This window comes from Ostrea edulis, chromosome 8 (assembly GCF_947568905.1).
Source record: "Ostrea edulis chromosome 8, xbOstEdul1.1, whole genome shotgun sequence".
NCBI classification, from domain to species: domain Eukaryota; kingdom Metazoa; phylum Mollusca; class Bivalvia; order Ostreida; family Ostreidae; genus Ostrea; species Ostrea edulis.
In genome coordinates, this window is record NC_079171.1 from 46,376,813 (window position 1) to 46,448,901 (window position 72,089).

The 72,089-nt window shown below is 34.8% G+C and overlaps 3 protein-coding genes across 12 annotated transcripts in view; all 3 read left to right on the forward strand.

The window, feature by feature from the left end:
• Positions 1-4,870: 4,870 nt before the first annotated feature.
• Positions 4,871-52,525, forward strand: LOC130049105 (multiple epidermal growth factor-like domains protein 10). 10 transcript variants are annotated; one of them, XM_056146280.1, is made up of 13 exons: positions 4,872-5,055; positions 35,498-35,734; positions 38,729-38,980; positions 39,101-39,238; positions 43,164-43,301; positions 44,989-45,129; positions 46,924-47,061; positions 47,529-47,669; positions 48,740-48,868; positions 49,576-49,591; positions 49,692-49,732; positions 51,408-51,429; positions 51,671-52,525. In XM_056146280.1, exons 1-13 carry the CDS (start codon positions 5,001-5,003, stop codon positions 51,762-51,764), a joined length of 1,542 nt encoding a protein of 513 aa, XP_056002255.1. In that variant the 5' UTR covers positions 4,872-5,000; the 3' UTR covers positions 51,765-52,525. The 10 variants fall into 10 exon arrangements, with proteins under 10 accessions (XP_056002260.1, XP_056002255.1, XP_056002253.1 ...); XM_056146279.1 differs by having other exon boundaries at positions 4,873-5,055; positions 49,573-49,591; XM_056146278.1 differs by lacking the exon at positions 51,408-51,429.
• Positions 19,390-22,661, forward strand: LOC125667781 (uncharacterized). The gene is made up of 8 exons (XM_056146312.1): positions 19,390-19,546; positions 20,042-20,152; positions 20,446-20,565; positions 20,686-20,823; positions 21,419-21,589; positions 21,895-22,063; positions 22,167-22,325; positions 22,512-22,661. The coding sequence occupies exons 1-8, from the start codon at positions 19,421-19,423 to the stop codon at positions 22,607-22,609; spliced, it is 1,092 nt and encodes a 363-aa protein (XP_056002287.1). The 5' UTR covers positions 19,390-19,420; the 3' UTR covers positions 22,610-22,661.
• Positions 52,526-58,690: 6,165 nt separating the features above from the next.
• The window catches only part of LOC130049715 (multiple epidermal growth factor-like domains protein 10), a 23,773-nt gene continuing 10,374 nt past the window's right edge, over positions 58,691-72,089 (forward strand). Inside the window, exons 1-6 of the mRNA XM_056147660.1 lie at positions 58,691-58,703; positions 60,821-61,051; positions 63,523-63,774; positions 63,873-64,010; positions 68,429-68,566; positions 70,051-70,191. Of these exons, the coding sequence (XP_056003635.1) occupies positions 58,691-58,703; positions 60,821-61,051; positions 63,523-63,774; positions 63,873-64,010; positions 68,429-68,566; positions 70,051-70,191 (913 nt within the window). The remainder of the gene's footprint in view (positions 58,704-60,820; positions 61,052-63,522; positions 63,775-63,872; positions 64,011-68,428; positions 68,567-70,050; positions 70,192-72,089) is intronic.

A 72,089-nucleotide genomic window follows, 5' to 3' on the forward strand; every position in this document is an offset into this window, starting at 1 on the left:
AATTCACAACAACAACTGTATGTATTACGTATTGATTTTGGAATTTATTCCTGTTCATTTGCAATTTGTAATTATAATAACACAAAGGCATAAAACTATATGACTCTATATATACAATCCTAAATGTTTTGCAGCGTAAAGAAGAAAAATATAACTGTTTAAGCAACCGCAGAAACGTAAGAAAGGAATTTGAGGAACAGGTGGATTTGACTGTACGACAACAATGGTATACTTTGAAAAAATTAGTATGCCTTATGAAGATGGTTAATGGAAAAAGCCACGTCCATGTTATCATAACTACTTTTCCGTTGGCTTATCCAAACATCATACTCAATATTCATTTCTCCTTTGACTTCTTACAAACTCAGCACCTAACATCCACATATACGGAACAAATGTTTTACTGCAGTGCATTTATTTTAACTAATAACAGTAGTGTAATTAAATGTAGATCATGTGTACTTAGTCATCGTTGGATATATTCTTTTTCTTCTACTTATTATCTTTTCCATGGATATTTTGTGCAATTTTACCATATATATATATATATATATATATATATATATATATATATATATATATAGTAGGAACTGATGTGTTCATATAACAACTTGGATACCAGATGTGCACATTAAGTTCCTGTCATCATAATAGGCTCCTTAATTGCTGAAGTAATGTCTTTGTGAAAAGAGGAGCTGCTCGTTTTACTTAGTGACCTTGAATATCTTCAGATGTATTTTACAACTGTCATGATAATAATACCCCTTCAAGTTACATATGTTTGCTTTCCATAATGTATGTTCGATGAGTTAGCTTAAAGCAGTAGGTATTTTATATTGTTTACTCGATTTTATAACCTACTTGTAAAAGCTTTGAGTGACAAATCGATGTCATAAAGGACGTTTCCATTAACAGCCGGCCATTGAGGACAATAAATAATTCTGATATATGTTCTGCAGAAACGTATTCATTACAAATTATTGATTTTGCGAAGTTTTTTAACACATGGATAATCATAATTAAATACGCAAAATCGATATCAAATTTCTATTCTATGAAGTGCAATTTGTGCATTTTAGTAATGGCATGGCTTAATAGAAATCAAAAAGGAAATGTGTGGGTATCATTAAAGTGCATACTTAATGGAGTTTACTATCAGCACTGTATTACAGATAGATATGTTTTGTAGCAATCAATGTCATATAGCCTATATAGAGGACCATATCACTAACCCGAGTCACTTAATACACACATATATCTTATTGGAGCATTAATATTTGCTAATTAAGTTAAGTCCTGTTATTCGAACTCTCTATATGGTGTTAGGTGATTGTACATTATTCTCACTTTCTATAGAAAAGAGTCGTTAAGATTTCCACACGTATTTTGATATTTTTATTGTCTAATATACATCAAATTAACTCACTGTTAAAGTAATTTAATGTATGAAATGTAATCTACACATTCATAAGCTCTGTATGCATGTAAGTAAATGAGCAAAATCTCATAAATTAATGTGAAATGCTTCTTGTTCTATGGCCGCGGGATGAAAAACATGATTTTTACACTACACGAGTTAATCTAACTGAATCTTTGAAAAATAATCCCTATCTAGAAAACATGTCAAACTCCTCTTGTGGCCCTGTACAGGACACATAATGTAAACAGCTTTGAAGTGGTTGTGTTCAATCGCACAAATGGGATGTCATAACCCGGATGGATTATTATCACCATATCGTGACGTAAGAAATATTTCCAAAGGAATAATACAGCATTATTTCACTTCTTGTGAGGCATATGTACAATATATAGCACTATATAGCAATATGCCAGGTTTTACCAGGTGGCTTTGCATATTCTTCAGATTTATTTTAGAACTGTCATTATATTAACACAGAGTAAGCTTTCCATAACACATTTTCGAAGAGTTTGCTTTAAGCAAGCAATATTTGTATTGTTGACTCACTGTGATTTATTTTCCACTTCAAATTCACTACAGAGGTGATCACTAAAAAGGTACATACTAACATGATAAAATAATGAAATAAGCATATCATTGTGTGTGTCGACAGTAGTCAGGAAAGGAAGCAACTAGCGGTCAGACAATTTCCACACTTTAATTCAGCATCTGCTCTGCCAATGCGAAGTCCGGTAAATTACCATACACATTAGCATTGCATAATAAAAGCACGGGAAAATGTATGTTGGCTATTCCTAGCCTAATCCGGTAAATTACTATAAACATTAGCATTACATAATAAAAGCACGGGGAAATGTATGGTTCCTGTATCTAGCCGTTAGGATGGTCATGCCATATAAAACAAAATCCATACGCACAGCGTAACCACTCACGAGGGAATGGCAACCATTTCAGTTGGTAAAATTATCAAAGGTAAATATAACATTGGAAATTCATATTTTTCGGAACATCATTGAGTGATCTCGAGTACAATGCGTGTGAATTTAAACATCCACACGATTAATATATATATATATATATATATATATATATATATATATATATATATAGAGAGAGAGAGAGAGAGAGAGAGAGAGAGAGAGAGAGGAAGAGAGAGATGGGAGATAAAGAGAGAGATTAATTACTGATAGTATAATGCGATATATACTGAATGAAACCCGGTCTCGGCTTTGGTCTCGGTTCCTTGACTTAAACCCGGTCTTTGGTCTCAGTCCAAGATTATTTTATTTTACTAAATACAAGATATCAGAATTCAGTCAGTACCGTACACAGTGCAATTCACTCTTACCACAGTTGAGTCCCTTGTTCGCTCAACAAAGACTGTATTACTTATTAATTTTGGAATTTCTTCGTGTTTTTTTTTTTTTTTTTTTTTTTTTTTTTTTTTTTTTTGGCAATTTGTAATTATAATGAAACAAAAGCATAAAACTACATCACTTCAATGATACAAGCGTTAATGTTTTGCAGCATAAAGAAGGCAATTATCGCTGTTTAAGCAACCATTGTGACGTTGGAAAGGAGTCTGAGGAACAGATGGATTTGACTGTACGACAACAATGCTATTTCATACTACTTTTTTTAAAAAATGTATGTCTTATGAAGATGGTTAATGGAAAAGGCCACGTACACATTATTATAGATACTTTTTCGTTGGCTTATGCAAAAATCATACTCAATATTCATTTCTCCTTTGACTTCTTGCAAACTCAGCACCTAAAGCAACGTACATACACATATAAGGGACAAATGTTGTACCGTATTTACAATGGCAAAGAAAAGAAAATGTCTCATGTACATTGTTTATAAATACATGTATACGTGTAAAGTAGAAAAAAATCATAATGTTTATAATTCTTGACGTTTAAATAAATCATGAATATTGGTGCGTCCGATCGGTATACTACATGCATTGCATTTTGGCTAACGATACATAGTATGTAATTTTTTTGATGCACTGTACGCGAGTACAAATAATGCATGGTTTGAGTAAATAATCCCAGAATTAATGTACGCACAAAATAAATAGGGTGACTATGAATTTACATTTAGACTGTGCAATATTTGTATATTTCTGATGCGGATAAAACTGGTTATTGTAGTGTATTATATATATATATATATATATATATATATATATATATATATATATATATATATATTAGGGAGACAGAAGCGTACATAAAAACCAATATATCTTTATATTAGAGACAACCGATACAAAAGTCTCAAATTTGGGGAATTGAGTAAATACATTTATTGGCAATGTCTTTCATAAGTATATGCGTGAAATAATCAGAGATATCTGAGTTTCAGATTCGGCCAAGAATGTGCATTGAAATGTGCATGTATAAAATTCTTGTCAAGAGAGACAGAATAATGATAATAAATGGTGCTTTTGCACAAACTTGAAAACGATAAAATGATATTTCGGGGGTTTAGGGTTAGGGGGTTATGGTTGGGAGTTTAGATATACTTGACATTGCCTCATTTCTGTACATGTTCCAGCTCTCGTTTTTCGTTACTTGTACATGTACAGAGAATGCATACAGGTTCATAACTTCTCTCCTCCCAACTTTTTAACCAAACAATAGTTATGTTTTGTAGTAATAGAAATGATTTATTCTATTATTTGATATTGGTGGGTGATTTGTAATTTTCCTTTAATTTTTACAGTTGATAATCCTGACATTTGTGTTTTATACATTAAATTTCTGATAGCATAACATAGTCTACTTTCACTCTTCCGCACTCGGTCCAGTTTCATGTTTTATGCCAGAAAATAAATTAATCCTTCATTATTGCTTGACAGACGGGGAACGAACAGACGGAGAAGAAACATATAGTCTACTTCCGTTTTACAAACCAATACGGACTATTTATGAAACATTGTACTGCGAAATTATGAATGGCCCACAATGAAACAACGGATATCAGCGTTAATCTATCTACAGTCTCTATTGATAACAGTTTTTTGACGTATACTATTTAATTATTCGGTATATGATAATACACGTCCGATAAATTGGACTAAAATATGATCCGCCTGTTCCCTTTCTCCCTTTCGAGTTCTGTGAGAAAACTATTTTCGTCGAGTTCTTAAAACAATCAATGTTACGTATATAAAATTCTTTAAGTTTTCCTCCAAGGATATTCTGAAAAGGAACATTAAGCAAACTGCACTCAAAGCCGATTATACAAAAACAGTACCTTGCTTCCATTGCCTATGATATCTATATAACGCTTGATACAAATAGCCAAATTGCCTACCTGGTAGATATTTATACATATACTTATTAAAACTTGGGAAATCTTTGTTCCGAAGAGTTTTCCATACAAAAGGAGTCTATGTAACGCAATCAAGTGGTTTTTAAATTGTCAACTTGAAGAAATTATACATCGACATAATTGTTTACGTGAACATGCGTGCGTGTGATACTAAAGATAAATAGGGGTTTGTTTCCTTGTTAGCCGTTGTTTGTGAAGAAGGATTGCTATTCTTGCAGAGTGGGGAATTGTTACCATGGTAATCACCATCTGTCAGATATTACTGTGTGTAATATACACCACAGCGTATGGTAAGTTTCTCTATCCCTCCACTTTTCTCTCTTTCATTGATATGTAATAGGATACATTGTACTCCATTTCTATGTAAATGTTAAAATAACGCACAGGGTAATCAATCTCATAATTATTAAAAATACAAAAGTAAGAGGAGGGCTAAAACGGACTCCTAGAGATACCAATGTTGGGATCAGAAGCGTGGGAGGAGTAAGCATATCCCAAATCATTCAAATTCATTGTCATTGACGGATTTGAAACTCTATTTATTCCAGTTCCACGTTCGGCCTATCACTTAATACATGTATATATGCATGCATGTGTATATCTTTATAAATGACACGAAGTTAATGAATAGTTCAACATATCATCGGTTTCCAAAGTTTCTGTCGCAATTTCGGGGTTTCCTAAAATATGGATTCTGTCATTCTAAGGAAAGGGATGTCGGATGTAGTAACCTTATACCGTGATGTTACAGCAAATGAAGACCGATCGAGATTGCAAAATGAAAATGTTATACTTTTTCCACAATTGTTGGGTCTATGTGTACTTACCACATAAAATACGTCTCCATAGGAGTGAACAATTCTCGAGATATACGTTAAACAAGAGTCAATCGTTTAATCATACCACATAAGAAATAAATCGTAAATCTGTGCCAAGATCAGGGGCGGATCTAGCAATTGTGGTTACGGGTGGGGGGGGGGGGGGCACTTTATGACGCAGTGGGTTGTGGGTTCAGGGGAAGCCCTGGTGGGGGTCCAGTGTGCGAAGCCCTTGGAAGCTCCTGGATTTTACAGATTTTATGGAGCTTGACATATTTCTCCTATTAAGTAATTTGTACTCTTTTCTCTCATTTTAGTAAGGTGAAATTGATAAAATAATCCAAATTTTAGGAGGTTTTTGGAAAAAAAATAAGTTCTCCCAATAACGTAATTCAAGAAATCAAAGGATGTTGTCATTTATTTCTCCGGGAGTGGAAGAAATTATTGCTTTTTTTATCGTTTAGTACATTTTCAGAAACAAGATACTGCAAATCACCTTGAGGGGGGGGGGGGATGCGCCACCTCTAAATCCGTCACTGAAGATTATGTTCTGAAACGTTAGCGGCTTTACTTGGCTATATTTACGCATGTGAAATTCAAGTTAGATACAGGAAGTAATTTGAACATCATAGCTATTTGGCATTAGTCCGTCTTTGGCTTTTGTTTTTTACGTGTGGAAAATGTAGAGAGCCAGAAACATAAAATATCAACAACAAAAGCCTACAATAACATCATACAAATTTGAGTTCTATGTGTTCAGTTAAATGTGTTAATATTTTTATTGATGCAGGAAGTCTTCAATATATACAAAACGGACGTCAACAATTGAAAATAACTCAAATGTACTGGAAAACTGGTGTATGTACTTGAGCTATCTGCAATAATTAGAGTATTATATACATATATCATAATCACGTGTGATATAAACACTACTGGGAAGTTTGAAAACGGACAGAAAGTTGGTCTGTATTGCTTATGAGATTGATAACTTTTATTTTCGCTTTTGCATTACTCATCACTTGAAATAATCCTTAAGCTTGGTATGCGGATTTTTAAGATGACTATAAATGATGGTTCAGTTGATATTATATAATTGCATGCAACATTCACCAACGTCCATTTTTAAGTCAATGTCGAATATTGAAATACAGTTACACGTATATTAAAGAGAACCAATTTCGTAACTCTGAAATTTGGAGGAAAACTAAACGAATTGTATATGCGTAACATTGATTGTTTTAAGGACTCGACGAAAATAGTTTGTCTACTTAGAGACGGCGACTCAATACTACGGCTGTTAAGATGTGACGAGAAGATCAGTGATTGTTTTTATTTAATGATGAAGGAATGGTGTTTTAACAATGAAACAGTTAACTATCTTAGTGATTGTTATATAAATAGTGTGAAGAAAAGAATTATACACATGTTTAAAATACGTTTACATAGTTTTACTCACAAAACTCGAAAGGGAGAGAGGGAACAGGCGGGTCATGTTTTAATCCAATCTATCGGACGTGTATTATCATTTACCGAATACTTAAATAGTATACGTCAAAAAAAACCTGTTATCAATATAGTCTGTAGATAGATTAACGCTGATATCGGTTGTTTCATTGCGGGTCATTCATAATTTCGCAGTACAATGTTTCATAAGCAGTCCGTACGGTTTGTAAAACCGAAGTAGACTATATGTTTCTTCTCCGTCTGTTCGTTCCCCCGTCTGTCAATCAATAACGAAGAATTAATTCATTTTATGGCATATTATCCACAGGTTAGTGCATTAATTCAGGACCTTTGAAACAAATCAAAATTATCAAATTCCTCATTTGAACATTACACAGAATGGAACAGTAACTGTCACTGTGAACCACAATACTGTTTCCATCAAAAAGCAATATCAAATTAAATTTGAAGAAAACAATGTAAACTATTTCACTATGATTGTACGATTGTAATGTAAATCATAGAAAATACATGACGTCAAAATCAATGACGTCGTAACAGTGTATGACAGAAAATATCATGTGGCTGTCTCGCACGGGTAAAGTCGGTCTCGCACTGGTGTTTATGTGAGAAATATATTGTTTCCGCGATACCTTCCGAATATTTGTTCTTTTTCGATCCTTAATAAACTTATTCAATGGCTTGTCTAGTCCTAAGTATCATAGTAAACTGAATAGTTTTTTTATAATCGGATTGAAATTTGCGCACAAGTGAGATATATTGCAAACTCAGTACAAGAGTGATCATATTTTGATCTGACGTTAACATGAGATGATAAAAGCAGTATCAAACTTAAGTCCATTACATTTGACTTTGGTGTTCCGAATGACAATGAAAAGACTGAACGATGTACGAACGGTGAGCGCACTCTAAACACTTTGTGAACGGTGAACGAATGGTGAGCGCACGCTGAACGCAAAACTGTGAACGGAGAGCGCATGGTGAACGCACGGTGAGCGAACGGCGAACGAACGGTGAGCGAACAGAAAAATGGTACAGTATAACGTTTCAGGGACTGTAAATCTGAATGTGCTAAAACACGGGGTTATGGACAATCCTGAGTAAATATACTGATGATACTGTACGTGTATATGATATAAATATCGGATGTTGCTAAAACGTGGAATCGAATGTGGAACGGAACAGAAAAGGAACGGAATTTAAGAATTAGACTGAATAATGTAGAAAATATGGCACATGGAATTCAAAATTTTGAGAATTTGTTTACAAGCGATAAAACAAATTAATATAAACATTCTGCATCATACATTGATTAGGCTAAGTAAACGTTTGTATAAGAATTTAAAAAGTGTTTCATAAGAATTTTGAAAATTTGGCATTGCCAGATGTGTTAGAGAGTAGGACACCTATGGGTAGAGAATGAAACGAACACACGGGATTTATATGCACCCACCCGGCAAAAATCCATTAACACACATGCACATGCATTTACACATAATACCATACATGTATTTACATACCACAGGGAGTGTCGTATGTATAAAACTACAATAATTCATGATCTTACTAAGTTGACAAGGTAAACATTTTGTGTTTGATTTATCATTTACACTTAGTATGGGGGACTTCTGGCAGTTTATTATTAAACCAAATACTTGTATCTTAATATTCAGATTGATAATGATATACCCTATAATTCTATTCAAGCATGCATTCTTTGTTAGCCTTTTAGCCATTTCATATATTATGAAATAAGTGTGTTAATTCCTAACTATGGATCACAAGTTTCACTTTAGTTTTCATTGGTTCTGTTTCAAGCCTTTTTCCCGCTGTATCTCATGTATCTCCTCGGGTTAAACACTAATCCGCAGGTACGAACTTTCACATAGATTCATCCCAAATGAGGAAAACCTTTTGTACACACTGGACTCGTTCGCTTTTGATTTTTATGTGATACATAAATGTATATTATACTAGGTGTAGGACTTAATTCAAATTGAATTATCTTATAAATATCGAATTAGAATAAAATCAAGGTCGATTTAGAAAGGCAATGTTTGGGGTTAAAATTGTTGAAATTTTTTTTTTTATCTTTTACAATGTTTTTTTTTTTTTCGGGGGCTTTTATTAATGGGATATAAAATTTAAAATGGTTTAGATTATAAATGAAGTATTTTTCATTTTCAGTATGTTTATCCATTGTTTTGTGAAACAACATATTGTCACTATCGGGGGGGAGGGCAAACCTGGAAAACGATGGGATCCACAGCCTCTCGCGTCATATTTTTCCTTGTTAAGTTGGTGGTTTTCTGGTGCATCAAAATTGGTACCGTATACGTTTTACACTATGGAGTAGTATGAAATATTGTAAACGGTGGATTCTGGATATTAATTTCAGTTCTCTCTGTAATTTCTGCTTTCCCTTTTCGTATTAAGCCTTTTGATTTTACAAAATGCAGACCTCCTCATCACATCACTGCATACAATATTTTCTATTTTCGGTTCCGGGTTTTAGCAGCACCACCTAATTTCAGTCATACAACGCGTGAACGCATGGAAGGGGTGCTCCTCTATTGACAACATTAATTTTCCATTTTTTTACATGCAATATTAGTTATTTTCACATGTATGAAGGTAACCTAGTCATTGTGAATATTATTAGAGTTGATTAAAACATTTTTGTTACGCAATCTTCTGTCTTTTATATAGAAGAAAGTCCACTTGTAGTGAAAATGTTAGCTGTAGGTGTCCAATAAGTTGACAATTGCTGTCCATTATTTTTAAGAATGGACATATACTGTCCGTTCTTAAAAATAATGGACAGTAATTGTCAACTTATTGGACAGTGCCAGGTAAACCCAATAACTTATTAGACGTCTACAGGTATACTGAAAATAGGATAAAGACAATACATTTGCCAAAGAGATACAAATTTAATTTTAAATTTCCTACAAGTAAGAATCAAAAAAATATCGGAAAAATTACTGAAACACTTAAAAACGATATTTCCCTTTAGTAGAATTATCTGCTTCAGCTCGTAAGATTAAGTTTTTAAATCCCATTGGACAGGCCTTTCTATATCGCAAGACATATTTCCATACTGTATTTGAATTTTGCTGGATTCAGAGGCACCTTCCAAAATTTCTTCACAATGCTTTTTATGTTTTCTTTATTAGCATATCCTAATTTTGAATTATTATTTTCGCTTCCATGAATGATTTCATTTTACGAGATAGGCGTATTGGGTTCTTTTGGCTGGCGTTAATTATTTCCTCGTCCTAATATTCGAAAACGCAATGCTTTTCAGATCAAAATTTGACTCCATAACTTTCTCATCCTCCACATCCAGAATGTAACACTCATTAAGACAATATTTCAGTACTTTTACTAAAATCCTTAAATTTATAATGTGCAATTAAAATGATCTCCCCATCAGAGGAAGACATGTTGATATGCATCAGTACTATATAAAGACTGAATATAAAACTTGCAGTAGAAGACTACTTGCATGTACCAGACACTGCCCAATAAGTGAAGAAAAGAAACATAATTATACGCAAGACTGGTTATATTGTCAGACTATTCAAAGTAGCTTTATTCATCAGTATCATTGTCAATGGGTTTACCTGAGTCTGTTCATTCTTCTCACAAACGGAGTGTGAACTATTTTTTTTAATTTGTCCAATCTATTTTTTTTTATTTCAATGACGTATTTTAAGGCTCATATTGTAAATATCCTATTGATACAATTGTAAAAAAAAAAATAGTGCAACGTGCAAAATTGTAATATTTTCTTTTTCAGCAATGTAAATATGAGTAAAATATAGACGATTTGATACAATGATTAACTTTTAAATACAAAGCGGTGAATTTTTTACAAAAGTATTTTCACATTTACAATATTGAAATCTGCATTGACGAAATCTTAAACCAAAATTCCATGTATACGCTGATGTAGTTAATTTAGACAACATTTTTTTTTCGCAGTTCGTCAATGTCCAAATTTATTGTGTTAATGCAGAAGCTAGTATAACCAACGTTCTCTCAAAACAGGCATTGTTCTATTTTTCTTGGTTGTCTTCATAATCTACCAATACCTGCATTGTTTCATTTTATAGTCGGACAATGTCTGCATTGAGCGACTCCATAGTCAGTTAATGCCTGCACTGGGCAAATCCATAGTCGGTCAATGCCTGCATTATGCGACTGCATAATCGGTCAATGCCTGCAAAGAGCGACTCCATAGTCAGTCAATGCCTGCATTGGACAATTCAAAAGCCTGTATAGGGTGACTCCATAGTCGGCCAATGCCTGCATTGGACAACTCCATACTCAGCCAATGCCTGCATTGGGCGACTCCATAGTAGGCCAATGCCTGCATTGATCGACTCCATAGTCTGCAAATGCTTGCATAGGTCGACTCCACAGTCAACATATGTCTGAATGGCGCGACTTCATAGTCGGCCAATGCCTGCATTGAGCGACTTCATAGTCGGCCAATGCCTGCATTGGGCAATTCAATAGTCAGCAAATGCCTAGTCGTCCAATGCCTTTATTGGTTGACTTTATAATCAGCCAATGCCTTTATTGTGCCAGTTAAAAATCGATCTATGTCTGTATTGGACATCAGAGTTGGTAAGTTGTAGTAATGATGATCATCTCAAAAGTAAATCAAACAAACCCTCCCACCCCCACCCCCCCAATCCCAAAATGGAAGATTCATTCCAAAATATAATACACAAGCTGAAGACTGCAATATGATGGGGAGTTGATGTTTATTTATTCCATTTGATCAGCGATGCGTCTTCCTTCTTTTAGGGTTGATGTACCCACCAGTGTATACCTGGAATCAAAGTGACGTATTTTGATTAACAAAAGGCATGCTATTCACTTTGGAACATTTGTATTATACAAACTTAATGACACAGGTTCTAGATTGACCTCGCGACAGTCTTGTGTTATAGATTGCATGTAAACATTTAAGAAGGTTATTATAATATAATTGTGAGTATAATTTTAATCAAATAATCATTGAAAATATATTTATTTATGTGCAGGCGTTAATAATTAATAATTTACACTTAATAGTAAGACAATTGAAGTCATTTCCATAACGATAAAAATTGCAATGCTTATTCCATTTAAAGATATACATGACAAGTAAGAGGTGCAAGGGCCACAGCGCTCCCCTGAGTCACCTTGGCTCATATCTAAAGATTTTCTTGAGAAGATTTGAAATTGTTTGCCTGAGAAACTATGTATTGTTATTATTTTTAGGCATTGTTTCCTTTTTCCTTACTCATACCAAAGATTTTCTTTTGCTCCTATCATCCATTTCCTGAAGGGTGTTCCGAATTGGGTGTACTGCTTGTAATGCAGCTGCAGATTCTTGGCTTTCTATCCTCGCCAAACTCTTGAAGGGAAAACTTATCTAAGTAAAGACTTATGCTTTAATATACTTCAATATAATAAAATGAACATCTAAACAGTGTAATAATCAATGCTTATGTAATAGGTCATATCCAATGGATAAAAGAGTAAACATGTGATGAAAAAGATTATCTCATAATCAATGAATCAAAATAATGTAGAACTTAGATAACATTGAAATTCACATGCACAGGTATAGTCTTTCACTAAATGAGTCTATTGTCTAAGCATGTGTAATGTATACCTGTGTCACTTGAGGAATAAATATGAATGTTAAAAAAGGGCCCACAGGTCTTATCGGTCACCTGAGTGAAAAAATATCACTACTCCCAAGGGCTATGCTAATAACACTAAAGAAGATGCATTTTAAGTGTTTTACACATAAACTCTATATGGTAAATTTGGCTCGCCCTGGGGTCAGAACCGCTACCCCGAGGATCATGAAATTTACAACTTTTGGAAGAGGACTTCCTGCTCTGCATCACAATGCATTTAGTTTTTCTTAAAGGTGTGCAGTTGTAGAGAAGATTTTTGAAAATGTATAGTAATAAATTTGAATCACACAAGCCATGGGAAACATGTATAAGAAAGCAGATTTGAATTTAGAGTGCATGTTCGTGATAAACGTAAATACCTGTACGTAATAAATCTCTTTCTTATACATGTTTCCCATGGCTTGTATGATTCAAATTTATTACCATTGATTGGGATTAATTTAAATGACCATGGTTATCGACCAGATGGTTTATCATCCATTTCTTGAAATTCCATACTTTCTTGACAAATTTCCCTTCCTTTATAAAGATCAAGTGTTGAAATGAATCAAGCAAATCTGTAGATAGAACGAAACTCTATAGGAAATATCTTGCTTTATAACTTTTAATCCTATTCCAAGAGTTAAGATGATGAATAGTAATAAATTTGAATCACACAAGCCATGGGAAACATGTATAAGAAAGCAGATTTGAATTTAGAGTGCATGTTCGTGATAAACGTAAATACCTGTACGTAATAAATCTCTTTCTTATACATGTTTCCCATGGCTTGTATGATTCAAATTTATTACCATTGATTGGGATTAATTTAAATGACCATGGTTATCGACCAGATGGTTTATCATCCATTTCTTGAAATTCCATACTTTCTTGACAAATTTCCCTTCCTTTATAAAGATCAAGTGTTGAAATGAAGCAAGCAAATCTGTAGATAGAACGAAACTCTATAGGAAATATCTTGCTTTATAACTTTTAATCCTATTCCAAGAGTTAAGAGCATGTAATCATATTAACTTAATTTCTGATACATTTTATATATTGTTCTCTCTCTCTCTCTCTCTCTCTCTCTCTCTCTCTCTCTCTCTCTCTCTCTCCGTGTTTCCATACACATATGCTTGCTGTTAACAACCTGAATCTCGGTGGACAAGTACACCCAGCAAATGAGTCCTGATTTGTTGAAGATTTGCAATTTGTTTTGAATTTCTGGATTTTGAATAGAGAATTGGGATGTTGGATTTTCTGGTCCATTCCATCCATCATGATAGTTAGGCATTTGCTGAGATGTATTCTAGATATTTCCCTCCTTTGATAGAAAGCTTCGTTTTTGCTTCCTGCAATGTATTTATGACACGCATAGTCATGATCATACTAAGATCTTGAAAGAAACTCAGGCTTGCAAATCTGTAGAAATTGTTTATTTTAGATGATAATTACCTCACATAATCCCAGTGCTGTTTCTTTCTGTCAAGGATCAGGTTTTTCCCATCTCTGTCATACCTCCCACATTTTTCATATGCAAAGTGTAGAGTGGTACATATATGACACTTTGAAAGAGGATTTTCCTGTCAACAGAGGATTAATTGATGAAAGGGGTCGAATTTTACACTTTGAAAAAGGATTTTCCTGTCAACAGAGGATTAATTGATGAAAGGGGTCAAATTTTACGTATAAAATAATATCTCATTTTACAATACAGACATGTTAGAAGCATAAGTTTTGATGAGTTTTAACCAACCTGTCCACAAAGTAAATTCATCTTAGTTCTACGCAAGTAACTTGGGATATGAAAGTAATACTCACTTTAACAACAGTCACGTTTCGGAAGGATCTCTTCCATATTTGCAGAAAAGATGACCTTGATAAGGACTGTGAGTCAAGGTCAGCAGCCATTATTTTCCACACTTCAGTTTTTCTCATCCCAGCAGGAAGAGTTATCTTCTCCTGATGAGGCATGTGTTCACCAATGTCACTGACAAAGTTTTGAAACCACCCAATGCTCTCTGCAAACAAAATAATCAAACACACATAGAAGGATTTAAGTTCGAGAGATCATACAACATTTTCAGATAACATGTGATTATCATTTGAAAATTATATTCAATATTGTTATAAATTGTAAATCAATAACTAATTCAAAAGATTATCATATAGCAATCAACATCAATTATTGTGATGATATATATCAAGATCCATTTACAACCAGCAATGGTATATGTTGAACCTTTTACAGATGTATGTATACCACTATTTTTAATTGAAGGCCTCACTGATCCAGCATTTGCATGTATATTTTCTCTGGTACCATTCCTACTTTCACCAAGGTATGTGTTGTATTTATAAGTAGAAACAATATGAACCTCCCTATGAAAGAATACATTTATCAATATAGATTGGACACATGATCACACATTCCTCTACTGTACATGAAAACTAAATCACTGCGTATGCATTTGATGTCTTAAAATTCTTTTTCACTCTAGGCAAACGCAGGTAGGACAGATTTTAATCTGATATAAATGAATTTGTAAACTATAAACCTAATTCATATATCTTACTAATGATATATCAAACGTCATGTCCATATGCTATAAATGTTCCCACCACACCTCTGTATGAAGCTTGAAATCAATAGTTTGAATGCTGTCTTTGAAAGTGAGCATAACCTTAAGGTGTGACAGATGGAAGACGGACATGACAAATATTAAGTGTTCCGGTCATTACATGACGAGGTGTTAAACGAATGTGTGATAATGTAACAGTACTTCCAACACTTCATGCAGACTTCCTTTCCACAAATGAGATGGTAAACTGTTTCCTGCGTTGCATGCTCAAAGAAATAGTCTAGTAACCATTGAGTATGATCTTTCTGATTCTTTGGTTCATTTCTTCTAACCTCCATATAGTTTTCACTACAAAATTACGTTTCATGAACAGAAGAAATCTCAAAATTAGATATATATTGAGAAGTTAAAGTTAAGACAATTATAAAAAAGAGTTGGACATGTACCTTGAAAGTTTAAATGTGCAATATTTGGGACATATTGTTCTACAGAGTGCAGATGAGTGATGTCTTGTCAGCCTGATGCCTTAAAATTAAGATGAAATGAATTTAATTGATTTTAAATAAATGATTTTGACCCTGAAATGAGAGCTAGTTGTTCTGCCTGGTTTATAACGGACAGGATTTAACACATTGTACTTCAACATAATTCATTAATACACCTTATAACAACTTTTCATTAGAGATGTTTACATGTACATGTAAATAGATCGTCGAATGACATCAGATTTCATTAAAACTAAAATTTTGTTTAATTACGATCAGAATATGAAGATTCTACTTCATCATTTGGATAGGGTTCTATGTCAACAGTTTCCTCATCAGTCTCGATATCTGAGTATGGCTCTATTTCATCTGTTTATACAACAGATGGAGTTATCACACCCATTTCAACATATTTACATGGTTCTACTACATCTGGTTTGATATTGTAACACTATAAGCTAGATTATGTGCTATAAAATAAATCTACAATGATCTACTGCACTGTAGATTAAATGATAAAAAGTTGTCGTTTGTAAAAATGTATGTATAGCATAAGTGATTTTTTAAAATAATAAATAATACAAGAACAATATATTTATGTATAGAAATGTATAACTCGTTTTTTTGTCCTTACCCATTAGGACGTCCAATATGGTCCCGGGCCGAAAACTCTGTCTTGTGGGCTGTACCAATAACTGCAGTGTCCTAATTCTATTTTTTTATGTTAATCGTCAATAACAATTAAAATCGTATCATACACACCCTTTTCATTGCGCACAATAACGTTACATAACGGTTAACCCACCAGTGCGTCTTTCGCGGATTTATTATCACTTTTAAAAAAAATGACATATGCGGTATGAAATGCACGTTACGGTGTTCGCGACAGTTATTTTGGAGAAACGAATCAAGAAAGATGTGGGCTATTCAGAAAGAAGAAAACAATTGCTATGCCATCAAAAATAATGTCAGAATGAGATTTTCTAGGAGCAAATATGAATGCCCCCATTACAACGAGTGGATATCCCCAACAAGGACGAATTACGGGCGAAACACATCAACTGTGATCCCCAGAAAGCAATTATTGTAAGTACTAATTAAAATAAATCTCTCTTTATAAATCAAACCTATATAAATTAAAAGTATTTCCATAACGTTGTTTTCGTGATTAGGTCCCATTATGTACATCAAGATACGATAAACCAAGTAACACCAAGTGCCGGGTCAAATTGCTTCGTTGAATGAAAACAAGTATTTTTTAATCATTATATCAGTTTTAATGACAATCTATATGTATGATTCGGATATAATGAAAATAATGTTAACGTACATGTAGGATAAATATACAGGAATAACATACCCCTAAGTCAGTTCGGTTACTCACCACAATTTTCACCGTATACTATGCTTGTTCGAAGTAGGGGTTTTCCAAAATACAGTTGTGTTCAAAAGATGTATTATGATTAATGGTCTATTTAAATGTAAAACTTATACGGTACCAATTTTGATGCACCAGATGCGCATTTCGACAAATAATGTCTCTTCAGTGATGCTCAAGCGAAATGTTTGAAATCCGAAATAACTATGAAGTTTTAGATCTAAATATAGCCAAAAACAGCGTGCCAAACAAGTGGAGCCAAATTCGTCCAAGGATAAGAGCTATGCATGAGGGAGATAATCCTTAATTTTTAAATGAATTTCTAAATTTTATAACAGCAATTAAATATACATCCGTATTTTCAAGCTAGTAACGAAGTACTTAGCTACTGTGCTGTAGAGACCCTCGGGGACTAACAGTCCACCAGCAGAGGCCTCGACCCAGGGGTCATAATGTAAAAGTTATACGGTACCAATTTTGATGCACCAGATGTGTATTTCGACAAATAATGTCTCTTCAGTGATGCTCAACCGAAATGTTTGAAATCCGAAATAACTATGAAGTTTTAGATCTAAATATAACCAAAAAACAGCGTGCCAAACAAGTGGAGCCAAATGATGCTTTTTAAAATGCAAAACTATTTTTAGATTCATGAACAACCAAGTCATTTACAACAATGTAGATGCAAGTTTTAAAATTCAGATTCTCTCTCTCTCTCTCTCTCTCTCTCTCTCTCTCTCTCTCTCTCTCTCTCTCTGTGTGTGTGTGTGTGTGTGTACTGTGTTTATGAATGTATAATGCCTCATGTATTTTTGGTCTTCAAGAAACGGTGCATTGTAAATGATAATTATGAAAGATGTATTTCCTCAATCTAGGGAGTTATGGGTTTGTAGAAGAAACTCAGATGGACTCCGAAGAGACTCAATATGCAGATGACCCTGGCATCCTCGAACTTGTATGCCCTGATACATGCCCTACAAAGGATTCGCAGGTACATTGGTGTTATGTCCATCTCTTCATCAAATTAAATCTCTGAAAGAATGTATTGAAAGTATATATACGATATAAATGTTGTATTTGCATTCAATAACCAATTCATGAAGGTGAATGTAACGCATACATTAGGAAAATTTTGGAAACACATGGAATGCATAAAGAATTATATCTTAAATCCAAAGGAGGTGAATGAACCCCCTCTAAAGAGAACCAGAGCTAAACCCCTGCAGGCATCTCTATCCCGAAGACAAATGACATCGAGTGATGCCCAAGAAAACATTATCAAAAGGTTAATAGAAAAGAGCATGCCGGGTAAGACTACTCGTTATATTACAGCAGTTTACATTACACTGATACACGTATAATCATGATGTAAGGGGAATTATTCCCAAATAGAGGAATGAGAAATAATGAATAATTATTTCAATGCAATGATTTGTGACTAGAGAAAATATCTATGTGGGATACGTATCATTTCTTATTTTCTGTTTTTCTTTTTCTAAATGTCAAGTTCTTAAAAAAATGTTTTTATTGCAAAGTAATATAAATTTCAGGAGTACATCAGAGACTACTGAGCAGAATAGAGGGCCCAGTGACACCTTGCAGATACACCAATGCCAGTTTTGTGGAACAGGTACATACTTGAATACCGATAATTTGTATTTATAGATATAGTCTGTCTATCATTACACCAAATACATGCAATCATTTAAAAACATTTCATTTTCAAAACGTATGCAGTTACAATTTTAACTCCCTCCATCTCAATAATCCCATGATTAATGTCCTATATTCTCATTCATAAGTAAATAATGTTACAAGGAAAAAAAAAACTTGAGGACCTGAGCGACTGTTTAATGTAACCAAGATTTAATGTGATTAATCGTACAACAGATTCAAAATGGACAAACGGCAGCTTGCACCTCTTCCCAGCCACTTGCTGTACACCTTATTGGAAAACATGTAAATAATGTTGATATCCAACATTTAAATGGATATTCCTACAGATGTCTTGGGGGAATCACCTAGGGCAAGTTTAATTTTCAATTCCTTTAGATGAAGACTCAATCTGCATTTCATTTATGTGAATTTTATCATATACATTAAGTCAAAATGTCATCATCATACAGGTTACGAATTTGTTTAATAATTTAATACAATAAAACATAAATTAATACCAAATATGATAACTGTTATTCTAAATTAAAACAGGTTAGCAGCTGTTGAAAACCATGTGCTGTGCCCCATATGCCACAGTTTCTTGGTATGCCTTCACACATCTTTGTAGATCTTTCAACTGAAGAGGAGATTTTTGTTGCCAATAATCACAATATCATTGGGCATAACATCCACAAGATTTCACACACGGATATGGTAATTGATACATATAATTTAAATTCCTTGTCAACCCTCCTTTTCACACTTTTTTGGGGATTAGAGATTGAACAGTCCAGATAATGTGTGCACTTAATTTTATATTTTTCTTATGGTCATAATGGCTGAGTTCCTGTAAAAACATGGATGAAAAAATGGATATCAGCAATATTTGACTTTCATTTTCAATTTCAATACCTAGTCGAGTAGCTCAGTAGGTTTCAATACAGACTGCTGAACTGTAGGTCGCAGGTTCGAGTCCAGCAGGGGTTTTATTTTTTTGTTTTTAGATTACTTTCTACTAAAACTGTATTTTTTGACAAAATTAAGTACATTTGAAAATTTACAACTTCAATATATTGTACATATCTTCCACTTTTCACCCACATCAAATTTCTCTGGTTTAGCATACCTCCTTAATTTCAAATATACAACCTCCATATCAATTCATTTCATTTTTACCTATCTTTGATTATTTGAACTAATTGATTACAGGTAAAAGTGTTTAGGAGTGTTAAACCCACCCGCATTGATGTGACCTCAAAGAGGTGCGAAGACACAAAAGAATGGAGGGAAAAGTGCCAGCAGCATATCTCTCCTGGAAAGGTATATTGTTCATTGAGTGTACTTAAGATCAACCCTCCAATAGAAGAGATAAATGAATCTGGAATATAACAAATAATACAATTTATTAGATTACTGCCCTATATTTGCTGATATAGTCTCATTGTCTTTAGAATTTGTACTTATTTTAGGTTATGGACAAAACTTATATATACACTAAAATGTTACTCTTTCATAATGCGTGTTCATGAATGTGTCATATATGTATAGTACTCAGTTGTGAATTTGGGGTTTGCTATGCAAAAAATCGTTAACTGATCTCATTGTAATTTTAGGAGATATCAAGCTACCAATCCATCTTTTGGATCGCTTGTTCCAGTGAGGCGGTATACAAGCAATGCGTATTGGTGTTTGGCCTCCATGAACAAGGGGAGTTAAAGAACCAACAAATCAAGGTATGGAATCATGCACAAATTAAGATGACATGGCATATTACACAAATAAAATGTTCTTTTACAATTCTATTATTGAAAATTTTTCATATATTATTTCCTTTATATCATATTGATTTTCAGAAAAACGAATCCATCTCTACTCCCTCCCTAAATGTGACCACGCCCTGGAGAGCTTTAATGACTCTACCAAAGGAGACGATCCTGGAAATGCTAGTAAAGGTCACCAATTTAGATTATGATTTGGAAGAAATGACAAAGGTAGTTTTGTTTATATATAAAAAAGAATATATCTAGAATGATGTAATATATATAATCATCTGACATCCAGTTAGATTCAGAGATTCATAGGTTACTTCCCCCCCCCAAATCTTTCCACATCACAGGAGGCTGAATATCTAAAGGGGACAAGGAACATGCAGGTGGCTGTATGCAAACTTTCAAAAATGACCTGGTAGAAGACTTTGAATACGTTTTGGACTAATGAGGATGAGGCAGAGGAAGAACTCAGTCAGTTTATAGAGAGTGTTGACGAAAATTTTCAGGAATATTATAATGTAATCAGTTCTCTATTTTTTCCTTCTTTCTAAGAGCAATCAATGAGATATCGATTTCATGTGAAATGCAGCTTTATGTATATGATACATCTATGATTTGGACGCATGTATATAATGTTAATGTCAATGATATCGACATGTCATTCATCTTAGGTATACTTCCAAAAATTACAGCAGCATCTGCAGCTTTCATTGTCCAAACTCCTTTTTTACATGTTGTTGTGTACAGGTTTATATGTATAAGCTATATGATAGTTCCAGTGAGGCGAAGCAATTTCATATCATATCATATTTTACAGAGATGTGAAAAGAGGTATCCCCGGAGAGAGGCTGCGACAATTCATGGAGAACAAAGAAAAAATCCAGGGCAGAAATCAACACCCATGATTTTCCAGGAGGATTCCCTGACATTTTTGAAGGCTGGGAGAGAGGAAAGCACTGTCGACATAACAATTTTTAATGAAGAAATAGTAAGTAAGATGGAACATATAATCACCAAATAATAATATTGTTAACGTCTATAAATAAAGCATTATATATATATATATAGATATAAACATATATATATTTATATTTATATATTTATTATAGTTTTGTTTATATATAAAAAAGAATATATCTAGAATGATGTAATATATATAATCATCTGACAAAATATTATTTAAATATAATATATTAAAACTATTATATATTTATATTTATATATATATGTTTATATCTATATATATATAAGGAATTGAGTCAATGCAATCAAACACATTTATTTTTATTGCAGTATGATTGGCAACCGTTACTCCGCGTATGTGTGGATCTTCCATTTCTGAAGGAGGACCACACATTCATAATTTCCACTTCATGGAGCGGAGTCAGCGACACGAAAAAGGCCATGGAACTAATGTACCCCGACAAAGGCACAGCCGTTGTTGTATATTACAACAAAAAGAGTAAGTTCAAAATTAAGAAAAAAAGCTTTTTATAATTTTTAACGCAAGTTTATCTAAGCTTTCAAGTTTTCATAGTATTGTAAAGCAAAATATTTTGTTTCAGGTAACTGCATCCAGCCCTTTGTGTGTCTTTCTTCTAGCAAGAGTAAGGTAAAAACTTTGACAACATTGGTAGAAGGGCCCACAAAGACAGCCTTCTTTGGAAAGTTATTTTCCCAGGTCAACAAAAAGGGAAATACCCTGGTTCTGCACTGTGGAAAAGGTAAAGTATATCTTGCATGTAATACATATTTTAAAGTATTTATGCTATTGGTTGCTAATGCATTGTTTGGTGGTCTATATTTATAATGTGCTAATTACTTATTCATTTTCTGATTTACTTAATCACATATTGGTATGCTAAGTTCTAGATATTGCTAGGTAATTGATCAACATCAATATTTTGTAGGGGAAGTCTTACAATCAGGACTGAAGAAGGGCTTCAATGTTGTTGGAGTAGATGGCAGAAATGACATGATCAGATCCTGCAACAGATTTCTTTATTAGATTAAATTATAAAATATTGATTTGCAAACAAAAAGAATTGATTGAAACGTGTATCAGTCTTTCTTGTTTTCTTTTTCATGAGCCAATAAATTTTAGTCATCTCATTGATGATAAAACAAGGAAATCTATGAAATGGTAAAGTAAATTGATAATTGGCCATACATTACTTGAATTAACTGTACATAGAAAGACATTGAAAGCCTACATTGAATCTGGAAAACAGTTGTCTCATGTCTGCATTGGTGTAACACATAACATAATTCAAGCCCTGCGTTGGCTCTACAAAAATTGCTTCAATTGAGTCCGAAAAATGGTCATCAACAGCCTGCATCATCTCTACATAATAAGTTTAGTCGAAACATGCAGTGGCTCTGTATAATTACATATGGATCCTGATATAGCCACTTCACATTCCACAGTACATATATGAATCATGCAGTGTTCTGATTCATTTGTAACAAAAGTAGACCAATGCCTGCATTGGCTCTTGAAAGAGTGGCCCAATGCCTGCTTTGGCTCTTGTGTGAGTGATCCAATGCCTGCATTGGCTCTTGAGAGAGTGATCCAATGCCTGCATTGGCTCTTGACAGAGTGGTCCAATACCTGCGTTGGCTTTTGAGAGAGTGATCCAATGCCTGCATTGGCTCTTGACAGAGTGGTCCAATGCCTGCGTTGGCTCTTGAGAGAGTGATCCAATGCCTGCATTGGCTCTTGACAGAGTGGCCCAATGCCTGCATTGGCTCTTGACAGAGTGATCCAATGCCTGCATTGGCTCTTGACAGAGTGGCCCAATGCCTGCATTGGCTCTTGAGAGAGTGGTCCAATGTCTGCATTGGCTCATGTCAGAGTGGTCTAATGCCTGGATTGGGTCTTGAGAAAGTAATCCAATGCCTGCATTGGCTCTTGACAGAGTAGCCCAATGCCTGCATTGGCTCTTGAGTGAATGATCCAATGCCTGCATTGACTCTTGAGAAAGTAGTTCGATGTCTGCATTGGGTCTTAACAGAGTGATCCAATCTCTGCATTGGCTCTTGAGAGAGTGATCCAATGCCTGTATTGGCTCTTGACAGAGTGGTCCAATGCCTGCATTGGCTCTTGAGTGAATGATCCAATGCCTGCATTGGCTATTGATAAACTGGTTCAATGCATCCATTAGCTCATGACAGAAATTATTCCAGTGCCTTCATTGGCCATTGAAAAAGTAACCAATTGCCTTCATTGGCCTTTGAGTGGTCCAATTCTTGAATTGACCATTGAGAGTCGGCATTGGCTCTCTCGAGATTAGACCAATGCTAGAGCCACACAATGATGATATCTGCTCTACAGATAGTCATGGAATTTCTGCATTGGCTTTAAAATGATAATAGTCTTGTACATTGTAATCATTTGTGAGAAATATCCATGCAAAGTTTCATTTCGTAATATTGGTTGTTGCATTGTAAACTAATTCAATTCCCTCATGTTTATTCATATTATGTGTTAATAATGAATGGATCCAAATACGCAATGACATAGATACCCATTTCAGGCGCATTTATAATTCCCGTAAAAACAAATTGCCAAATGGAGAAAAATTGCAACAAATATAATCGATGGTATGTTGATGTTTCCACACCACCTTTCGCTGGTCCTTTTTGTGAATGGATAGTTTAAACCATATCCTTTGAATCTCGTTACCAATATGATTATCAACAACTTTTAAAATAAATTAACTCAAATTCATTGAATTTGATACTAAAGCCACCATTTCTTTTCAAATCACCCCAAACATTGATCTTATATTACAAAAAAATAGTTTGGGCCAAAAAAAATAGTTCAGAGTCCGTTCACAGAATGGACAGTTTGAGGCTTATATCCTTTACACAGACCATGGGCTAGTAAAGGTAATGGGAGACCCCCTAAAGATTTTTGTAAACAAGTATTTTTTGAAAGTACACAGTCCCTTCATTATAAATCAGGTTGTTTGACATTTTTACGTGGGGGCGTGTACGAGTTTTGGGACAAAAATCATGAAATTTGTAAAAATAATAGCTGAAAACTGGAAAAACTCTTTAAATTCGATATATATGCCATTGACATTTGCAAACAAGTATTTTGTGAATGTATTTATCCCTTTCATTACATATCAAGTTATTCGACATAAATATGTCGGAGCATCTACGAAGTTTTGGGGCTAAACATTACTTCTTTCTTTAAAAATCGCCGAAAAATGAAAAACTTCTACAGATCCTATATAGATAATGTGGTCATTTGATAACATTATTTTCGGAAAGCTTGGAAGCCTTTCACTATAAATCAGATTGTTTGCATGGATATATTTTCCAGTTTAGGGGCAAAAACCTATAATTTGTAAAAAAAATTTAAAAAAAAAAATTAAAAAAAAATTATAATAATAGCCGAAAACTGGAAAAACTCTTCAGATCTGATTTCGATGTCATTGAAAATTGTAAACACGTAATATTTTAATTTACGTAACCCTTTGATTGACAAGATGTTTCAAATATATATATGGAACATTTACTAATTCTGGGTCTAAAATATTTGTTTTCTTTAAGAATCACCGAAAAATGGAAAACTTCTTCAGATCATATAAAGATACCATAGTCCTTTGCAAACAATTATTTTCTGAAAGTATTGTAAATCAGATTGTTTAACATCAATGCATGAAAACGTCTTCAAGTTTTGGGGCAAAAACATAAACTATGTCATTAAAGTATTGTTAAACAGGATGTGTTTGTGAAACACAAATGCCCCCGATAATGCCAATTCCGAAGATGGTCAAGGTCACAAGGACAAATATCTTGAAACCAGTAGAAAGATCTTGTCACAAGAAATGTTCATGTGCAATATGAAAGCTCTAATATTTACCATTTCGAAGTTATGACCAATGTATTTTTTTTAAAGTAGGTTAAAAGTCAAGGTAAAAAGGTTTAGCACCAACGGAAAGGTCTTGTCACAAGGAAAACTCATATGAAATATCAACAAACTCTACCTCTCACTGTTCAACAGTTATTAGCAAGGTTACATTTTTTTTTAAAAGTAGATCAAACTCCAAGGTCAAGGTCAAAGAGTCAAAAATGTTGGTACCCACGGGAAGGTCTTGTCATAAGGAATATTCATATAAAATATCAAAGCTTTCGCTTTTACTGTTCAAAAGTTATTAGCAAGGTTAAAGTTTCAGACAATGACAGAATTACAGAATGACAGACAGGACAAAAACAATATGCCCCCCCCCCCCCCCCCGATCTTCTACCTCGTTGGCATAAAAATGATAAACTTCGAGAATCTTACTAACACAATATGGCATTTGCAAACATGCATTTTACTTTAAAGAATGTAACCCCTTACAATTATATCAAGTTCTTTGGCATTAAGGCGAAGTGTATCTATGAATTACTGAAATATTTTTATTTGTCAAACTACCTTCATTTACCTTCATTTTATACACACTTTCCAAAATTCATAGTGTAGAAAAATCCCTAGAGGGGGGTGGGTGGTAATGTGTTGTTGTCTAAAATTATTTGTTGCCGCGATTGCTCTAACAGCAATATCTTCACGGTCCTATGTAATGTTGATAATGACATTTCGCGAATATACTACCTGGAAGTCTTAAACTGAATTACGCAAGTGCACTAATTTCCGGATTAAGGAAAGATAAATCATCTTTTCCGTCAGGCCTATAGTTTTACATCACCTGAGCTGAAAGATCAAATGCGTTTTTCCTATCATCTTTTCTTTATCGTCTGTTTCTTTGTAACCGTTTTCTTACATTTCCATTTTCTTCTCCAGAACCAGCATAATCGGATGTACCTTCACAGACCCATCCTAAGCAGTGATATTTATTTCCTTCAACAATTTATATATAATATTTGTCGTATTAATGATGTTTTAACTCTTGAAATGAAGTTGATACTAGAATTTATCGTGTTTTAACATCACGGTCTAAAACACCTTCACGTTACATGGAAAGCGTGCAATTCCGTAAAATGGAAAATCCTAAATGCCATGAATCGAAATTATCAGAAGGCCGAGATCTATGCTCGGTTATAATCTCCTGGAAGGAGGACCGATATGTTTCTTATTCCGTAGACCTTACTTTCTGTGATGTGTACAGCTGGAATAAATTTAGAAAATCACTCAATTTAAGGGTCCATGATAGGGGCAAATTGATAATTTATTCAAAGAAAACATTATAAATTATATGAATCGTTTCCTTTACTCTACAAAGAATTAAGTATACAAATAACAATAGTCCCTGTAATCAAAATGTGCATGTTAGATATTGCTGAACACAAAGCTAGCTTACGATTGAATGCGTGTACTGTTCGATCACAAACCCTGAATGCTGTCTACGTATTTCAGACATTTCTACATACGTATATGTTGTAGACACACAGAAGAGAAAATGAAAGAAAACTATAAGTACATGTATGTAAATAATAAAATGAATCTGATTTGGGTAATTGATGGAGGTAAATTATACAATATGTCTACTGTACAGGAATTACCCACTGCCTTCATTGTTTATAAGCTTTATATCCCTGAATACCAAAACAAAACTAGACAAATATACACGTGCTTATATTTTGGGGAGAAATTTGTTCCAAATAGTTTTCCATACAAAACAAGTAAACAAGTCTCTGTGACGCAATCAGGTGCTTGAGGGTTTGTAAATATTCAACAAGTAAAGGATTATACATTAACCAAAAATATGCAGTTTAAACACGCGTGCATTTACACATAAAGGAGATACTATCGGCCCTAGAGAAATGAAATATATGACGCGGAGAATCGTGGGAAGTTTAACGATGTACAGGAGTTTGTTTTATTTATAACTGTGGTTTGTGTTGAAGGATTTCTATTCTTGTGGAGTGAGGTTACCATGGTAATCATCATCTGTCAAATATTACTGTGTGTAATATACACCACAGCGTATGGTATGTTTCCTTCCCTTCTCTCTCCCTCATTCATACTTCATATTGAATGTGAATTGATATTGTAAAGAAATATGGTAATCCATTTCCATGAAAATGTAAAGATTTCCGAACAATCACAAAAAACTAATAAAGAATACAAAATTAAGAAAAGGGCAAACATGAACCCGTGGATATTTAGCGAATATTTCCAGTATTATTCACATTAACTGTGAATGATGGATTCAAAATAACCATGAATACAAAAAGTGGAGATGTATGAGTGTGTATTTCATTTGAGGATTTCACACCTTTTATAAATCACTTTATATCACACATCGCATTGTTTTTCCATACCTTACTGTGGGGAATATTTATTCCAGTTGCACTTTCGGTTTATCACTTACAGGTGCATGTATTTATGTGCGTAAGTTTTTGGAGATGACATGGTTTACGTATATCGTATCATCAATTTCCAAAACGTTTTATGTGATAGATTGGGGAATTTCAAAAATTAGGATCCCCCTTTTATCTAAGGAGTGGGGTTTCGGATGGTATGACCACATATCGTGATGTTGTAGCAAATATATACCGAGGTTACAAAAAGTTAAAATTGCATCTGTTGTCCCTTTGTCGGATCTATTTTAACACATGCATGTATCAAATAAGCATTATTCTGTAACTGTACCGAAATAAATTGTTTCCAAACGTTAGTGAATCTGCATAGATACATTTACAATTTACATAAATCGATTTCAAGTTAGATATAATAAGTAAATTGATCATCGGATTTCTTCATATTGTTCTGACTTTATTTGTTCTATGTGTGGAACATGTAGATAAACAGAGGCATCCTTCCGTGTTTGAGGACATTAAAAAGAACAGGAAAAACCAACCCACCAAAAAAACCCACCATATATTAGAAAATGAGTTACAGTTGATATCCTGTTGATTCAGGAAATGTTGACCATATACAAAACGGAAGACACAAAATGAAAACAAAAATTCAAAATGCTGCCCCCCCCCCCCCCCCCCAAAAAAAAAAAAACCTCTAGTGAATTTTACTTGCTTAATCTGTATTTGTTAAAGTATTATATACATATATCATAGTCACATAGCAATTCAACGAAACAAGGAAGTTTGAAGACTGACAGAAATATCTATTGATATTGTTTACGAGATTTACAAGATTAGTTTTACTTGTGCAATACATATCAAGTAAAATAATTCTTAGCATGAGGAGTTAAATATGTCTCTATATCATGATATTATCAGGGCTTTCAACAAATTTAAAAGTAGGAGGCTGAAATGAAAAAGTAGAAGGCGATCCAAGGCGAACGGCACAGCCGTATCGCACGCCGAGCTATGTTCGGCGCCCTTACGGCCGGGGGTCTGGGAGTTGCTCAAGGCCCCCAGAAGCTCTGGGGTAAATGACGCAAAATCCTGCATTCTGACAGTGATTCATTTTGGCGTGCGTCCTGCGTAAATTACGCATTGAATTTGCTCAGGACGCATTATTTCAATAACTGTGCATCCCAGCGGACGCATAAAACTTGAAATTATATGAAAATGTTTTCATTTTCCCTCCGGTAATTCGTACAAAATCGAAGCTCCAGAACGTACTACACACCCGAGATATTCCGAATTAAGAATTATCAACTCGCACTGCATTAACCAATGAAACAAAATGATATATATGGCATTACGGCAGGTAGACAAAACTGGGAACTAGAACTTCCTCGCATATAATCCGATTCTAGCGATATTTTTTTTACTTTAAAAAACGTCTAATCAAGGAAAGTTAACAACTTTTTGCAAAGTGATGTGAATGATAATATTGTCAGTTACTACGGGTAAAAAAACAAAACAAACGCGGAGTCCCCGAAATCAAACGTCGGTCCTGAAAAAGAAATAGAGGTTGAGAAAATTCGAAAGGTGAAAAAAAAAATGTCACCATATATGGTTTACACTTTATTCTTCGTTAAGATTTGAGAAAAATGAAGAAAATGGAGAAAAAATTATTAATGCAGCATTTGCACACAACACAAAAATTTGTTTAAAAGTTTTATAAAAGTTTTTTTTTTTCATTGGACATACATTTTTGTCACTAAAGTAGGCGGCACGTAATGTTACTATAGGTGGCGGATATCTGCCGGCTACCGGCTACTTTTGAAAGCCCTGTGTTGTTAACGTTGTATAATTGACATTCACAAGCTTTATTCGATATTGAATTTAATGTCAAACATTGAAATATAATTATATTAAAGAGAGCTAATTTCTTTATTTTAAAAGAAGTTGTGTGAACATGCCGAACAACAAACCTATTCATGATTAGGCACCGATCACGCATCGGGAGTTTAAGATCCGCATTGATGTTACCCGGAACAATCCGTCGCCAAAATCGATGTGGTAATAATGACCCAATAATCGGTATGAAACCTGCCAAACACCAACTAACCCAAAGATAGGTCACATTGGCAAACAAGACCATTATAACGTTCATATGATTTGGGAAATGCTGACTTTAAACGGCAACACTGTAACATCATGTTTTTGTAGTCAGTAGCCTGTCTCGATTTAAAAAACTGATCACACGCAGAAGCCCCCGCGCTTCAAATTTGTCGAGAGATATAAACACCTTATACAGGTGGTAATGGAATACTGCTACATAAACACGGGAAGCCGACGGCGGAGAAGCCGAAATCGTCCCGTTTGTTATAAAGCTGAGTCAGCAGTTAGCCGTTAATATTTATTTTCAATGTAATATCTAAGTACATTTCAGATGTGAAGGACTCTGGTGTCTTTTATTTCGAGTTCACATGTATAGATCAAGACATATGAATGAAACTATTTACTGTTAATAAATAATGAGTCTTCGATGAAAGGTGAAGATAACGAACATTGCTCAATTTCATAACGCCTATAAGCCGTCAACCCTGTATCTTATTAGGTAAATGGAGTTATCCATCGTCAGAATCAGTGTGCCAGGAATGAATCCTTAATAACACAGCAGAAGAACTTACGAACAAAGACTATAAAACAGTTAAAAGCTTTTGTCATCACAAAATTCCACAGTGTATTTATAACAGGAATGTGTGTGTAATACATCTATGCCTCAATGGAACAAAAATAGACATGCATAGTTTAAGCGATAGTAGTGCGAAACCAATTCAAGATATTGAGCAGACAATATCTTCATAGTGGATTGACCATGTGATCTAAAATCAATAAGGGTCGTCTACTCTTTATGATGTACCAGTGTAACAAGTTTGGTATCAATCAAGATTGATTGATTGAATGTTTTCTAACGTCCCTCTCAAGAATAAATCACTCAAAATTATGGAGACGTCACCACTGCCGGTGAAGGGCTGCACAATTTAGGACTGTGATCGGCACTTATGAGCAGGGTTCAAGCCCAGTATTCCGACGGTCCGATAGTCCGACGGGCCGGTATTCCGACGGTCCGATAGTCTGACAGTTCAATATTCCGACGGTCCAATAGTCAGACATGTTGACCATCATCAAAAATGTTAAATATTAGAGTTAACATTTATTCATGTCAGGCATTATTTTAAGGAAATTACAAGAAACCGCCAAACTCGACACGGCCTGAATATAAATCAGACAATGAATTTCTGACCAAAATCATTCAAGTGTGAACTCACAGTGGCGTAGAAAGGCCATATCTAAATATATTATTTGTTCAGACGAATTAGCTATTTGTTCGGACGAAATAGAAAATCGTTCGGACAAATTGGCAATTTGTTCCGACGAATTAGCTATTTGTTCGGACATATTAGTAATTCGTTCGGACAAATTAGTAATTCGTTCGGACGAATTTCGGATTTGTTCGGACGAAATAGACATTCGTTCGGACAAATTAGCAATTCGTTCGGACGAATTAGCTATTTGTTTGGACAAATTAGTAATTTGTTCGGATAAATTAGTAATTCGTTCGGACGAATTTCGGATTTGTTCGGACGAAATAGACATTCGTTCGGACAAATTAGCAATTCGTTCGGACGAATTAGCTATTTGTTTGGACAAATTAGTAATTTGTTCGGATACATTAGTAATTCGTTCGGACGAATTGTGGATTTGTTCGGACGAAATATACATTCGTTCGGACAAATTAGCAATTTGTTCGGACGAATTAGCTATTTGTTCAGACAAATTAGTAATTCGTTCGGACGAATTAGCTATTGGTTTGGACAAATTAGTAATTTGTTCGGTCGAATTAGCAATTTGTTCGGACGAATTTGTTATTAGCTATAAGGCAACGCCAATGCCGTAGTCAAACATCGTAAAGTGTTAGTAGGAGAGCACAAAACTTAGATTGGGGCACATGCTAAAATTGGATTCAATTCCAAAATTTTCCATATAAAAGTCATGAAGATAGCGACGGTTACCTACATAATCACCGCCAACCCCTGAAATAACAAGCTAAAAATGGTAGGAATCCCTACACCCTGATCAGTCTTAAAAGTTTGAATTAGGCCTCAAGTTCCCCCCCCCCCCATCCACGGGAAAAAGTTTATTAAATTAAAATTTTCTGTATAACAGGGCATAACGCAATCAATAAGGAAATCAATTTTTGTGTGGGACGACAATAATGCAATTATTCGCCAATTAGAGCCTATCTAAGTTTTTCAACGCAAATCTGTATATCCGAATTTTATACCAATTTTATGGTATACCTTTCTTTATAGCAAATAACAATTTTTGAACAGAAATTCCTTGCACTAGAATTAAGGAGAGGATGTTATCAAACAACATTTGATATAAAGATGAGGGTATTGTTTGGGGTCCCAGAAGTGTAAAGAGGGGGCAAATACATACTCTTGTCCCCACCCCCTACTTTTGAAAGTGTTAAGGAGACACGAGCAGGCGTGTGGCATCGTTTTTGAAAGGGGGAAGGTGGGTGCCAGCCAAAAAAGGATTGGTGGGGGGGGGGTAGATGAACCAAAAAGAGTTTTAACTTGTAAAAAAGAAGAAAGGGAAAGTTTTTAAAAAGTGGGGAAGGGATCAGCGCCCCCCCCCCTCTCTGTTGCTACGTCCCTGACGAGTATCAGCTGTCATCCCCCCTACAAGCCTATAAATATATATATATATATATATATATATATATATATATATATATATATATATATATGTATACCTACATGTATCTACATAGCTCTCTAAACACGACACGATGAAAATGTTCCTTAAATTCAGCATACATACAGACAGACGTAGGTGGGTACCTGTAAAGTGCGAAACGAAATCTACCGAAACGAAAACCCACCGAAATCAACCGAAACAGATTGTATAACCGAACTCTTTTATTAGAAATGGTATCTTAGGGCCCTCTGAAAATTACCACATATAAATAAAATTCACCTCCCCTTTGATGTAGGCTTTCATCTTGACTGATACACAGTTTTAAAAACTGGAAAGGGGGGAGGTGGTGAGAAGCAAAATGTACATATCCGATCTTGATTAAATAACATGTGCAATTAGTTTCAGACCCATAAATTTTAGAACGGAGAGTTACAGTCTCACAGGTTTGGCGAAACACACTAAACAAGGGGTGGGGTCGCTGGCGTTGGATCCGCCTTTGAGTATATATACATTGTTTTAATAAACTGGTGTCTGAGAAATTTGAAAGCAGGAAGAGCTCTTAACTTTTTATTTAATATCTAACTGCTGAGGTGCGAGTACTTTCAATAATGGAAAAAGTTAGATAGTATACCATATTAAATGAATGCAATTCGGTAAAATATATATACATGTGTTATAAAAATTATTATTGTTATGTAGTGAGTCTAAATATAACTCTATGCATTTGTTTTGTTGCTAGGACGGGAAATTGAAAACGGGACGGAAAACAGATTTTTTTTATGCAATAATATCAGAAGGATGTCAGCATTTTGTAAACTCAAAAGGCTTATGAACAAGGGAAGCAGAAATTACAAAGAAAACGGGAAGACATACTCAGAATCCACCGTTTGACATACAAATACACAATATCCACATGTATACATAGATTTGTCTTTAGAGCAAAAAATACTGAAACGTGTATTTATGCCGAACTGTAACCCTCTGTTCTGAAATATATAGATCCGAAACTAATTACACAGGGTATTCAATCAACTTCGGATCTGAACTTTGTGCTTACTCACCCTCTTCCAACTTTTAAAACGTTGTATCTGTCAAGCCGAAAACTTACCACAATGGGGAGGCGAATTTTATTTATATGTGGTAACTTTAACAGGGGCTTAAGATACCATTTTTAATTATTATAATTAATAGAGTTCGGTTATACAATCTGTTTCATCTCCTTTGGGTGGGTTTCGTCTCGTTTCGTTATATTTCGTTTTATTTCGCACTTTACAGGTACCCGATGTAGGTCGAACCCGTTCAGAGTTTTCTCTCTGTGCGATGTTTTGCTTTTGTGACGTAAAAATCGCTCTGGCACACGGCACTTAATCCTGTTTTCTGCTGCCTATTACATAGCAATCTCTTATATGTGGCCACAAATTATCGGCGTTTCGGACTATCGGACCGTCGGACTACCGTATCGTCGGACTATCGGAGTGTCGGACTATAGGACCGTCGAACTACCGGAACGTCGGACTATCGGACCGTCGGAATACTGGTTGATCACCTATGAGCAGGGAGGAATTTTTATCGTGCCACACCTGCTATGACACGGGACCTCGGTTTTTGCAGTCTCATCCGAAAGACAACCCAGTTTAATCGCCTTCTACGACAAGCAAGGGACACTGAGGACCTATTCTAACCGGGATGTTTCTATCAAGCAAATTATTCTTAAAATATAGGATATGATATATTACTATATCCAGTTTAACCCTTGACCTTTGACCATGCGACCTCAAAATCAATAGGGGTAATTTACTCCTACCAATGTACCAATTTTGATGCATGTCAAACAAAGAGTTATCAAGGTATTGAGCGGACAGCGTCTTTCTATGTCCAATTTGACCTCAAAATCAGTAGCAGTCATTCACTCCGTATGATGTAGATGTAGAAGGTACCAAGTATGATGCCTTTCGAGCAAATGGTTGTCACTTTTAATCCATTCTGACAATGTATCAATGTATCAAGTTCTTCTTTTTCATATCTAGCCCATCGTCTGGCATAATCCTCAGCATAACTCATAATAGAATTGAAATTATATCGCCAATTGAAAGACCGAGGTTCTCTGTATTTAGAATCTTTTAGAATAAGTTATTTGCGGTCCTTGTTTTCGACATATTTACCTGAGTAGCCTGGTCAGTTAGCTGGTCGAGTGGTAATCTGTAAATAGAAGCTTCGATTCTTGTAGTAATTATTTAATAGTAAAGCTGTATTTTTGACTAAATTGAGTTTGAAAATTTTAAGTTTAAAATCATCATTGCACAAATCCTCCACTTTTTATCCATATCATATTTCCCTGGTGTAGCATTTTCCTTAACGTATTAGTTATTACGTGTATCATACAGTATGGGAATGTGGTGATAATATCAAGTGATAAAAGGTAGACCAACTTGTTTGATGAACATAACAATACACATTTAAATTACGTTTTACATAGTTTTACTCAGAAAACTTGGATGCGAGAGAAATCTGTGGTTGACGGAAAGAGGCGGATCATGTTTATAGCTCAATATATCGGAAGTGTATTGTCATATAGTGGGTTGTTTGGTTGTTTTTAAATAGTATGTACTTGCTTTACCTTAGGGTTCGGGTACATGATAGTGGGACATCCACAACTTCCCAGCACAATGTATGCTTAGTATTTGTATTATAATAAATGATTTTTAAAATTGCAATTTGCTCACGAGTGGAACATACTACATATTCAGTACAATAATCTACATATTTTGATCTGATGTTAATTTCAATGCATGTGCATGTGGTAATCGTAAATATAAAACGCAGTCTATTACATCTGCAGTTTGTATATTTCATTACTTTTCTTACGTTCAAGAAAATGCAGCATTACGAAAACCAGCATGGCAGAAACATAACTGGCCTGAGGCACATTATGATGTGGAATGGGGCGCAGCGAAGGCTGTGGACGGAATGTATACCGACCGTGCAGCAGGAGGAAACCAATGTACTCTATCAGGCCCGAGTCAAACAACAGCGATGTGGAGAGTGGACCTGGAGAGTATGGTCAGCATTAGTCACATTAACATCTACTATAGGACGGACAATGTTCCGAGTACGTGTTGATGTTTTTATCTTGCATACCTAATTTTATGTTGGGAATGGTTGGTTCAAAATACTAAGGAAGTTATGTGTCCAATTATTGAACTCTCAGTAAAATGATTTGATTGTAAGTGAAAATTTGAGTACAAGTTAAAAGTATGTCTCTATTGCAGTTTAACAGCAATGCAAGCGTTATGGTTTAGTAATATTGAGTATCCAGTTAAGATGGTTTTACTGTTTGTGTATTTCTGAAAATATGTGGACTTCTTTTTTAAATTATAGAATGACCAGCGATACTTACTTTTAAATCGATTGGTTTAAATTAGGAATTAGTTCATGCGTCTAAGCACATAAAATAAAAGAATGTAATGAATTCGGGATATTAGGCAATCATTTCAGCTTAGTTTTAGAAGTAAATTAAACATGTAAGACTGCTAATTATGTTAAACTCAGCCCCGGTTGACTATGGATTTCTTGATGTATTATTTGTTATGCCCAACTACATTCATTATTTGTTTTACTATATTGATCATCATATGTGAGTTAAATATGCAAGGACTGATCAAGAACATGTTCAAGGAAAATTTCATTCAAACTTATGGCTGAAAAGCCCTAAATGGCAAAACAAATTTCTTAAACAATGTGCAAAATTTAGTATTTTCAACAAAATGCGTGTTTTAATCCCTTGTAATATACTACAGGTCGCATCTGAAACGTTGAAGCGACGTCTTTCTAAAATCTTCAGATGGTCATTTTATGATATCACCCGTTCTGAAGTAAACTTTTCTATTCCTAGATATATAAGCACTTTCATCCATGTATGGTAAAATGTGTATACTCCTCTTCCGATCCATTTCACCATACTGTACGTATATCGACCAGAGGTATGAGGCCGTGTGATTTTGAGCGCAATACTCTAACCACTCCGCCTCTACTAAAGGTAATTACGGTCATTAAGGGTTTTAAACCCTCCAAGTTCAATGTAAAGTGTGTCTTCCAGGACAACTAACATCTGCCTGAAAACGCATCCCCTTTGAAGCAAGCAAATCTCTAAAACTATCCAGGAATGTTGTTCTACCCCAGGTACAGTGGTTGTAAAGTCTAAGGCTGCAGTTCTATTTGATTAATGTATACTCAGTTCGCCCCATACATGTTCGATAGGGTTCAAATCTGGTGATTTGGATGGCCAAAGAAGTACCTAGATATTGTGTTTATGCAGATCACCACATGATAGTACATGACAACGAACATCTATTCATCTTATAACTTTTATAATCAATACAAAATAGAGTTGTGCAAACACGCAACCATGGACACACCATAGGTGGGATCAAGTGCCGAGTAGGAGTACGCATTCCGTACATATAGTGTATATGTGTAAACACTTAAATGACATCTTCTTTAGTGCTGTTGATACTAAATTGAATATCAATAGGTATTTAGAAAGAACAGGTAGTTTCTTACCAAAACTGTGAATTTGATGATCCCAGGGGTAAGAGTTTGGTTGATTGATTGTTTGATTGATGCTTTCTGCCACACTCAACAATTTTTCAGTTATTTGGTGGCGCCCAATTTTTATTGTTGGAAGAGAGAACCCAGATACAATGTTCCTGGGAAGAGACCACCGACCTTATGAACGTAAACTGGGAAACTTTCTCACTTACCGGCGCGAACAGGATTCGAACCCTCCCCGACAGAGGCGAGCATCCGTGTGATTTTGAGCGCGATGATCTAACCACTCGGCCACGGAAGCCCTAGGGGTATGGTATCAGCTTGGGGTCATAGGAGTTTGGTATCAGCTTGTATCAAAATTGGTCAGTTATTAAATGTGTTAACAATATAGATTTTTAACTTCTTCATAACTATCATTCCAATTCTTTTCAAATCTGGTATGCAAGGTGAAGATAACGAACAGTGATCAATCTCATAACTCCTACAAGCAATACAAAATAGATAGTTGGGCAAACACGGACCCCTGGACACACCAGAAGTGGGATCAGGTGCCTAGGATGAGTAAGCATCCCCTGTCAACCGGTCATACCCGCCGTGAACCCCATATCCCGATCAGGTAAACGGAGTTATCCGCAGTCAAAATCAGTGTGCCAAGAACAGCTTAACAATCGGTATTAAACACGTCTTTGTAACAAGAATAAAACAATGCTGTAAATGCCAGGATTTCTGCACCCTGGGACTTTAGGGGCTGGGCATAAACTGCCCTATATTAACCAATTTTCAAAAAGTTTCTCTCTATAACCGCACGTGTTTAAGAAAATGTAGATGCATAGTAATGTAGATCAGGAAGGCCTTTACCAAATTTTAAATTTCATGATCTCCAGTGTAGGGGTTTTGACCCCAGGACGTGGTCAAACCTAATATAGTGTCTATGTGTAAAACACTTTAGTATCATCTTCTTTAGTGTTATTAATATGAACTTGAAACTAAATAGCTATTTAAAAAGAACAGGCAGTCCTTTACCAAAATTGTAAATTTGGTGATCCCAAGAGTACGGATTCTGACCCCATGATGGGACCAAACTTAGCATATAGTATTTATGTGTAAGTTTGCTGGTACTATATACAATCTAAATGCATACTTAAGAAGAGCAGAGAAGAATGCACACAAAGGTGAATTTCACATCTTTACGATGGATCCAATTTAGTCATATATTTTGATATTTTCATGTTGATATTATTATATTATTATACTTATTATATTACGTAAAACCTTTCATCAATGTAGCATTTTGAGGGCAGTGAAGTTTTAAGAACACATCTTGTTTTATAATGTTGCTGGATATTGGAATTTAAATTAGATATTCAGAACAGGAATTATGTTTCTAGATTTCATAGCCCTCTGTAGTAGTGATGCTTTTTCACTAGTATTCAGATGGCTGATAATGCATGTGGGCTTCTTGTTTGGTTTTTCATTTGCCAAAACGTGAAAGCAGCGTATCTGGTTTTTCATGTAAATATGCATATCACTTATCTAAGATCGATTTTATCTGCAGGCCCCGGTGTGTTTTATAATCGATTTGCTGGATTTTACCTCTACGTATCCAATACTACGTCAAAGGATGACGGCCATCTTTGTTTCCATGAAATACAGAATGTGGACGGTACTCCAGTAGAGAACCAGACAATAAGCTGTTCTGTTCATGGACGATATGTGATATACTACAACGAACGGAGACCGGGTGTTACCTACCCTAGCTACTACTCACGAGACGCATATAATGAACTATGTGAAGTGGAAGTTCATGGTAAGTTTCAGAATTGTTTCAATTTGTCTTTACTTGGGGTGTTATATGCCTTGATTAATAAATATGAAAATTGGACTTTTGAAAGTTTGAATATTTCTATTTGATGATCTAATTACACAGGATGCTCTGACCCAACATTTTACGGAAAGAATTGTGACCAACCGTGTCCCGATAAATGTCAAGAGAAGAGGTGTAACATCAGTACGGGACACTGTCTGGGCTGTATACCGGGTTATCAAGGTCTTCGCTGTAGTCAAGGTACTCACCGTTTATTCTGAGTTTATTGTTTTCCAAAGTAGGCCCTCTGAAGCTTTGATACACTTCTGTTATCAATCTGTCATTCCCAAAACACGTAATCCAAGCAACCAGATGAAATGCTCCGTAGCGCACCGATTACAGCAGTACCAAGATCTCTCCGAGTCTAATAATGATATTTCTCTTCCCGCCATTCTTTTTAACTGGGAATAACCAAAGTAACGAAACTACACCTGTTGTTGCTAACACGGAAAGTAATTTAAGAATTAGAATTATTAAAGTTGTTAAGATAACAGCAAAGACCGGGTAAATGCATATCAATGCTTTATTTTGATTAAAGATGAAACTCGTAAGATGTTTAAAAGCGGTAAAACAATTTTACCGTATACCTCTGCACCATACATTGATTAAGTAAAGTTGATTATTTGTATACAAGTTTACAAAGTTTGTTTTCTCAAAATTATTGTGATTTTGGCATTGGTAGGTGTTAACGAGAAGTGAAACCTATTAATAGAGTATGGAAAGAACACATAGTTTGACACAGAGTCAATGTGCTCCACCCCCTTCCCCTTCTCGTGGAAAAAAACGTCTTTAACGCACAAATATTTACACATGATGCAGTTTATGTGTGTACTTACATTGATCATTTTACAATAATAATTCATGATCTTATTAAGTCTACAAGTTGAACAGTTTGTGTTTTATTTAATATTTACCTTTTAAAACTAACAGAGACTGGATGACCGTAACACTTTAATCCTACATTTTTACAAATAGGCTAGAACTGTCGGCACTTTATTTCCAATCTAATTGCCACTCGTGTACGTCCTTGTTGACTTCACGTATACATAAGGTGTCTGACAGAGTATACGTTTTAGGTGACCTGAGTAAACTCAGGTTACCCATTGCCATTGCTTGTCGTCTGTCGTCATGCATCTTGCGTCGTCCGTCCTGCGTTAACAATTGAACAATTTTAACTTCTTGATAACTATCAGTCCAATTCTTTTCAAATTTGGTATGAAGCATCTTTGGGACAAGGGAAACATAAATTGTAAATTTCAGGATTCATGTACTCCTGTGGCCTTAGGAGTGGGACAAAAACTGCCCCAAATCAACCAATTTTCAAAAATCTTCTTCTCAAGAACCGCACATGTGTAAGAAAAATTAAATGCATGGTGATGGAGAGAGGGAATGTCTCTACCAAAAATTGTAAATTTCATAATCCCCGGGTAGGGATTCCGACCCCAGGGCGGTGCCAAATTGTTATATTATGCTAATGTGTAAAATCCTTAAATAGCATCTTTGCTGGTGCTATTGATACTAAATTGAAACTAAGTCGATAGAGCAAATTGTAAGTTTGATGATCCTCAGAGTAAGGGTTTTGACCCCAGAGTAGGCTAAACTTAGTATAAAGTATTGATGTGTAAGTTTGCTGATACTGTATGAAATATAAATGCATACTTAGGAATAGCATAACATGATGTACAAAAATGGTGAATTGCGATCATAGCCGAGGGTTATGATTTTAGTATAAGTCCAAATTAGTCATATCTTTTGATGTTTTTATGTCAATACACCTATTATTTGAAGCCTTTCATCAATGTATGCACTTTTGAAGGCGGTGAAGTTTTAAGAACACGTCTTGGTTGATAGTATTGCTGAACATTAGAATTTAGCTTATATATTCAGAACAGAATTTTTTCTAGATCTTATAGCCTATGGAAAGTTTGATACTTTTTCACTAGTATTCAGATGACCGATAAGGGTTGTGGGCCTCTTGTGTGTTGTGCAAACAGGGGTTAGGGTAGGCTCCTGAGAAATTAAGCTTAAAAAATCAAGGGGTTCATTTTCATCATACGTAACGGGAACAACGTTTGATTCAATTTCTACACAGCGTCGTGCGCCAGAAATACTTCAGACGTTCAGTCTTCAGTCCGACTCCACACTGTCATAGATGACGACTTTTTAGCAGAAAATATTTACAATGGGTTGAACATTTCCTCAGTAGATCGGAATTTCCTGAATTAATGTTTTATGCTGACATTTTAGTTATTCATAGTGATAAAATAATGGGTGATCTGCATGTAACAATTCTATGACTCGAATCACCCTTTTTTATAGACTAGTTTTAATCGCACATGGGAAATTAGAGTCATCAATTTATAAACAAGATATGGTCCAAAAATATATTGATGATTTCATTTCAAAATTATGAATGAACATGGTTGCTATCAGCAATCCCCCCTTCCTCCCTCTCTCCGCCGTAACTCGGTACGACGACACGACTCTATGATCATGGCTATAATCTGACTGTAACTGTAAGGCAGTGAACATTCCTAGAATTTGTTTTCATATTTTCATGACTGGATCGTAAATTAATTCCAACACTTTACTTTCACAGTTGATTTAGTTATAATTCAAAATATGTTATAAAATATTGTTTGAATTTCAGGGAAAACGAGTTTGAATTCTTCAATGCATATGCCATCAATCAAAATATGCTAATGATTGACTGATATTTGTTTTATGCCGCACTCAACTTTTTTCAGTTATCTGATGTGCCTAGTTTTTATTGGTGGAGGAGAGAACCCAGATACAATGTAACTGGATAGAGACCACCGACCTTCCTCAAGTAAACTCTGCAACCTCACTTACCGGCACGAGCGGGATTCGAACCCGCACCGACCAGAGGCCGTGTGATTTTGAGTGCAATGCTCTAACCACTCTGCTACTTTAATTTATAGAATACAGTGGTTTTAGTGAAAATTGTTTGTTATTGGAATTACAATATTTTTAAATTCTCTTTCACGTGGTTTCTCATTGGAGGGGGTGATATGACATTCTACAACACAAAGTGAGTAGACATGATAAATATGTTTATATTCGTTACGTCTACAATGGATGCAGAGGAGAAAGATATTGTCTATGTAATATTTCCTGTTATTACAGCTGGTCGGGTTGCTAGGCAGTCAATATTTGATCCACCAGGTCTGAATGGTTCCTTGTTGACAATAATTGTTGACATATCTCTTTATCCACTTTTCTAATAATAATTTAGGAGTATTTGTTGATAGTGTGTATATTTCTATGAAATGCGCCATGCATTATGTCAGTGGACGCCATATTATTCTCACGCAACTGTTCTATGTAAGACGTCCCGGTACTATTTTTAAATAGTTAGGCGTAAACAGTATTGCTTTTCAGACCCATACATGTATAACTGATCATTTTCGTGATTGGTTTCTGTTTGATAAACCAATAAACAAATTAGTTAGTATATTGGTTGTATTTTAAAGTCGATAAATTGTGTTGATATTAAAAAAAAAGACTGATAATTCGTGTATCCTATTGATCAAACAGGAAAGCAAAGTAGGGGATATTGACGCGGGGATGATAGCAAAAGTAGTTCGGGTCAGAAGTGCTTTACGCAACTGGTATTTGAAAGATAGTGGTATATGAACCTAGCGATAAGCACCACAAGAATCAAGAAACTCTAAACAATACTGAATTGAAATATTCCGACCGTGTTACCGGTCTTCTGTAGCTTTTATTGATCATAGCAACTGAACACAAAAGTACTATGACGTCGCAGTGTGTTTTACCTTAGATGATATTATTCTGAGTTGTTTTTTTTTTCGTTTGGTGATATTTTCTTTTTTATTAAATTGAGGTTCGCTTGTTACATGTACTATTATGTTGTCACAGATTTGTTAGATTTTTTTTTACGGAGGGGGGTCGCATATCTAATTACACTGATTTACAAGAGTCCATTGATATCACCAAAGGAATCGTCAATTTTACAATTACTTACGTACAAGACAATTGCGGATTATGTTAACTTTATTGAACGTTTGTTTTACATGTGTCAGCTTCAGCGTTTTTATACTTTTTACCATGTGATTATTACGAACTCCTTTGACACTTTCAGTATGTGATAAACAGGCGTATGGGCTGGAATGTTCGTCATCATGTGGGAACTGTAGCGATGGGGAGCCATGTCACTATCAAAACGGCACGTGCCCTCGGGGATGTGATGCTGGGGTATATGGGGAGAAATGCCAGATACGTGAGTTCAACATTTCTTGTTTCTTTGAAATACAATGTTCATGAAAAGTATTTCTTATAAATTAAAGGTGTACAGTATTCATAAGCATGTGTTATACCATTTAGAAATATCAGATATGTTCTTGACATTGGTATCTGTTTTCAAGGTCATATCCGAAAGACATATTACTTTCCCTTTTGATACCGAACGTTTTGCTAAGGAATGGTTTATACCTATGTTATGCGAACATCTGATGCGTCTGGAATCCATGATTGAATTTAAAAACCTTAAAGCAGCTATGCACATTTCCAAATACACTAAACTACCGCTATTGCTATCAGATTTCATACGTCTTTATAGATATGTTATGAAACGCAAATATGTTGTCTTATTCACCGATCATGTCATTGATATGGTAGAATTAAGAATGAACAACATTAAGTTAAAATGACCGGCTTCCTATTGATTGACTGATTGATTGGTTATTGTTGAATGTCCTTCTCGGGAATATCACTCTTATGAAGTCGGGGGTTTTAGTCTCCAATCTACTTAATGGAAACTACCAAAACGAAGCCCCCCCCCCCCAAAAAAAAATAAGGTAACATCACAGATGCTTAGGTCTACAACCAATCGCATATTCTTGGACCTTTCCGGCAAGCGGCAAACCAACCCGAGAAGTTGCGATTGGTTAACACCACGATCAGCATAACATTGCCTCGGTGTTGAATATTATACTTAAAATAATTTTGACGAGGTCCATTATTGTATGGAGATTTACAATTATAATAGTTATATACTTCTTATTCAATGAAAGATCCCTTCTCCCACCATTTACGATCATTAATAAATAATTATTATTCATCTAACATTTCCAATGGTTGTAATATATTTCGTAATTATAATCGTCATTGTTTCAATTTTTCGTGATGATTTATTAATAGTTACTGATGTGTAAAAAACGGATGGAGAAACAAGAAAGTTTTTATTTTTATTGAACACGTTCTCTGATACAAAGTAATTAGTCTAAAATTGTCCAATGTGTCAGATATCGAATGACACGGGACTGTTCTGTACAGTTTGGTCTTTATAAATTTAAAGTTAAAACATTATACCGAAATTGTTTGTACACTAACTGACCCTGTCCAAATAATCAGGTGATATTATACAATGTTGCACTTTTTCTGTGTGCTATTCACGTAGTGTATTATGCTAAGTCAATAAGTGTCTGACATGTTTCTTGTCAATAAATTGGAGATCACAACAAAATCATAGTACATTTTACTAATTGCGTAAGAATTAAACCATGTAATACATAATGTGCATGTATTTGCAAGTACCACCTGTCGTTTAAGTCAATGTTGTTTGAATCATTACATACCAATTGTTAGTCCGTCCTTTACTCACATTACTTGTTTTGACTACGGATTACTCCGTTCATCTGATCAATATAATGTTCACGGTAAGTGTGACCGGTCAAACGGGGATAATTGCTCCTCTTAGGCATATGACACAAACATCTGGTGTTTCCAGGGGGCCGTGCGTGTCCAGCTATAAAAAAGCTGTGTTTCTAAAGAATGTTTATGAGATTGCTCACTCTTCGCTATTTCCATCTTTTGATGGCAATGACATTTTTATGATACCCTTCCTAATGTTACAATGTTTGATGGACAAATACGTTTCTATACAATTTACTTTTCGCCTGAAATAGCATGCCAACCTGGTTTTTATGGAAAGAACTGCGGACAGAGATGCAGTGAGAACTGTAAAGTGACAAATCGTTGTAGCAGATTTACTGGGGAGTGTGACGGGGGCTGTAAACCGGGATGGAAGATGCCAACATGTCAGCGAGGTAACTGTATGTCGGAATGAATCTAGTTTTACAAACCCAAATGGTTTAAAATCCTAGTTTAAAATGTTTTATTTAGGACAACATTATGCATAATGCAGAATAACGATGATGATATGTTTAAAAAAAATATCAGACCTATGTTATGATTTTAAAGTTAATTCTAATTCAATGCATGGTATATTTTCTGGCTTCTATTGTACGTGTGCTGTTTAAAGAGTAAAAAAAACACCCTGTACATGTGTGCAAAGTTCCTTAGCAAAAAATGCGAATGCTACATTATTTTCATAATGTTTAAGAAAATAACCTTGTTATTAGTCCACCTAAATCTCACATTAGCATTCGTAATTTATTTTTGACGTCGGTAATATTTCAAATAATAAACACAGTTACAAAAATGCTTACACAATTGCAATCAAATATGGGATAACTAAAATGTGAGTAAAGGGACTTAAGACCAGACCATCTTACAAAGCGAAATAACAGTATCTTACACCTGATTTTTTTCCCAAGAAGCACTAGGTCAATAACAATGGAATTTAATATGAAGCACCCTCTGGTAAAGGGAACTTACATCTTTTCAGTCGAAAGGTGATATCTTTTTTTAAGGTGTACAAAATTGACAAAATATCACCCAAGAGAAACCAATGCTATATGTCAAGCAGGAACGACTGGGACATTCAAATTAAACTTTGCACAATGTATCGTTGCATGGAAAGGATTCAATTCCATCCACTTTAAATGTTACATCCCTTGGTATTTCCAGGGAACAGTATTACCCTATTTTCGATTCTCCAATTTCTGTAGCATTTGAGATTGAACATTGCTATCTGCAGCTTTTCAACTCTCTACAATGGCGGGGTAATTAATAATTATCAGAAATTTCAAGTTATATAACCAATGTTATCTTTCGTTCGTGTACCTATTAGAAAAGAACTAATATTGGAATAGTGAAAAACAAAATGGAACTAGATAAAATATTTCCTTCTTTTCAACATCAGTTTATAGTTGGGACTCAGATGTGTTTAAATCATGATAATGATCTCACAAAGACATCGTGAAAGGAGGACTGAATTTTTCATATGTTTATTTTGGGAAACCGCTTCTAAATATTATCGTTTGATTCATATTCAAAATATGGCGGAAAAGATTACTAGGAGGGGTAAGCATAATCTTTTCGCTGGTGGCGGTGATAAAATAATCAAATCAGGGTACAAGGGAACAGTCTCAAGTGATGTGAAACATGTCATATAACATTTTACTCATTGGCAAGTTGTGTTGGTAAATAGGACTGTTATAACGCAAGGCGAAGATAACGAACAGTGATCAATCTCATAACTCCTGTAAGCAATTCAAAATAGATAGTTGGGCAAACACGGACCCCTGGACACACCAGAGGTGGGATCAGGTGCATAGGAGGAGTAAGCATCACCTGTTGACCGGTCTCACCCGCCGTGAACCCTATATCCTAACAATACGATTTGCAAAATGCAGACTTTAAACGAGACTGTTGAAAACAAGTGTAGCTTCAATTCATTTATCAGAAGCTTGCCTCGACTTAAAAACTGGCCATACGTAGAGCAATTATGTGCGTATGAAATAAGCTAGGATACATGAACACCATATCCAGGTGATAATGGAATATTGCTACAAAATATGATAATTTGATGCCGTTTTGACAGTATATTTTTGGGAAATTATTATATCTTGATTTTGAAATGAATTACCTTCATAATGTTTTCTTCATGCAAAATATACTTTGGGGCAGTATCTTCTGGTATACATGGTTTCTTCCAGAATGTGATGGTGGGATGTACGGCGCAGGCTGCACACAGAAATGTGGTTCCTGTCTAAACAACAAACAGTGTCATCATGTTAACGGCACGTGTTTGAGTGGCTGTTCTTCAGGATACCAGGGAGGACATTGCAAGGAGAGTGAATTTTATATTTATTATACATTTATTGTAAGACTGCATGTAATTGGTATATAATAGATATTGTAAGACTGCATCCAATTGGTATATAATAGATATGTATAAATCATGAAGTACAGTTACTTGTTCATCGAAGTAACCGTCACAAAATTTAATACCTTGCGAGTAAACACAGTGACAAAGTGAATAACAAGAGTGTTTATACACAAAAATTGAGGTATTGTACATTTTGAAATTGTTTTCATCTAAGGTATTTATTCATGTATATTTGCAAAACAATGATGACAGAAAACGGGGTATTTCATGTTTTGTCATGAGTAAATGCTTTGCCATGTGAACAAAATATAGAAACGGCAAAATACATACATGTATGAATATACTAACACCTTTAGTCGTCTTTGATACTTTATAACTTTGATATTTATAATGTTATAACGCTTTAACGTAAACAAAATAATAATTCACCAGACTGTCCCAGTGGGTATTTCGGTATCAATTGTGAGAACAGCTGTACCGTGTACTGTGGTAGAAATGGTAGTTGTGATCAGACCACTGGGATATGTGATGGAGGATGTGAGGAGGGGTGGAGCGGGCCTCTCTGTGGTACAGGTAACACAATAAAGAATTATCTATCTTTCCGTCTTAATTGTTTGATAAGTGACGGCCATCTGTTCTACAATATGAGCAAAATCCAAGTTGCTGTTTTTTTGTTTTTTGGTTTTTTTTTTGTTGTTTTTTGTTTTTTGAAATGATAAAAGGGATAGCTATTATGATGATTTAGTTCCACCCTGAAACCAGGGATCATGAAAATTTCAACTTTGGTAAATTACTACCCGCACCTATAAGTCTATGTTTTTGAATGTTTTACATATAAACACAATATGATCAGCCATCTTTATAGATAATTTCTATATTCAGACAAACGAACCACTTCTCGATCTATGTTGAATAACACTTATCTTACAATACAATGTTGAATTAAAAGCTAATACTGATAACCCTGCATTTATCTTACAATACAATGTTAAATTAAAAGCTAACTCTGATAACACTGTATCTATCTGCGTTTTCCATCCATAGTTTGAAGATTTGTAAGATTGATCAGTGTTCGTTATCTTCACCTTTCCTATAAGAAAAACAAGAAGTGTATAAAATGAATCGGTCTACAAGTTAAAGCATATACATGATTCTAACTTGCCTTTGAACACCGTAAAACCCTCATTATGTTCTGCAATACCACCATGTAAATTACTAAAGCAAAAATACATGCACCAAATTCTGAAACTAAAAATAAAGATCTTAAACAGACGTCGTTGTTTAAAAAAAACTATTCTGAATAAAACAATCCAAATATTCTTCAGTTGATATTTATACAAATGATACAAAGGACCAAAATAAAGCCGCTGCTGCTGCAGTAATCACAAACGACGTTTTCTCTGCACGACTTTCCATTTAAACGACATATGAATGCAAATGAGCATTGTATATAAATAATGCGTCCTCGATACATTTATGCCTTAATTTGTTTTAGTACGGTTTTGTTTTAGAGGTATTATCTTCCCCTATAGTTTGAAATAAATTATTTCAATAAATACCAAAGTACAGCAACTTTTAATACTTCTAAATATTGCGTCTTATCATTTATTATTGCTGAAATAGTTTATTACCTTTATTTACAGAAGAGTTATCATCCCGCGTTACAAGTTGTACAGATGACAACACCGCCACCATCATAAGTATTGTAGTATCTATTTTTATAGTGCTTATTGGAAGTATCATCAACTTCCTGATGTGGAAGAGAAATCAGAGTAAGTATAAAAAGTTAGATGTATGTACATTACAGGAAACAATAATAAAAATGTCGATTGTCTTTCCTTCACAGATTTTCCTTAATATTGAGCACTTAAAACAAACACATAAAAAGCGAAAATTAATTTCAAACATAAAGTGAAGATCACGAACAGTAATCCATCTCACAAATCACATGGAAAATACAAAATTGAAGGGATAGCAAACACGGAACTCTGGGTGGATTTGGTGTCTATGAGGAGTAAGCAGCCCCTGTTGACCGGCCATACCCGCTGTCAGCCTTTTATCTCGTCAATCAAACTCACTTACAGAATGACATATCATTTGTTATGAAACATAACAGACAACTTTTGAATTATTGAGAGGTTGTACTTGCAAACTAGATCATTATAAGTGCAATATAATTTGCGAAATGTTTACTTTAAACGATACTTTTAAAATCTCTGAAACATCAAGTTATTTGACAGTAGTCTGCTTCAATTTGAAACTGATCCTACGCAGGGGATGCTCACGCATACAAATCAATTAAGAGACACAAACAGCAACATCATCAATATTGAAAAAAACAATACAAATGTCCTATTGTAATATACACTACCTGTGTATATTAGCTTCAAAATGTTCTCACATTATAAATAAGTCAGTATCCATTACATACATATAGACAATTGTTTAATACATGTTTATGATATTGTTATTTCAGCAGAATATGCAAAGAAAGGGTAACTATCACATTTGATTGTATACTTCATTTCTGTAAGACACGTTAAAGAAGTTGTTCATTAATCGGATACATCACAAGGTATGTTTTATTGATTTCAGAGAAACCTGTAGAAGTGAAACAAGGAGTGCTCACAATTCAGGTAAATGCATCCTCTTGTCACGAAACGGATAATTTTAAAGAGTTGACAGACTTTATCTTACTGCATTCCAGCTTGTAGGCGATTATTGTTGATGAATTGGTACACGTGCATATCATTAACATTCTAAATAGTTCATGTTCAATAATGAAACTAATATTTCGTTGTTTTCTGTTTACTCTGCTTTACAACGTGTTATCTCAAACGATGCTTGATCTGAAAGTGGAGTGACGGGATGCTATAAACAATGGAGAACCACATTTGCACAAATTCAGCACTTGACATAATATATTCTTGCACAACGTTACTCACCGTCAACTCGTGTTACATTTTATTCACATGTGAAATGTTTATTTACTTTCCGAGCTTCAGATAAGGGAGAAGGGTTGCTCAATTATGCATTGCTTTGTGAAATACGCAGTGGAAATAAAACTGAGTACACATACACATTGAATTTGTAGATATGCATACCACTCTGAAATATATTTTCTTCCTATAAAATACTCATGATTTTGAAAACGAATTAAAATTAACACTGATTTCTGACTTTTCTTGAAAGGCATATAGATTAACATACATATCTTCGTACATTTTGCTGGTATTCTGAAATAAAATATGCATTTATTTAGAAATTTGGGGAGGGGGATGTGTACTACACTTTGTCTTTGAAAAAATACCATTAGGATCTCTGGACTTTCATAAAAACCTTAACATGAGATGACTGCAAATTCGTTTTCACTGATAAGAGATGAAATTCTCATTGGTTTCTGTTTTTAATTTCCATTTTCCTAGTAAACTCAAAAAAAGAAAAAAAGAATGCTTCCGAAATCTGGAAACTTTCAAAGTGAAGTCATGGTCCTATGGTTGTTAGTTCTTTAAATTTTGATTTCGATAACATGGAGTGGCATATGTTATTTCGACATTTATTTCTTATCATGTAAATTATATATGTCTTATGTAATATATCAGCGATATGTAAATTGCACAAATGTTATTTTTATGGAAGGAGCACTTGACCCCTTGTATTGTAAATTATTAAACATATGGGATACTTGCTATTAATCACGTGTACGATTGACCATATCTCTGACACGTGTCACAAAACTGTGGTAAACAGTAACGTCAACCGATCTGCAGCTTCTTCATCTAATCAGGCGGACATTAATGTTTCTTAATTGATATGAGGGTTAGGGTAGATAACATTTTAAAACTTGATACCACATGCTAATTCTACTTTCGTATTTTTTAAATCATGAAATAATTTGCTACAAATGAAAATAAAGTACTTGCTTGTTTGGTCAAAGTAAAAATTGTACTTCAGAATTTGTGTCTCACCCAAAATCACGACTATGAAGCATGCGTCTCATACGGTTAAATATTGTGTAATGGAACATAATGATCGGCGTGTCAGTTTCCAGAAAAACCTTTTAAAGATGCTTTCACGGACAAGTGAACTTTGATTATTGTCTCCAGTCACCTGTAGTAAAAGCTGTTGTGATTTCTGAGAATTGTAAACGCCGAAAATGTCACTTTGATACCACGTTTACTGCATGCATTTGAATTTGAGATGTAATGCAGTATCAGGTCCCGATGCCGTTGCGTTTGTTTTCTGCAATTTCTTTTATAAATCAACATTTCGCATTAAAACTCGGGTCAACGTATTTTATTTTATTCTCAGATATACCAAGCGTTTCAAATCGGTATGTATGTCTTGAATTGTTGAAGGAATGAGCTTAATATTGAAGTGGTTTATAAGTTAGATTACCTTATAGTATTTACTATCCAACATTGTAGTAATATATTGGAACTATGGTAGAGGACACATTATACTAAACAAATTATTTCATTGCTTAAATTAATGAACATAAGGATGGAATCGGTAATTTTCAGAAAATCTGAAATGAAACTGAAATTTGTACCACGTGTATTTCTCAATAACAGGGTTGGATCCCCGTATGCAGAACTGGGAGACCTTGCCAAACCGAACACGTATGAGGAACTTCACCATTATACCGAATCTACCGGGAAAGTCTAAGACGAGTTATTTGTACTGCAGTTATTTCCACTGTACTTAGTTTTCTATGATGAACTTTCACATAGAACGTAGCCGGAAAAGTCTAAGACGAAGATATATATTATTTTTACTGCATTTATTTCCACCGTATTTAGTTTTCCATGATGAACCTTCACATATAATGCAGTACAGTTTTGACGTCGAACGTCCAATGTATTTCATTTTGTTGTCCACAAGGCTGACCGTTGATGAGTGTGTTTGTTATTTTGAATGCAATCTAATGTCTCAATGATTTATGAACATATGACGGGAGTACGTGGGATAAAACTGTTGAATATTTACTTATATCTTACATGAACGGTGTGAACCTGTCTTTATATATTTTGAATGTATATATATATTTATATATATATATATATATATATATATATATATATATATATATTGTTGTATTATCATTGGCGCCCTAGCGATTATATCCCATGTCAAAATGACCGTGATTAACTGAGAACTCACGGGGAAACATGATAAATTGTAATTGTATGTATTGAAATCTATCAATATTATTTTCATTAATTTATTGAATCATAGAATTACTTGCGGTTTTGGCGAAATTCTGCCAAGTTTTTATGGGGAAAAATTAGTTTGCGTTGCAGATATTTTCTTCTTTAATTTTTAAAAGAGTAACTCATACAGGTAGTTACTCACAAACACATATGGAAATCAACTCATATATGCGCATGCGTGTTACATAATCAAATAAAGTAAGGGTCATGAAACAATTTATGATGTTTTTATTGTTTTGTATGGATAAACCACTGAATTTTAACACCTCTTTCGTCGTCGTCCCGAATACTTTTTATATGGATTGAAAATTTACGAAAAAACTGACAATTCCTGTTAGTTTCATCACGGAAGACGATGGAAGAACGGTTAAAATATCAATTGAAAGATGCTTACAGAATTGTCATCATGACGTAATTTCAGGTGATGAAATGCACACTTCTTGGCAGTTGAAGAGGAAACGGGAATCATTAGGGTAGTAAATGTGTTTTCAAAAAATATATGCTCATCGGATATTCATTTAAAGGGCTTGAGATTTATTGGAAACATAATAATAATAAAAAAAAAAATTCCGGATGAATTTAAGCCAGTCTTACAGACGTGATTTCATATTTGTTGTTATTGCCAGTGTAAAGAGAACGGTGTATAGATAGGACGCACCACCGCTTAATGATAATTCATGTTACACGGTAGATGATCAACATTTGAATAGTTTATATGATGATGAATGAAGCACTTCACAAACAATGTATTTGTTGAAAATTTTACCATTATATTAACTATGTGGATACATTTCATTAAACATAAAATAACATGTGATATCAACAACAGACGACGATGTTTCACCTAGGCTAATCGCAACCAATGCGCGTACGCACATCAGTGATATATAGTGGACGTTCATATTTTGAATGGGTAAAACAATAGTTTGTAAAGAAAGTGTACGATTTTAATCCACGAATATAAAATTTTACGTACAGTATTTATAAATATACAAAACGCGTACAGTATGCCATGAAAATGCACGTGGTACAAAGTGGTGCAAAATGCATCAGCTGTTTATTTTTTTATCGTAACCGACAGTGTTCTACTGTACATACGATGTTCACAAAATATTGCGTTCCTTGGGGAACAATAATGTACTTTTCTTTTGTGAAAAAACCCTGATAATGTGTAGTTAAGATTGGGATTAATATACATGTATTCCTTGTAATGAAAGGTGAAGATAACGACCAGTGATCAATCTCAGAACCCCTATAAGCAATATAAAGGAAGTAGATGGACAAACACGGACCCCTGGACATACCAGAGGTGGGATCTTGTGCCTAGGACGATTATTCACTGTTTGACTGTCTTGCATTATACGAAATTAAAAATATGTTACTTAAGAGTTGTTTTTTTTTTAAATAGGATAATGTTACATTGTAATGCTATTTTGCTATATGCTTTACTCGTATTACTTTTTCTATTTCATAATGTCATTTAAGGTTTGAGATAGAATATAGGCAAGTAGATAGGGGGCAGCTGGAGAAGTTGATCTTGCGAAAACATTTCAATTGACAAGCAAAAAAAAAATGTTGATTACTTATATCCATTTCATCACCTTACAATTGCATTCAACTACCTTTCTCTACTACTATAAAACACGGTCCAGGGGGCGGGGTGGGCATAGAGGGAATACACAACAACTGGACATAGGAATATATACATAATTATGATATCCAGACTTATGTATTGAGCATTCCGTCAAAATTTTGGTTCCCCATTGAAGATGAAATTGAATATTACGTTATGTATAGATGTAGTTTATGTTTGAGTAATTTGATTTTCTTTATGAGGTGGAGGGGGACTGTAGTTTATATTTGAATGTTCTACTTGGGTGGGGGTTAATATGTCTTCAGTTATATGTCCTGTTTAAACGATCGAATGTTTTTGTATTTCATGACAATGAGGTGCTCAAGAAAAGGGCGTTTCTTAGGGCAAAAGTTGATACAATGACACAGAATTACGTCCACCAAGTTTTTGAACGTACCAGCTTCGTATGGCTCAGTTGCAGAGTCCTGAATATCTTGACTATTTCTTTAATGCCTAATCGGTCAATCATTGAAAGAGAGAGAGAGAGAGAGAGAGAGAGAGAGAGAGAGAGAGAGAGAGAGAGAGAGAGAGAGAGAGAGAGAGAGAGAGAGAGAGAAATGGCATGTGTGGATATGTTTGAGATAAGGTCTTTTGAAGATATGGCGAGTTTATGAGAGAGGGGGTAAATATTTTGACTTCTACGATATAGATATGTTTTATGTTTTGCTTGTATGTTTGTTTTATGCTCCTTCGAAAACCTTTCACTTAAAATGAGACGACAACAGTGGTGCACGAAGTGCTTAAGGTCGTAGTATTGAAGTTCCATTAATGTATTAACGTCCGCCGTGACGCGGGACCTTCTTGTTATGATCAATAAAAAGTAAAGATAACAAACAGTGATCAATCTCATAATTCCTATAAGGAATGCAAAATCAATCAAGAGTATAGGACAACCAGAGGAAAGGAACATATGCATGTCTACGTCTTGTAGCTTTGACTCGGTCATGGCATGAGCGGGGTTTAAACTCGCGACCTCCTGGTTACCGGGCGAATGGTCTGCCACTGAGCTTCCACGACTGATATTGTGTGTTCCTATTTCTCAGCAAGTATTAGAATAAATGTTGGTATTTTTCTGAGTACATCACCTATAAAATGACATTGTGCTCCAAATACCAAGCATATCATATTGGAATGTATAAGCCAACAATCAATGTTGATGATGTTTATATTCTCAAAGTTCTTGGGGTATTTCTTATGCCAATTAAATACAAATACCGAATAATTCCGTTATGTTCCGATTCGGGAAAAATTATATTGGTGATAACCCATGTTTCTTAGACAATCTGTAAGCCACCTAAAATTGATGTCGCCATTTTTTTAATGATTGCAAGATACTAACAACTATAAGCATTTTTTAAAACTCCGCCACAATAAAGAGATTTAGAGACAGAAATGAGAAATTGCTGTAAAATATCGTCACTGGTGTAAAAATATGTTTTTGGCGTTTTTATCATTATATTTCTAAATCTGAAACGTTTTTCACGAAATATTGTGCATTTGGTCCTGCTATGTGGCCTATCTTATCTGGTTATATCCAGTCTAATCGGTACAAAAGCAGCAGTTTTGCATGAATTTAAAATTATTTCTTATATTTGTGATACAACTCCCCACCCAACACGGTCATTCTTAAAATAGAAAACATCTTTACATATAAGAGTCGACGACCTTATGCACTGAACCACGCAGTAGATCATACATTACTATGAAAAATTAACGTATAGGTGAAGTTGAAAATAATACTAGTGAAGTCGTTTGGATTTTTATTTAATTTACAAAAAAATGCCCTCGTGAAACAAAATATCAAGGCGACAGTTTTTTAGAGGAAAACTCGAAGAACATGTTCATGTTAAATTTATTTTGGTTCACGAAGGCAGTTGTTCTGAAATTAAAGGATATCCATCCATTTTAACGTTAAAAATCATATGAATCTCTTATTACTTGATTTAAACTCAATATAGTTTGGCTAATTTTTGTCAATAATGATCTTTTAAACTTATTTTCAAAAATTATTGAATCAAGACATACGTTCCAATTGGTTTTATCATGTATCTGAATAACTTAAATTTTTCGATCTTTCATGCAACACCTTGAGGAAAATTTACACGAGACGTGCAACACCTTCTTTGAATTGCATATACATGTATGATGTAGACGTACAAAGAGAAAATAATAGAGAAGTATACGTATGTAGGGAATAAAAGGAATATATGATGGAGGGAACTTATGAAATATGTTTATTGTACAGAAATTAGCCATTGCTTCCATTGTTTATATGCTTTTTTAAATCACTGAATACATATATACATGTACTTATGTTTTGGTGAGAAATTTATTCCGAATAATTTTCCATACCAAACAAGTAAACAAGTCTCTGAGACGCAATCAAGTGTTTGAGGGTTTGTGAATATTCAACTAGTAAAGGATTATACGTTGACAAAAAATCTGTATATGTAAACACAGGTATATTTGATATCACGAAATAAACACATTAAGGAAGTATTCTCGGCTCTAGAGAAATGAAATAAACGACGACGAAAATCATGGGGAGTTTAGTTTGTTTTATTTATAGTCGTGATTGGTGTTGAAAGATTTCTTTTCTTGCAGAGTGAGGAAATGTTACCATGGTAACCATCATCTGTCAGATACTACTGTGTCTAATATACACCACAGCGTATGATATGTTTGTCTTTCTATTTCTCTCCTTTTCTCTCTCTCATTAATACTTCATATTGAATGTGAATTGATATTGTAAAGGAATATGGTAATCCATTTCCATGAACATATAAAGATTTACGAACAGTTATCAATCTCATACAACCTATTAAGAATACAAAACTAATAGAAGGGCAAACATGGGCCCCTGGACATACAAAAGGTGGAATCAGGCGCGTGCGACAACTAAATATTTCCCGTATTATTCATATTAACTGTGAATGATGGATTCAAAATAACCATGAATATAAAAAGTGGAGATGCATGAGAGTGTATTTCATTTGAGGATTTCATACCTTTTATAAATCACTTTATATCACACATCGCATTGTTTTTCCATTCCTTACTGTGGGGAATATTTATTCCAGTTGCACTTCCGGTTTATCACTTACAGATACATGTATCTATGTGTGTAAGTGTTTGGAGATGACATGGTTTACATACATCGTATCATCAATTTCCAAAACGTTTTATGTGATAGATTGGGGAATTTCAAAAATTAGAATCCCTTTATTTTAAGGAGTGGGGTTTCGGATGATATGACCACATATCGTGATGTTGTAGCAAATATATACCGAGCTTACAAAAATTTTAATTGCACTTTTTCTCCCTTTGTCGGATCTATGCAAGGTGAAGATAACGAACAGTGATCAATCTCATAACTCCTACAAGCAATACAAAATAGATAATTGGGCAAACACGGACCCCTGGACACACCAGAGGTGGGATCAGGTGCCTAGGAGGAGTAAGCATCCCCTGTTGACCGGTCACACCCTTTCTACATTAGCATGTATCACATAAGCATTTTTCTGTAATTGCACCAACATACGTTCTCAAACGTTAGTGAATCTACATAGATACATTTACATAAGTCGATTTCAAGTTAGATATAAGAAGAAAATTTATCATCGGAGCTTCTTCATATTGTTCTGTCTTTATTTGTTCTATATGTGGAAAATGTAGATAAACAGAGGCATCCTTCCGTGTTTGAGGACATTGAAAAGAACAGTAAAAACAAACCCACCAACAAAACAAAAACACCATATTTTAGAAAATGATTCACAGTTGATATCCTGTTGATTCAGGAACTCTTGCACATTTTCAAAGAGGAAGACACAAAATGAAAACAAAAATTCAAAATGCCCCCCCCCCCGAAAAAAACCCGCTAGTGAAATTTACTTGCTTAATCTGTATTTGTTAAAGTATTATATACAAATCCCATAGTCACGTAGCAATTCAACAAAACTAGTAAGTTTGAAAACTGACAAAAATATGTATTGATATTTTTTATGAGATTTACGAGATTAGTTTTACTTGTGCATTACATATCACCTAAAATAATTCTTAGCATGAGGAATTAAATGTGTTTCTATATCATGATATTGTTGACATTATATAATTGACATTCACGAGCTTCATTCGATATTGAATTCAATGTCGAACATTGAAATCTAGTTATATTAAAGAGACCTAATTTCTTTATTCTAAAAGAAGATGTGTGGACATGGCGAAGAATAAGCCTATTCATGATTAGGTACCGATCACGCATCGGGAGTTTAAGATCTGCATTGATGTTATCCGGAACAATCCGTCGCCAAAATCACTGTGCCAATAATGGCCCAATAATCGATATGAAACCTGCCAAACACCAACTAACTCCATGATAGGTCACATTGGCAAACAAGACCATTATAACGACCATGTTATTTGCGAAATGCTAACTGTAAATGACACCCTGTAACATCATTTTGTTGTCAGTAGCCTGCCTTGATTTAAAAACTGATCACACGCAGAACAAGCTCCCGGGCATCGAATTTGTCGAGTGGCATAAACACCATATGCAACCGACAACAGAACACTACCACATAAACACGGGAAGCCGACGATGGAGAAGCCGTTAATATTTATTTTCAAAGAAATATTTAAGTACATTTCAAATTTGAAGGACTCTGGTGTCTTTTATTTCGAGATCACATGAATATATCAAATCGACAAATGGATGAAAATATTTACTGTTAATAAATAAAGCATCTTCGATGAAAGATGAAGGTAACGAACATTGCTCAATCTCACAACGCCTATAAGCCGTGAGTCCTACATCTTGATCAGGTAAATGAAATTATCCGTCGTCAAAATCAATGTGCCAAGAACAAATCCTTAATACACTGTAATATAGCAGCAGGACTTACTAACAAAGGCAATAAAACAGTTGATAGGATTTTTAAAATTAATAACCCAAAGAGCTTTTGTTATCATATAAAAATCCACAGTGTATCTATAACAAGAATTGTTTGTAAAACACATATACCCCCGTTGGGCAAAATTGAAAAGGGTTATAGACATGCATCATTTAATTGATAGTAGTGCGAACCCAATTCAAGATATTAAGCAGATACTATCCAGTTTGACCCTTGACCTCTGACCATGCGACCTCAAAATCAATAGGAACCATCATCTACTCCTTAAGCTGTACCAGTGTACCAAGTTTAATGTCTGTCAAACAAAGAGTTTCCAAGATATTAAGCGGACAATATCTTTCTATGTCCAGTTTGACGCTTGGACTTTGACCTCAAAACCAATAGCTGTCATTTGCTTCTTACGATGTACCAATGTATTAACTTTGATGCCTGCCGTGCAAAGAGTTCTCAATTTTAACCCATTTTGACAATGTATCAAGTTCTTCTTTTTCATATTTAGCCCATCGTCTGGCATAATCCTCGACATAATTCATAATAGAATTGAAATTATGTCGCCAATTGAAAGACCGAGGTTCTCTGTATTTAGAGCCTTTTAGAATAAGTGAATTGAGGTCCTCATTTTCAACTTACTTACCTGAATAGCTCACTCAGTTAGCTGGTTGACTGCTGGTCTGTAGATAGAAGCTTCGGGTCTTGTAATAATTGCTTAGTACTAAAACTAGTTTTTGACTAAATGAAGTAGGTTTTAAAAATTTAAGTTTAAATTCATCATTGCACAAATCCCCCACTTGTCATCCATACCATATTTCCATGGTGTAGCATTCTCCTTAAGAGTACTATGGGATTATTGCGTGTACATACAGTATGGAATGTGGTAATAAGTTTCAAGTGATAAAAGGTAGACCAACTTGTTTGATGAACATGGTTACACACATTTAAATTATATTTTACTTAGTTTTACTCAGAAAACTTGGAAGTGGGAAAAATCTTTGATTGACGGAATATATCAGAGAGGGGGGGGGGGTTCGCTGGTTTAACATTGATACCATTCGGTCGGGTTACATGATAGTGGAATATCCCAATGTTACCAGTACAATGTATGATTAGTCTTTGTAATATAGTAAAGTTTCTTTTAGGTCACCTGAATCATTCAAGTGACCTATTGCTATCTGTTTTTGTCCGTCGTCGTTCGTCGTTCGTCGTGCGTTAACATTTGAACATTTTCAGCTTCTTCTCTAAAACCCTTGAAACAATTTCAACCAATTTTGGCATATAGCATCTGTGGGTGGAGGGAAACATACATTGTGAAAGTCGTGGTCCCTGCCCCCCTGGGGTCTTAGGGGTGGGGCAAAAACTATCAAAATGAGTGTAATTTTAAAAAATCTTCTTTACTCCTGGACATCAAGGAGACAAACTGTGGGCATAATTATAATGAGCGTTGAACCCTCTACCAAAATTGTGAAATTCATGGCCCCTGGGGCAGGGGTTCTTGTGTTAGGGTGGGGCTCTATTGGTCATATAGTGAAAATGTAGAAATTCTTTGAAAATCTTCTTATATAGATTTTATCTAAGGAGTAAATAACCGTTTTCTTTATGATGTCTCAGACCTAGGTTTTTTTTAAAAGGATTTTTGATTGAACATAAAAATGACACATGTACTTCATGACCACATAGCTATTCAATGTTTCTTCCATCCAAAAGTAAAATTCTTATATTTAAACACAAACCTAATTCAAACATTGGAAGGTTGTTACATGATACTCAGGTGACCTATAAGGCCCCTGGGCCTCTTGTTTTTTATTTTTTTGAAATTGCAATTTGCACACGAGTGGAGCATACTGCACATTCAATATAATGGTCCACACATTTTGATCTGATGTTGATTTTAAAGCATGAAATATTCGAAATATAAAGCTAAGACCATTACATTTACAGTTGCATTTTGCTACTAATTTTGTTACTTTCCAGAAAATCTAGCACTGCGGAAACCAGCATGGCAGCAACATGATTTTACTGGTCAAGAAGTGGACTGGGGAGCAGCGAAGGCAGTTGACGGAAAATACACTGACCGCTCAGGAGGAGGACACCAATGCACTCAATCTAATACTGGACAAACAACAGCAACGTGGAGAGTGGACCTTGGGAGTGTGGTCAGCATCAGTCACATTAACATTTACTATAGGACGGACAATAAGCCAAGTAAGTGTTGATTATTTTATTCACTATTTACCTAATTATATTTTGCAATGATTAGTTCTAATACTAACAAGGTTACGCACTCAATATCTAGGTAATTATTGAATTGAACTTTCAGTGATCGTGACTGAAGAAAATTTGGTACAAATTAAAGGATTGCTCTCTTGCAGTTTAACAGCGATGACATTCTACATATAAATCCCGACACGAAGTTTCTCTTAAATGCATTATATGAAATAATCCACTACTTAACGACTTATATCTGTCGCGGACGGAATTCGAATCCCGGCCTTCGCATGCGGGGCGAACGTTCTAACCTCTAGACCACCGCTTGAGTATGTTGATTTATTATATAGCTAATAGACAGTATATTAGATGTATATTATCTGCGTGAAATCTAGAGAATGTTAGCGTTTAATATCCTGAAAATTTATTGAAAGCTAACATTGCATTGCGTAAATTGTATGCTCACGAAAGATTCCGAGTATGAACGTTGAATATTGCTCTTACCGTAACGACGTAAACAAAACAATGACGAGTTTAATATTGAACAGTTAAGAAATGAATGCTGATATTGCACACTTTCACCTTAGATGCTAATATTAATGAATTCTCGTCTATTTTGAGTGAAAGGGGATATAATTTAACAATTAAATACTTTAGCTATATAATAAAAGGGTTATTGAACTTGCAAGCTCGTGCATTTTTACAATCAACTTGTGCCAATATTCACCAATATAAGTTCAATAACCCTATAAAATATAGATGACTACTTAACATTCCGTTATGATAAAAATTGCGACATTAGGGTTTAATGAAAAATAATTTACTATCACTTTACCTTACATTTAACGTTATTTCTGTTTTAATTTTGTCCCCAATACAAAAACCAACGTGCACATTTGTGATTCATTGGTAAAAAATCATTATCCCCCAAGTATAGGCCTTTCCGAAAACGTGAGTTATCTCGCTTTGTATTCTTACATTTAGTGTGAATATGGCAACTTCCGGGTAGTAACACACTCTGACTGCGCATATATTATAAGAGTTATATTAGTATGGGTGCTGTTCAAAATCGAAAACAGTTGAAATCATTTGTACGAGAGAGCTAGGAAATGTTAATGGAAACAAAAACGAATTTCTTGATCGAGTCGGGTGTGGGTTGTTTTTGGGGGGGTGGGTGGGTTAAAAATTAAATTGGAAATCAAGCAGACATTCATTTGTTTACATATGTCTCCAATAACGACTGACATAAATATTTTGTATGAAATCAGAACAGAACTTCTGATTCTCAAGAGATGATGGCATCTCATCAACTCAAAGCTCGGGTTTTTACGAGGATCGACACGTGTAAAGATCTTGCATAACATCCTCCCCCCTTCCAAAATTAAAAAAAAAATAAATTAAATTAGGAAATCAACACTCTCATTGTTTTATCGGGGCTAAAATTATTTCACCAATACCAATTGACTCTTTCAAAAATAAACCAGATTGCAATATTTGGGTAACTTTCTCCAAAGTACCTGGACCTGTTCAATTCTGTGTGCAAATCATTTGTACACTGCAGCATGAAGCTGGAATTGTTAATATTAATTGATATGTTTAAAATGCAGAAAAATAGGTAATTAATTTTTTTTATTTTTTTTTAAAAATTAATTTTGTTCAATATTGCTCGATTGATATAAATTATTTTTCATAGACCTGTGCGATCCCGCGGGAGGGGGGGGGGGGCATATTGTTAAATGTACTCTCTGGGGGAAGGTAAGTTTAACCTCCAATAGAATGCTTTTGACGTCTCTGTATCTTCCCTCTTTTATTCGTTTTAGCCCCCTTGCAATGTACTTGATTATGTATAGGCACGTATCGTGTCATAACAGAAATTGCAAGGACAGATTTAGACCCCCCCCCCCCTTTTCGCCACAAATTTGCAAAATAAATTTAATAAAACTCCAAATATTTTACCCAAAATGGCTGTATTTAGAGGTACACATTCTTGCCGACTATAAATTTAGGGCGTTCAATCATAATTAAGTTATTTTATTTTCGAAACATTGCATGTGTAAATGTCAGTTTAAAGATGGTTTGTGACGACGAATTTCTTTATGGTTATACTTGTATTTGAAACGGTATAAAAGTTGTGGGCAGGCAGCTGGAAATCTGTCAGTGGCCTCTCACTTACAAGTACAGGCTGGGATAAATTTTACTCGCCAATCGAAGAGATGGACATTTTCAAAATCCAGGTGTCAGTCCGAAATACCAAGACGTAAATCGTGGCAGAACTTTTATCGCTGAATGTACTACATTGATATTGAACAAGTAACTTATGATATTTTATTATAAATCTGACTGTATTAAAACACGAGCTAAAGATCCAGAGACGTTGGTGAAAACATCGTAAAGTTGGCGAATCGTGTATTTCATACAAATATGTGCATCAGTTATGTAAGATCCGATTTCATCTTATGTACTTTCAGTTCCTAGTGTATACACTACGCGGTTTGCTGGATTTTTCCTCTATGTGTCCAACACTACGTCAAAGGATGACGGCCATCTTTGTTTCCATGATATACAGACTACGGAGGGTACACCAATAGAGAACCAGACAATAAACTGTTCTGTTCATGGACGATATGTGATATACTACAACGAACGGAGGCGGGGTGTTACCTATCCTGATTACTACTGGCCGAAAGCATACAATGAACTGTGTGAAGTGGAAGTTTATGGTGAGTTTAATATAGTCTCCTGAATTATCTTCTCAATTCCAATTATTGATCGTGTGAAATAGATAATTCAATGACTGAATGTCTCTCTCCTAATACAGGATGCCCTGACCCAAAATATTATGGACTTAATTGTGATCAACCCTGTCCTGACGGATGTCAAGAGAAAAGGTGTGACGTCATTACGGGTCAATGTCTGGGGTGTATGCCGGGATATCAAGGTCCTCGCTGCAGTCAAGGTAAACATACACAAACACGTATCATGCGTTTATCCTATGTTATCAGGTATATCGTGTATCGTGTTTGCGTATACCAGGTATATCGTGTTTTGCGTATATTAGGTATATCGTGTATCGTCTTTTGCGTGTATCAGGTTTTCCTTTTATCGTCAAAATCGTTTAGTGCATACATTCGAAAACTACCGGGGTCGTATATTGAATATAATGAAAAAAGAGTTGTATTCGTGTTGTTAAAGATGTTATTTTTAGGAATTGTGGAAACTGTCTTTGGATTCTAATTCTAGTTCACTTAATGCATTGTTTTTATTCGTGTTGTTATTCGCTTTATGTTAAGTGGTTACTAACTTATTTCGAAATAAATAGATATTTTCGATGCGTAAAAAGTTCATCTTGTGACTATTCTTCCTGTAATTAGTAGATTTTTAAAAGACATTTCTTGTAAAAGTACAGCACAAGAAACATTCTAAATTACAAAATACCGTCAAATCTATTACAAAAATTCATGTATATACAAGTCCTGATAAATCAGTGGAATTCAGATGGTGTTGGAATCAAATGAAGTGGATTTTGGGGGATTTGTATCAATATATTTAAGAAAAAAAAAAAGAAACTTAACATGCGCCAATTTAATGCTAACATAACGCAGTTATCTTACATCGTTGACCGATTGTTTTCCTTTTGCATTAAACTGCACCTAGTATATTTATCTAACTCGTCGGGTTGCGTAATGTGTACATTATCAAATTCAAATATGAGGTGAAGGCATCATTGTTATAAAATGTCACATAGACTTGAGTTACATGTATCATTGATACTCTCAATGAAACATACAAACCAATAAACAAATCATAACTACCCTACTAAGACAAACATAAATCATGCTAAATTAAATTATCTACCGTAGAAAACCCAACGGAAATTTGTATCAATATGAATTACCCCTATTACAAAGAATTGAAACAAATGAAGTTGGAACTCGAAATCCCCTCATTAAAACAATCTAAAATTGCCAGTGGAAATGCATATCTCTATAGTTTATATAATCAATATCTTAATAATATTTTACCAGAAATGTACAGTACATTATATTGTCTTCAGTGAATACACCTGTATACTCCGTGTAACACGGAGGGCTTCCAAAGGTCGACTGAAAAATCGGAACTTCAATGTCGATTCGATGTATTCCTGTGAGCTCGGAATTGGGGACACCACGGGGTCGTCCACTTCTGCTTCATGCTTGGGTATTTTATTAAAGGTAGATACTAGCGTCAAACTGGCAACTCGGCTTGTTTTACAGGCGGGATTGTTTCGGCTTCTCCATCGTCGACTTCTCATGTGTGTCAGAGAGTTCGTATACAATACAGTTGTAATAATGAGCCTTGCAAATAAAGATAATGTTGTTACCATAGTTCCCAACCTCCAACATTCAAAAAGAGGGCCATGACCCTCTCTGGAAGGCAAACAATATGGTCACATTGTGTAACGGCATTCACTAGATATCTGTTAGGATTGCATGTGTTATAAGTGTTGATGTTTAAAAAATATTTGCAACAAAAATGTATATAATATGTTCTATTTTATTGAAGAGATGCATTGTAACTGATAGTGGCACATTTTAAATTTTAAATTTTCAAGACTGATATATACAAAGCAGACCATAATTTATTCAATTTACATCATAAGAGGGCACTTACTGTTTCATTGTATAGTTCAGATCCGAATTCAGTGTGCATATCCTTTACAATGTCAACAATTCAAAGATGATGGCAAGAATTACGACAGTAATTGTATGACTTTTGTGTCAAGTATTTTTTTATATGATTTTGCCTTTTAGCATGTGTTGTCAGATCACATTTAGATCCATACCTAATAGACAAGTGCGAGATACACAATTGACAATAAGCTTCATGCTGCCCCCAGTCAATAACTTTTTTTAAGCATGGAAAGTAATTTTCCCAGATTTGTTGGTAGGTAGAAACATACCAAGTATGGTTTTGTTTTTGTTGGCGTCTCTGCTGGTCCTGATAAGGGTCTGCTCTTGGTGGAAGCCATGTTACATAATGACTTTAATCGCCGATTTGTCGAAACAACTCGCAAATAATTGTTAACATCTGGTTCTCTGTAATGTACATGCCTATTGGCATTGTTTACTTAGATAATATTTCAGTTGAGCATCACTGAAGAGACGTTATTTGTTGAAATGCGCATCTGGTGCATCACAATTGGTACCGATTAAGTTTTACATTATGACCCCTGGGTCGAGGCCTCTGCTGGTGGACTGTTAGTCTCCGAGGGTCTCTACAGCCGGGTAGCTAAGTACTTTGTTACTAGCTTGAAAATACGGATGTATATTTAATTCCTGTTATAAAATTTAGAAATTCTTATCAAACTTGAGGGGTATCTCCCTCACGCATATCTCTTATCCTTAGACGAGTTTGACTCCACTTTTTTGGCACACTGTTTTTCCCTATAATAGCTCTAAAACTTCATTGCTATTTCGGATTTCAAACATTTCGGTTGAGCATCACTGAAGAGACATTATTTGTCGAAATGCGCATCTGGTGCATCAAAATTGGTATCGTATACGTTTTACATCAAAGCTTTTGTTGCAAACTGGAAATTTCTCACGCGAACTAATTTACAAAACCAAATCCAGAAATCGGATGAAAAATATGGCATGCCGGGTAATAAAAAAATAATCGGATTACCCGGAAGGGGTCAACAAATCGGGTGTAACCCGACAGAATCATGCGAGTTAGCAACTATGGTTGTTACAAGCTTGTCTGCTGGAACCAAAACACATTCTTCATCTGACCCATTTTATTCTTTTATCACTTCTGATTTACTAAACACAGAAGGATAGACGGTACACACTTTTATTTTTATATGTTTAATGCGGGATTTTGATATTTCTCTTATACACTGTACTTTTAATCCATTCTGTCGATGTATCAAATTCTTTTCCATATTAATAGATATCATAATCTTAATGATGAATAAGTACAATAATAGGTTATATACATTTAAACGGGGGCGTCTACTCTCGTTATTTAATTGTATGTATTTAAAAGTAGTTTTTTTTTTCATTTTTGGATTCAAATAGATCATGAAATTTGATAGCATTAAGTCTAGTACGAAATGTTCTGGTATATAATGTCGCATAATATCATTCAAAGCAGGACATATAAGATTATAAGACCCTTCAACTCCAATATCAGAGCTGCAAATATTCCATCATCTTTGATTTCCATTTATATCTAACCACTTCCCCGTTTGTATGGGTAATTTATGATTTGTAGCTCTAAACCTGGTTAGTATACAGTGATTATGTATTGAAATATTTGACAATATATACCCTTGATATCTACTGTAAGATCATTTAAATTCGTGGGGTCCAATTTTCTTGGATTACTGAATGTTTATGGGTTCGTGGGGACGTCATTTCGTAGATTTATATGTTTGTAAGAAAGATACCTCTGGAATGTAATTATGATTCTTTATTCGTTGAGGATATAAATTCGTGGGTGAGCGGTACCCACGAATTGCAGGAAAATTGAACCTCCACGAATTCTAATGATTTCACAGTATACATCGTATATATACAATTTCAATGGTATGTCAAAATGTCTGGTAATAAAAGTCTGATGATCAAATGAAAGCGCTTACGTTTTCATAGTGTTATCTTGTAATACCATATCCAGCTTATATGGAACATCTGGATAAATCCTTTAAGGAGTGTAGGTCAATGGCATTTGTAAAGCTGTCATACATTTTGATTAATTAGATAAATTAACAATACCAACACTACGTATGTGTATAACCATATTTTGGTAAAACTCAATATATTTAAAATGTCAACATTATTGAATTTACAAATTCTAATCATTATTGATTTGTTATCGTTATTGATGACACACATTAGATTAATCAAGATATGATTCAATATCTCCTTAGTTGAACTATCAAATCGTATCTGATGTTGTTTATGTTTCATATAGATTGTTATGTAGTTTTTTAATACTGATTTTAACTACGGATTGCCTAGTTTACGCGACTAAGACCATGGAAGGACGGCCAGTGTCTGGTCAACAGATAATGCTTAGTCCTAGGTATCCCACAAGTCCATGTATGTCCTATTCTCGATTCTCGGTTCGTGATGGTGCGCTTGCAGATGTGTTACTGATTTTTTATTTTTTTTGGGGGGGGGGGAGGGCACTCGCATATCTGATTGCACATATATATAGCTACAAAAGTTCGTTGAAATCACCAAAAAGATCTCTTGAATTGTACAATTATTTACACGAAAGGCAATTGTGAATTTCATTAATTTTATGGAATATTTGTGTTACATTTTGTAGGCTTCAGCGTGGATATACTTTTTAGCATTTGACTATTACAAACTATTTGGACACTTTCAGTATGTGCTGTACAGACATACGGACTGGAATGTTCTTTATCATGTGGTAACTGTAGTGATGGAGAGACCTGTCACCATGCCACCGGCATGTGTCCAAGGGGATGTAACAAGGGAGTGGAGGGGGACAAATGCCAGACACGTGAGTTCATCGTTTCTGTTTCCCTGAAATATGATTTTCACAAACGGTATTTTTATAGGATGTGTTCACTCACGATGAATATAACAACGTGTTAGACAATTTAGCAGATTTTGTCATGACATGGTCATCTATTGCCAAGGTCATATCCAAGAGGCTTGTGGGTTCGAGTCTAACGGGGATTTTAATTATTTTTCTGACTACTTTACAAAATAAGGTAATTTTGTATTGCACATATCCTCCACTTTCCATCCATGTTAGATTTTTCTGGTGTGCTACTCTTCCTTCACGCCAGTGATTCGAATACTACTCGTAACTTGACCGCGCCAGAACTTAAAACATAAAAGGTGAAAATAACGAACAGTGATCAATATCCGCTTGATATTTGAAAGCCATTTGCTTGACAGATGTCAAAATTGTTCTATTGGTTTCCCTTAAACATTAGCTAACCCTTCCGATCTTGAAGTCACCTCGTCAATGGTCAAGCGTCACACTGACAATTAGACATATAAAGATATTGTCTAAACGATATCTTGTGAACTTTTCGCATGACGTATTCAAAATTTTGTACACTTGTTCTCCTGAAGTAGCCATGACGCCTGCTGAGTTTGAAGTCACAATATTAAGGGTCAGACTACGCTGGGACATATGAGGATATTTTCACCAGTATCGTCAAAGTCAACTACTTGACAGACATCAAACTTGATACACTTCTACACCCAAAAGAGCAGACGACCACTATTGTTTGTAAGGTCATAGGTCGTATTACTATGGAGGGTAATTTTTGTTCAATATATCATGATCCCTTTGAATGGTACACTGGTACCCTTTTGAGGAGTAGAAGATCCAAACTTTATCATGATGACTTCTCTTCAATTTGAATCGCACCATGTCATCAATTAATATGAAAATATTGATAATTGTCATTATGACCCTCTACCTGAAATAGTTCAAACAAATAAATATTGTTTATTAGTACAAACTCTACATTTAAAGTTGATTTTTTTCAATATTAGCACACAAGAGGATTGTGTTTCATGACTTCTTCATATTCATGAAGAATACTCAATGGAAACAAAAGCAACAAAAACATAGCATAAAAATCAAACCATGGAATGTGCAAGTATTTGCATATACACCCAGTCGTGTAGGTTAAATGCGGTTTCACTTGTTTCATACCAATTGTTTGAATAATAATTGTAACTAGAATTGCCCCGTTCGCCGGAACAAGATATTATAAAGGTAATGGTAGTTGTAACCGATCAATAGGACATGCTTTCTCCTCCCAGACAGGTCACCCCACACCTGATGTTAATAAGGATGTATGCATGTTCTGCTTTAAATTCTGTATGCATTAGAATATATATGAGATTGATCATTGTTTCATCTTTTGGTGCAAGGCAAGGACACTTATATGATTTTCTTAATGTTAAACGCTTTGATTGGCAAAACATGTTGCTATACAATTTACCTTTCTTCAAAAATAGCATGTCAGCCTGGTTATTATGGGAAGAACTGCGGACAGAGATGCAGTGAGAACTGTAAAGTGACAAACCGCTGTAACAGATTTACAGGGGATTGTGACAGGGGCTGTAAACCGGGATGGAAGATACCAACATGTCTGGAAGGTAACTGTATGTCGGAGGGAATCTAGTTAAAACAAATTGGCGATCAGTGTTTGAAATGTTTTATTTTCAATAACGTGATGCATGATATATGGTACATTGTATATCCAGGGTTCCGTGTTTTGTATTGATTATAAGAGTTATGAGATTAATCACAGTTTTTTTAATCTTCATCTTTCATGATGCAGACAATCTGATTAAAACCAGATCCTGAGATCCGCTCACTTAGATCGCTACACTAGGATCTGACGTAACCCCATATAGGGTCACGTCCGCATGACCTTTCGTTAAGCCAATCAAATTGACCCTGTCGATTTATACCATCGATAATTTTTCTCCCATGAACCTTTGCGTCATTATTTACGTTAGAGATCAAAAAAATAAATAAAAAAAAATGGCTGCACGTTTGACAGACGACTGCACACCCTTCAAAACATGCGATTTAAACAACGTCTGTTTTCTCTGCGGGTTTTCTTTCATTCAAACACTCAAAAATCCCGATGGAGTTCACAATTCAAGGAAAATGGCTGCGATTGTTTGATTTGAAAGAAAACATATCGCAGTTAGATTCGACGTCACAATGCACCATTTACGTCGACGGGCGTTATATTCCTCGCGTTATTTAAGTAAACCATCTTGAAATCTATTCAATTCGTACCCGTCCCTATTCATACATAAATCTGAATTCACAATTAATTTAATTTGGGTATATTTCATATTGTACGTTTTGTTGTTTGAAAGAACGGAATAGATTAGGCATTATTGCGAAAGTTTAAAATTCGTTATGCGAGAATATACAAATTTACAGTGTGGAATAAACTTCGAGGGATAGAGATGTATTTTAAGTATCCTTTGGTAAAGGGAACTTAAATTTGTTCAATCGAAAGAAAATATCACTTATAAAAAGACATTGTTACATGTTAAGCATATTCTTCTCAAGAACCACTGAACCAATTCGAATAAATTTGGCACAATACATCATGGCATCAAGTTTACTTCGAAGGTTACAGGCAGATGTTTTCAGATATTTACATTGCCCTATTTTTGATTCTCTGTTCTTTATAGTATTTATAAGATCGGTTATTGTTTGTTACTATGCCCTCTTCAAAGAAGAGGGACATATTGCTTTGCACCTATAGGTCGGTCGGTCCTTATGTCGGTCAGTCGGTCGGTCGGTAGGCCACATCTTGTCTGCTCAATATCTTGAGAACCATTCACGTGGTGGTAATGATATTCCATATGTGGGTTGGTTATGAGTAGAAAAGGAACCCTAGTAATGTATATTAGGTCCAAATGTCAGGGGCCAATCTACTCTAAACATAGGACGACATTGTCACCTCAATGTCATCTTGAGAAGTCTCTGCTTACCAAACATCAAACTTGATACACTGGTACATCCTAAGGAGTAGATTACCTCTATTGATTTTGAAGTCACATGGTCAAGAATCAAACTGGACATAGGAATATGTTGACTACTCAATGTCTAGATAACCCTTTGCTTGACAGACACTACACTTGGTACATTAGTACATCTTTAGGAAAAAATGACCCCTATTAATTTTGAGGTCACATGGTCAAGGGTCAAACTGGAAAAGTAATATAATGTCCTCTCAATATCTTGAGAACCCTTTGCTTGTCAAACATCCAATTTGATATTTCTTATGTGCGTTGGTTATGAGTAGAAGAGGACTATTGTTTTGCAAGTCAAAGTTCGAGGGTCAATCTTTTTCTGGATATAGGAAGACATTGTCCGCTCAATATCCTGAGAAACCTCTGCTTATCAGACATCAGACTTGATACACTGATAAATCCAAGGAGTAGATGACCCCCTTTTACTTTGAGGTCACATGATCAAAGGTCAAGGATCAAACTGGACATTGAAATATACTGACCACTCAATG

Bases quoted from the DNA above. Each gene is read 5' to 3' on its own strand.
- LOC130049105 (XM_056146276.1), top strand. From the start codon at position 5,001: ATGGTAATCACCATCTGTCAGATATTACTGTGTGTAATATACACCACA. The intron at 47,062-47,528 runs GTGAATTTTATA...ATAATTCACCAG, and splicing joins GGGAGGACATTGCAAGGAGA to ACTGTCCCAGTGGGTATTTC. The intron at 47,670-48,739 runs GTAACACAATAA...CTTTATTTACAG, and splicing joins CGGGCCTCTCTGTGGTACAG to AAGAGTTATCATCCCGCGTT.
- LOC125667781 (XM_056146312.1), top strand. From the start codon at position 19,421: ATGCCACAGTTTCTTGGTATGCCTTCACACATCTTTGTAGATCTTTCA. The intron at 19,547-20,041 runs GTAATTGATACA...AATTGATTACAG, and splicing joins AGATTTCACACACGGATATG to GTAAAAGTGTTTAGGAGTGT. The intron at 22,064-22,166 runs GTAAGTTCAAAA...ATTTTGTTTCAG, and splicing joins TGTATATTACAACAAAAAGA to GTAACTGCATCCAGCCCTTT.